Source organism: Anopheles coustani, chromosome 2 (assembly GCF_943734705.1).
Source record: "Anopheles coustani chromosome 2, idAnoCousDA_361_x.2, whole genome shotgun sequence".
NCBI lineage: Eukaryota > Metazoa > Arthropoda > Insecta > Diptera > Culicidae > Anopheles > Anopheles coustani.
Genome location: NC_071289.1, coordinates 76,858,917 through 76,930,815, shown reverse-complemented (window position 1 = coordinate 76,930,815; position 71,899 = coordinate 76,858,917). Strand labels below are relative to the sequence as shown.

The 71,899-nt window shown below is 45.5% G+C and overlaps 1 protein-coding gene across 1 annotated transcript; it reads left to right on the top strand.

Moving 5' to 3' along the window:
* Positions 1-14,839: 14,839 nt before the first annotated feature.
* Positions 14,840-52,869, top strand: LOC131265077 (uncharacterized). Its single transcript, XM_058267339.1, has 6 exons — positions 14,840-15,773; positions 48,523-48,641; positions 50,135-50,269; positions 50,372-51,133; positions 51,421-52,263; positions 52,330-52,869. Exons 1-6 carry the CDS (start codon positions 14,840-14,842, stop codon positions 52,681-52,683), a joined length of 3,147 nt encoding a protein of 1,048 aa, XP_058123322.1. The 3' UTR covers positions 52,684-52,869.
* The last annotated feature ends 19,030 nt before the right edge of the window (positions 52,870-71,899 follow it).

The following is a 71,899-nucleotide window of genomic DNA, read 5'->3' as shown; positions in this document are numbered from 1 at the left end:
AGCAATGCGAGCGATTGTGCCTCATTTGGGAGCCCATATTCCCAGCAACTAATGGCTTATGTCGTTGCGTTTGATTGTTGGGCATGTGTGATTCTACCCCTTGGGTTGGTGTTTCGTGTGCATGAATAAGTATGAGGATTTAGTACCAGTTGGGGGGAAAGAAATTTGCCTAAACGATGTCACCAACGAGTTTTCATTTCGTGAGATGTTTGTTGAAACTAGCAATCGAACCACTGAGCGTATCCTTGACGCCAAAAAGATTGTTGTCGCTTTTGTTAGCTTAGGTTTGCCGTTTAGGGAATACTTTTCCTTTGCCCGAATGTGCAAAATAGTGGAATTGAGCTGGGAATATTGTTTCCTCATGCGAGAATCTTTAAACTCGGGAGGAAAACGATATCAGCTTGTGGCAGAAAATCCCCCACCCGGTGAAGGATATGTTCTACGTGACGGGCAGCACGAGCTCCGACGTGGCAGTATGCGGCAAACATCTCTTCGAAGGCACACATTTAAAGCACACCGTGCCCTGCGCAAAAGGGGGCGCAATTCCCCGACACATCCTTCCCTGCACAAGGATTATTGCACATGCCGTTAACCTCCATTGTGCTAAGTGTGAAGCTGCTCAAACAGCACAGCGTTTGCCTTCCGCTGGTTCGGTTCGCTTCGGTGCCGGTTTTGTTTGCAAATTAATGGCCTGGTTATAAATTAAGCGCCGTAACGTGCCGTGTAAGCATCTTGCATACCGATGCACATACCGAAACTGGTGCACATCGCTCAGCATCGGTTCCCCACCCATTTCCTTTCCCCGAGAGGGGGAGAGGGAAAACTCTGCCAACTGAACATAACTTTCAACCGAGAACAAGACGAAAGGATGGGTTTGTGTCATTCGAATGGAATTACTTACTTCTTTTCATTACTCTTTAAAATTGATTGAAGGTTTTTGAACGCATTTCCTTTTGTCAGGACTCTCAACCTCTTTATTATTTCCCCATCACTCGTGTCACACAAATGTGTCACACATCGCATTAAAGTTTTCCTCGACCGAAGCAACCGACAGCATGTTTCCGTTCTCAGGCAAAATACGATGAAAAATGCATGCATCGAAACTTTCCCCATATCATCAGCCGGCGAAGGTGTTGAGAGTTTTCAGCTCACTTTGCAGCGCGCCGTCCGTGCGGCTTTTCCACCGAAAATGGGCCGGAACCATCTGGCGGTTCCCAAAAGGGACACCTTTCTGAGCCAATTTGTACGTCCGCCGACGGTGTTGGACGAACGGTTGTTGCTTTTCCACACTAAAACCATAACCGGCCACTCGGATACTCACGCACACACACACGCTGGGGGGAATAAAATAGGAAGGAATAAAAGAAAACACACTCACATACTTCAGCCTTCATCTTACGCCCACTCGGGTGCCATTAGGGAAGTTTTCCACCGGGTGAATGGTACGGTCGTTTTTTATGACCTTTTTGCGAGTCCCGTGAACCGTGTTGCTTCGTGGAAAACCCCAGGTTGTCATTTAATTTTTCCTTTTCCCTCCAAAGGAGGTGATTTTAGAGTGCTTCTGCTCCGCACTGCCCTATGTTCCGTCCCGGAAGCGGAACACGTTTTCATAACCATAAAACGGATGAGGCACAGCTGGAGCAGGTCCGTGCAATTTCCCAGTACGTTAAATAGACGATGATGATGCTGGAAAGGTGCTGCCGGTGCTGATGCTTCTGGAGCGTCCCGGACCGGCGGCGGTCGTAAAAAGGATCAAACCCATTCGAGCACATCGACCGATTACGGGTTTTAAGGGACACGGTGCTGCGGTTTTTCAGGTTCCGGTCCGGTGGAAATTCCGTCGGGCTCGTCTGGCGCAGCGACGAAGCAACGCAGGCAGGATAAATAGTGGAATGCGCCATCATTACTGCTTTGAATAACTTTAACGGGCAGCTCATAAAGTGTATGTAATTGTTCGCTTGTATGCATATCGTTACCGTGAAGGGGAGAACTGTTTGTATTGTGCGCGCTGGTAGTGGTCCTGGGAGTTTGTTCATGGCTTGTTTCAACAAAATAAACAATATATGTAAATGTCTGAATTCGGTGTATGTGTGCTTAGCAAACCTTAAAAAAAATTTTACTATTTACAAAACTATTACTTCTAAATGAATATCAAACTATTTTTCGCTTTTGAAAGTATAATGTTAACAATCTTAATTTTTTTTAATTTGAAGACTAACTCCATCCGATGGTATAATGTTTCACCAGTACAACGATGTTATTATCAGCATCCGTCGGGAAAAGGAAGCTTACCTCATTTCCTCCCATCTCCAGTGACCGAACGGGCACATCATTAGTGCTCATTAGAAGCATATTTCTTCTTTAGAAATCTTCCTCTATGGGACAGGAAAATGGTCCACCATGCGCCACGTGGTGGTCTGCAGTTAGTTTTTTCCATCACTCCGAAGGAAAAACCTCCGCTGGAAGTGAACGAAACCGGCTGGCTGTCCACTCGGGGTGCCTCCGGGAGAAAAATGGTAAAACCGTAGCGCCATGCTGAAAGAAAACTGTCAGCAACGCGTTCGTTATCGATGGTTCTTTTCTTTGTCTCGCTGCCCAATTAGAAGCCCCGGCCATTGTCCGAGCTTTCCGCGGGAAAATGCGTCGGTCCAGGGAGGGGAGTGTTGCGGGTCGGAGGCGCGGGTGTCCTTATCTTATCTTTCCGTGACATTTGAGACAGCCATCCCGATTTCTTGCCCCCCCTCGTGCGGCTGATTAGCCGGGGTGATTTTGCGTGTACCATTGCCATAAATTTTCCCTCGGCAAGCGACAGTTTCTTTTTGCGGTTGTGTGCTGGCCGGCCTTTTCGCGGCTTTCTGAGATAGGATCTGTGAATTGGCGATGGACTTTTTTCACGGTGGTTTTGTTCGCTTATCTCCAAGAACATAATTCATCAATGTTTTCACCTTTCAGCATGATGATTTTTATATTTTTCTCATTATAAGGCGGATCATGTTGGAAGACGATTGATGTGAGTCTTAACTTTCGTGTCTAAATTTACGCTTTATTTAATACTAGAATAGATAACGTTCAGTTAAAACAATTTGTTAAATTTCTACAAAAAAAAAAGCATGGACATTTTCGATGAATCTCGTCTCAGGCAATAATTCTCAACCGTGAAAGCAAGTAGAATGTTTGTAATATTCTAAACATTGAAGCAGAATATATTCATCGAACAAAAAAGTTAGTGAAGGTTAGACAATCAGCATCTAAGAACGGACAACAAGTCATTTTTATTATAGAGGAGTCATTTGCATGGTAGAATCCAAAAAAGTAAAAGTGTTTGGCCATGTAGCGCGTCCCCTGCACCGACCAAAAGCGAATGGTTTACCCCGTTCGTGCGTGTGTGTGTTTGAGGGTATGCGCCTCCGTCACACACCCCCTCGACTAAGCAAGCATAAAGACCGCATTTATGCTGTTGCTACATCCAAAATGCCAACCACGAGACCAGGGCTGGCCGGCTTCCAAATGCGCACGCGACCGGCCGTTTCACCCTTTTTCTGGCATTGTAACACCGTGCTCCGTTTCGCCCGCGCCCTTCCCCTTCGCCAGCACAACCGTTCCAGTGGAAGGGGGGCGACCTCTTTGCGGGCGACCCAAAATTGCCCACCAGATTTCGGGGCTTCGGCCGATCTTTCGCAACCGCGCGAGGGCTGCAAAAAGTAAAGGCCTTCGCATGCTGGGTGCTTAGTGCCGGTGGTGGTGGTGGTGGGAGCGGGTGGGAGGATTACCACCGAAAAGCGCGCAGACAGCTTGTAATACTGACCTAGATACGCGAGTGCAGAAAACGAAGCGAAACATTACGAGCAGAAAGGAAAGGACACTCGCTGTTCGCTGCAGAAGACGGCAGGTGAGCTGAGCCTGTGCAAGGTAGGCCATGATGTTGTGCTTCATGTTGTTGGGGAGAGAGGGAGAGAGAGAGAGAGATAGAGAGAATACGAGCCTGATGCTGTGAGAAGCGTCTATGAGGTACAACATCTTTGAAATGGTGCGCCCCCCATGAGTCGAAAGTGGAGAAAGAAGGACGGAAATAAAGAAAGAGAAAGAGCATTGAATAGGAAAAGCGTACCAGAGAGAAAGGAAAAGAAAGCCTTCGAAAAAGTTAGAGAGAAAGGAAAAGAGAATGATGCTAACGAAAGGTAGGTCTCGCAGGCCTCATGTTGCGTGACCGAAGCGTTACATAAAGAGAGCATAACCGTGTAACACATCCAATCTCTCTCACCTTGCTGAGCATACATTGGCCACCCCAAAAGCAACCCCTCACCACCCTCGCCCACAACAACCACCACAGCTCATTCATAACTAAACACGCTCACCATTGCTTCTCATCATGTTTCATGTTGTGCTCTCTCTCTCACACTCTCTCTCACCTCCAGCTCGCCACGTCGTGGGGATGGCTCGCGCGTCCACACCACGACCCGTGGGGCGTTCATTCTTGCCGTGTCTGTCGAACGGTGCAGGTGCGCGCGCGTGTTTCCACGTTACTACGTCCGTAACGCCACCGTTTTCGACCGGGGGGATGCTCATCCCTTTAGCTCACAACGACAGCGTGGTGTGTGGTGTTGTGGTGTGAAGAGAGCGCGCGCGAAGGAAAACCCGCCCGCCGGATACGTAACACGGTTTGCAGTTGGACAAACAGTTGGGCAAGCTCATAACCGTTCCCGCCTAGCCAAGAAGTTTGTGGAGAAAATAAAAACCCATGCAAATGTGAAGTTGTGCTCTCAAAGCAAGAAATAACTTTCGGGGAAAAAGAAACGGGGGCAAAAAGTGCATCGTTGTCCATCTCGCGAATGCGGTGAGCTGTCAAGTGAAGTGTTTTGTAATCAGTTAGGCCAAGCAGAAGAGGCAGCAGCAGCAGCAGCAAAAACAACAACCGTTCGTAACGAGGTCTCCCCGCAGACACACAAAAAAACGTGAATAAAAAACAACCGAGCAGTATATTTGTGATGTAAGTGTCCTCCCAATCCATCTCATTTTCGATCGGAAATCGGGTGCCAGGGTGTGTCGGTGTTGGTGTGTGTGTGTTTTCCGGGAGTGATTACCGAATCGATTCTCGCTCGATTCTCGGTGGAAGATTCGTTCCAGCGGCGGCAACATCATCCGTAACCCGGCTTCGACGGTTGTTGATGATATAACACAGCTGGTGGCGATGATGACGACGTAACCAGAACGAGAACTGTGTGCAGTGTGTGCCATTGCAAAGGGGTGGAGGGTTGGTGGTAGGGGGGGTTCAGAGAGCTGCTGGAAAAACCGTGCGGAAGTGCGGGAATTAAGTTTCTATCAAGTTCGAGTTCTTTCCTGCGAGCCAACTTTTAAAACGGCGCGCGTCGTAACGGATTTAATTTATCTTGCTTGTTTGCATCACGTTCAGGTTCTTCGCTTGTTGTTTTCTTTTTCTTCTAACTCCTCTTCGACCAGTTCCGTTTCGCAACACCACCCCTCGATGTGCGTCTTTGGCGAGGAAGCAATTGTTTCTCATTGCGGTATGGATTTTGGCGACCGATCGAATCGTGAAGCGTTACGCGAAAGGGTTTTCCAGTGCCGTTACGTACCGCGCCATGTGCGGTGTGTCACCCTCGGTAACATGGCGTCTCAAGGGGAAGGTGCGAGGGGGGTTGTAGAATCGACCTCTCAGAACTCCCATCGCCCCACTCCCCCTCTCGAGCAGCAGAAAATGTGGGGTTGGTTAATGTAATCGCGGGGGTAAACAGAGAGCGAAATGGGCAAAGAGAACACGCGCGCGCTCGTGCCAGAGAGTGACAGACAAAGAAAGAGAGAGAGAGAGCGAGAGACAGTGGCATTGTGTGTGCGTAAGATCTTTTCCTCTCACCCCCCAACCCTTCCATCATCCTGCGTTACATACGCTTATTGTGCTCCCTTGTTGGTGTGATTACCTAACGCGTGCTGCAAGTAGATTTTTTAGCGCCCGCTCCTTCGCCTCGCGAATACCGGCGAGTAGTGCGAGTGTATGTGTGCTGTGGGGGGATTTTTTTTGTCTTTACTATTATTTTCGTTTTGCCGTACGGGATTACCAAACACACCTCCCGGCAGTTCCCTTTGCTGAAAAGGATTACGTGCACATTGCGCGGCTCGCGCGATTTCGGCGAAAAGTTCGAGTGAGCAAACCGTGAGCGGGTGAGAATGAGATTGTTTCCCGCGAAACTTTTTCGCCTCCCCACCGGGGGGTGGGAGAGGGGGTGGCGCTCTGAGAGCGAAACGTGTGAGGCCCCCGGCATTTGGAGATGAATGGAAAATCGCGTTTGTTTGATGCTTCGCTGAGAGTTGAGGATTGGAAAAAAATGAAACTAGAAAAACACACACCGAAGCAGACGAGATAAGAACAAACCCGCTCCCGCCGCCCCCGGGAGGGGAAAAACACACAATTAAAAAACGTGGGGAACTACACCGACCGAAGTGTTCGCAATCGGGAAATCGAACGGAAGTGCCACCCCCGCGGGAAAATTTGAATGCGATACTCGCCGAACGCCGCCGGTGTTCTGGATGTTCGCAGCCCAACTTCCAGCCCTCTCCGCCGGCGCGGTTCGGGGCCCGCGCCTCCACGCAACGACATCGAACAGCTGTCGATGACATAATGAGTCCGTAACGTGCTGTACGAAATCGACCTTTGTGGTCGTTATGTAACGAAGGTTCCAATATTGTCGCCCTCGCGCCCGCTCAGCCGAACCCAGCCGGGAGACGTTGTGGAGTGTGGCGATAATAATTGCCTGTTTGATAACCTACCCTGTACCGAGCGCAATTGGGGCGAGTTGTACTTTTTACTCAAGCGAACGTTAAATTATTTTTAAATCCAATTTTTTAATTTGAAATAGTTTTTGTACTAAGATTTTGAAATGGAAACGAATTATTTTATTCACCCAATCTTCCGAAGCGCTCGGAATGCTGCGCTAGACGTTAATGGCGTCCTATAAATAGGTGGAACGATACTCTTGAATGCAAGCACCTTGCTCAGCACCCGGAAGCACTCCAGCTTCTGGCTGCATTGCCGCTGCGTTCTGGTGCAGCGAGGCTGATGCAACACACTGCACACATTGTTTACATAACGGCATCGGACGGGAGTGTTTCTTTCGTCTCCCTCTCTCGCAATCCGCTCAGCCCGTTCTTGTCCGACCTCACTGAGGGGCCGACGTGACTATCACGCAAGCACGTACTAGAACACACATCAATGACCTGGCGTTGGTGCGCCTTCCCTGCATCCGGTCGGATGTGAATCATCATTGTTGTTTTTGCAACGACTTTCCGGATTCGGATGTTTATGTCATACGGGAGTCGAACCGAATGTGAGAGCGGAAAAAATAAAAGCAAGTAATTCTCGACCATAAAGCATAAAACAAACTTACGTTACAGTGACAATATTTGTATGTAAACCATAAAAAATGTCACCCTCCAACGGGACATAGCGCAATGGCTCCCTGTTTTACACCCGCCTACCACCGTATCCGTTACACAACCTTCCGACACCGAAACCGATACGGGGCGTCCAGAATACGAGGAATCGTGGCGTGGCAAGGGGCAGATAAGGCGGTTCGGTGTGCCGCGCGCACGCTAACGAACGATTATGCAACAGTTTTCCGTCCAATTTCTGGCCACCAAACCTCCGACGAAAGTCCTCCGTGTACACCGCGATTCTGGCTCTCCGGGAGATTCTGATGCCCTGCCGTTTATTTTGGTGCTTGTGTGCGTGCCTGGAGTGGAACAGTCACACACACGCAACCACGGTACATCGAGGTAAAGCGGGAGGGAGATACATGGAACCGTTTGGGAGAGAGGAAGTAAGATAGATTACACACGAGAGTGTAAATGGGAGAATGTTTCGAAGGAAACATGCGACAAAAAAGGAAAACGGAAAAGAAAACAGTGATATTAAAAACACACAATCATTAGCGAACCGGTGTCCCGGTGCCACAAAACCACAACACTCGGGGAAAACCCCGGCCCGAATGGGACGCGTTCTTCATTTCCAGGAGTTCATTAGCATCCATTTATTTCTCTCTTTTTTTTGTTGCCTCCTCCCGTTGAGGAGTTGAGTACTTGGCATGGTGCTAATGGCATGGCCTTATTATTATTGTTGTTTTTCTTCCTCCCCACCCCGCAAAGGACAAAGACGCCTACGGCGAATCGGGCGATGGAGCCGCATGGTGGTGCAAACGATCCGACAACACGCACCACAATGGTGGATTTATGCGTACGCGATAACAAAAGCGAGGCATGCAATTTTGAAATGGAATAATGTTTCACGCTTTGCCGTATTCGTAAATAAATTGTAATGGTGGTTTGTTGGGAAATAAATATAAAGAATAGTAATTAAGGAACGAAGTATGAAATTCCTAAATGAAAATTATCGTGCGGCATAACGCATAAAAACAACTCGGGTTTGTTCTCTTTCGCTACATAATAAACTTGCATAAAACAAACCACCCACGGTGTGAAGCTAAAAACGAACCGTTTGTTATGCAATTAGTTGTTCACTTGTCAAAAACTTGTTGAGCGAAAATGTCGCCGTTCGGGATTACATTTAATCTCCCGTACTTTGTTTTTGTTCGTCGTGGTCGCGACGGCTTCCCGGATTGTCCTGGAAGTTGCCGTTGCGTAACACAGTTGTATTTTGTCGTGGAGGACGGGAAGCAGCATCACGATTACGTCCAATCTTTGCTCTATTTTTGACTTGAAGTGATGTCATGGGCGTAAGAGGACAAAATAGAAACACTTTTGTAATGTTTTGTAATGTGTTGTAATGTTTTTACGCAACCGGTTTTATTGCGTTCTGATTTGAGATTCATTATTTAATGCCCAGGTAAAATTCAATCACATCTTTTAACGATTAGAACGGGGATACATTTATTTTGTAATTTGCTAATATATTTAACATTTTTAAGTTTCTTCCTTCTAAGTTTGTTCCACTTTGTGGTCTCAGGGTCTACGAAAACATGCGAATCCTTCCTTCGACGCACACAAATTGCAAACAAATTACACTCATTTTCCACTCAATCACTTTTTCACCTCCGTGTTTCGCCAATAACCCACCGAAGTCCTGCGTTACCGTTTCGATTCGTCTTTGGCACGCCATCGGGACACGCTGCTTGTTTGGCATGTTGTACGTTCCAAACGCATCCATTTCGAGCGTTTTTTGTTTTCTTTTCGCCAACACAGGTTTCGCAAACGTTCACGTTTCGGTGCACGAAAGCCCCAGCACAAAGTTGTTTGACGAGATCACACTCGAAAGGCGTGCTGCTGGTGTTTGTTTACATCCCAAATGGCGTTGTAGTTGTTTGCAAGGTGCGGGTGAGATTTTTCTTATCGTGCCTCCCCTCGACAGCCTTTGTGTGCCGTGTGTTCACCGATTTACCTTAGATGGGGTTCTAAACGACCCCCTTGTCTTTAGCAGGTAGCGGTAAGAAAATATGGGGTCGACGCATTACGTCCGCAGATGCTCTCCCCAATTGTGCCCCATAATAATGGCATTGGCGCGCGCGAGCGGCGTTTGTTGTGTTACGATTTGCGCCTGAGCGTTTCGTAACACAACCTTCAAAAAATCGCTGCGTGTTTTATTGGAAGCCGCCACGCGACGGAAGCGCGCCGTTACGCGATCCCCGTGAATCCCGTGAGCTGGCGATTTCATCCCTCTCGCGGCGGATCATCTCACGTTGGTGAGATGGGAAAAAAGGGGAGCCCACGGATGAGCAGGCAAACCTTTTCTCGCTATGCTAGCCTGTTTTCAGTGACAAAACCTCTCGTTCTCTCTCTCTCTCTTTCTTCTCCACACTCACACACACAACATTCCTGTCGTAGAGTTCGTTCTCTTTGAGGGCTTGTGAAGGTTTTCGCTCGAGTGTTTGTCGGCAGTATTGCGCGGTTTCCCATCTTGAGCGGAGCGCTTCGCGGAAGTTAAAAGGGCACAGTCACAGCCGTGCTCGTAGTTTGTGCACATCTCTTGCAGGCTCGGTGGGCAGATTGGACGCATTTTACATATATTTTTCGGTGCGAAAACAGTTTGGAGTACAGTAAAACCCAACAATTCACACCATTCTGGTAAGAATTCCTGCTGAAAGGAGTGGTTCTTTGTTTGTTGTTATTGTGTTGTGTGTGGTTCGATATATCAACCGGCATCATATCGCACTTAAACGCATCCGTTGCGCCAGCAAACGGGCCTGGCCCCCAATGGGAAACACACCCTTGAACGTACACCGCCGGAACCGAAGCATAACTCAGCAGCACCGCAGAAGAAGCGTCGCGTTGCGTTATGTAACGGCGGTTCAAAACTGAACCCCGCGGCGGAGAACGAGAATACAAAAGCGGATTCCTTCGATTGATAGTGTGTTGGTTTGTTGTTTTTTTTCGAAGCAGACGGTTTACAGTGTTACTGGAACTGTTGGGAGGAATTTAAAAAGAAAAACACATAGTTGATGTTTAATGTTTTTCTTCCCCCCGAAACGGCGGTTCATTGTTCGAGATCCTGTTGTGTGCGGGTTTTCCATTGCTCCATGTGTTCTGCGTACGTGTCATCCTGTTCGCCGTCCGTTAGAGTGAGAATGGAGCTGGAGAAAGAGAGGGAACGACAGTGTGCCGGAAAAACGGGGTAGAGCGAGAGGGAGAATGTATGGCGAGTATGATGTGTGTGTGTGATAGAACCCCAATGGACGATCGCTCGCTAGAGGAAAAAAGAGTATTGGGGAGCTATCAAAGAAAAACGAGACAGCGCTCGTGGGCTCCAAGCGCGAGTGAGTGAGAGTGCGATACAGCAACAGTTTTACTTGCCGAAAGCTAGTTAGATAACAGTCCGATCTAACATTCGACTCAAATGTTGCCTACAATTTTTATAGGAATGTGTCTTGGTTCTTCAAAGCACCAATCTTTGACAATCGTGTAATCTCCCAGTCGCTTACGTAAACACAATTTCCAAAATGCAAAGAAAGAATCAAAACCCAAAATGTCTAAACTTTCAAACATATGGTTCGTGAGTGTCGTTGTTTGAATCAAATCGGCATGGTGTATCTGATTACGATTCCATCCAGGAATCAGAGTTCCAGTGAAAAGTTGCGCAACTATTTTTGATTAGAATGAAAAAGTTCCCCCTGAAACGCAGTGCAGTTTTATGCAAGCGCAACTGGATCAGAACGATTGGGGCATGGCGGTTAATAAGTGACTTTGCTGGCGAGAAGGGTTACATAACGTGCTACGTTTTTTTCCCCGATCTCTAACCCCGCTGTTGCAATCATGTTTTACGACAATCTATTAACCGATTTTTGATATTTACACAAGATGTTTAACTTAATTCAAACACTTCCCAAGTGGCGATTTAAAAAAAATAGCGCAATGATGAGTAAACACACAGTAGACCAATTTTTATCTGCAACTGTTTGGCACAAGTGAGAAATATTTATTTATAGCCGACCCGGCACACAAGCGAACCTCCAGCGGCAACACGTTTTTTCGGGCTCCTCGTTTTTTTCGGCGCACGCGACATCCAGCAGAATTGTGTCCAAACTGGAAAAATAAACAAGCCGTTGTGTCCCCGTTGTGCGGGTTGGGAAGAAAACTAAACCGCATAAAAAAAAATGGCGGAAACTTGTAAAACCATTAAACCGGACGAAAAAGGAGGCAAGAAAATTGGTTGATAATATACACACCAGGTGTACGTAGTGGGGAGTGAGGTGTGACTGTAGGAGAACGGGCGAAACGGGAGGAGGAAATTTGTTAACACCGACGATGCTTCCCTTGTGGGACGTCAAGAATTTTCGGCTTTGGCTGGCCGTGTTATATAACCGCCGGAATTTTTTCCCCATCGAAAACAGAAATGAAGTACAGGAAATGGAGGAACGAAAGCTGTTTGTTATGCGGTTTGTTGCCGCATCGTTTCCGCTCTGGAGTTTGGGGAAGGGGGGTTGGGGGAAAGTCAGAACTTTGCCCAACGGAGTGAAGCGTTTTGCTGTTTAATGGAAGCAATGGCCGCAACAACAGGTACTTTCTGGGCTTCATCCAGGGGTTGAATGAGAGCGCCGCTGACAACAGCAGGATTCTTAACTGACGTGGAAAATGAAGAGAGATAGCAAAGGGTGTCCTATTTATGATTGAAAGGAAAGCAGTCGACCGGGATTCGGTTAAAAACTGCTCCGAGGAAAAAGAGTCCAAATTCTAAATTAACCACCCAACCAGATAACGAATCGAAAGCCAACGGTGGACCATTAACATCGTTCACTTTCGGAGCTCTCAAATTTCCCGACCCGGTTTATTTGCCTTTCGGGTCTTCGAACGAGGCAGCGGTTGATGGAGGACAACGTTTGTCCTGGCGGTAAATGAATCAATTAAAAGCGGGCCCACAACGTTTGTTTCGCCTCAGTACCGAAAGCCTCATTTTCCGCACGCTAATGGACAGCATGGTTTGTTAGGGGGAAAATAAATTTCACCCGTCCGAAAGGCGGCCCGAGTGCCCATTTTGTCGAAACTTGTATTTATTTTACCTTGAGCGCTTCTGCTTGAACGTGACGGTTGTTCTACATTTTTACACCGGAAGTTTTGTTGTTGGTTTATTCGCTTCGGCTTCACAAAGCGTTCGGCACAAGTCTTGTTTCTTGCGAACTACTTGTCAGATTTCATTTAATCCCTTTTTTTACAGGTGTTTTATTGCGGAAAACTCCACCCTCTCCATCCAGTCACCTCACCCCTCCCCGACTCCTTTTTGATAAGGAGGTCAACGCATTTGATAGGTACCATTCTAGAACGGGCAACCAAAACAATGATAAGCGCGTTTCTTTGTTTGGACGCTGAGAAGAAAGAAGAAAAAAAACAGCGACCGACAATAATCGCAAGATAGGCTCATTCGCTCGTGAAGGTTCAAGAATAAAGTTATCGTTTCCCAGCAGAAGTCGGGCGGCCTCGATAAAGTGTTCCCTTATCTCCCCGGTAGCGTAACGGGGATGATTCATTTCTTGTACGTGTGCGGCTTCAATTCGTTGGTAAAATTTGCGTACATTGTCGCTGGGATGAGAAGGAGAAGAAAAAGGTTTCGACAATTGATGCAACTCCATTGATAATATTTTTTTAGAGTTCGAAAGGTCACTTTCTTGTGAAAAGTTTGTTTTTTTCATTGCAATAATCTTTATTTTCGTCTGTGATTCAAACCTCTTTGTTGATTTGCCAATGAGTCATGAAACATTCGCAAGAAATATCGGTCTATGTTTTTATTTTTAACGATGAACTGCAGCATCATTTGTGATTCATACAATTTATATAACCGGCGGTTCTTTTCATTGCACTAAGAATAAAAATTACACCAAATAAGTCTAACTATCGTTTACAATTTTTAATCTTCAACAATGTTGTGACTAGAAAAATATCGGCATCATAATTTTTTCATTAAGACAATTTTTTAAGATCCTGACCCCATATTAACTTCCCTTTTTTTATTTTCTTACAGCTATTCAAATGTGAAGGACTCCTGAGAAAAAACGTTTGACAACAACCATCAGCGAAACTCTAGGAAAAAAGTAGGCGAGCATTATTTCTAGAAATCGAAAAAAAGGCGAACACAAGCACGAGTTCTAGCTAGCTTGCAAAACAACTTTGCCAAAGAAGAAAAGTACTGAGCAAAGCCAAATCACCTCGAATTGGAAAAAGGAACTTTCTTTCTTCTCGTTGGCATCACATTCGGCAAACATTTCCCATCCGAAGTTCGGCGTTTGACCCGGTGAAAAGGTCCCGGATCCTGGAGCGGATCGGCAAAAGGGGGACGAGCAAGCGGCATTTCCTCCCCCGAGGGACCTGGTGCGGGGTGTCGGCCCGTGGTCCGCGTGGTGTGCGTGTGCCGGTGTGGTTCGCTCGCGTGTTCGCGACCATCTCGCCACCGTTTTTCTATTAATAAAGCTATGAAGCTAATGTTTCCCAGTGGCGTCGCAGGAAGAATTGCGGATGATGATGTTGCTGATGGCGAATAAAATGATGCCGGCAACGGTGCCGTTGGTAGTGATGGTGGTACCGGTAGTGGTGGTGTCGGTGTGAAAACGGGTGGTAAGGAAAGTGGGAGGTCTACTCCCCCGGCGCGATCGTGAAGAAAGTGTACACGGTTGCAAATTTGTCAACGGCTTCGAGCTGATTCGGGTTTTGCGGTGCAGCGGAAGTGAACCATTCGCCGGGTTTTTGAGTGACTGTTGAGTGTGCGTTTTTTTTCGGGTGTTGTGCGAAAAAGTTGCGTGCACATTGTGCGGGTTTCGTGTCACTATTGGCGTGGCGCGGTAACCGCGAAGGCCAGCAAACAGGAGAAGATAGTGAAAGTGGCAGTGAAACAACCCCAGTGTTCGGTGTCTCGTTCTTGGAGCAAGAATTGTCAACGGTCCTCTCGATACCGGTCCAATCGTTCGACGGGAGGTTGGTTGCATAATCGCCCGAATCGAACGGGTTCGGGTGCGTCGCCCATTTCAAGAGCAAATCGGTGTGTGGAGCTGGCGAATAAATCTGTCCACACCTCATCGGCCGCTTCATTAGGGTGGTGCGCGAAGCGACGCAAGCCAACCATTTGCGCCGCCAAGGCGGGAGAAAAGTATATAGATCAAGTGAAAGAGGCGGGTGAAAGAGCACGAGTGATATCGTGAAGATCAAGAACAGATCCGACGGTGTCGACCTGTCTGAAGCGGGGTGATCTTAATCCTCGTTCGGAAAAGTGGTGCGAAAAACGTACTGAGCTCGTGGTAGAATTGTGAAGTGAAGTCCTTTGAAGCTGCAGCGCCGTGGCACGATATTTATATGTGTGTTTGAAACGTGTGGGAAAGTTAGTTAACACTAGTGCAAAATGCCTGCGACATCGTCTATCTACCGCAGGAAGTCACAGTACTACACCTGCCCCGAGAGTACTCTCTATGACAGTTCGGAGGATATCCGAGACGATTGGGACGGTGGTGGTGGTGGTGGTGGTGAAGATGGAAGCGTAGGAGAAGGTGACCGGGAGGAGGAAGAGAAGCGAGCGAGTTCTGATATCGCCGAAGGAGCAACAGTTGCCCGCATGGAGTTGCCATCCGTCACGAGTTCCCTTCAGCCATCGCTAGCGACGGTGACTTCCGACTTCCTGCGCGACTACACCACCGTGTTGGCCGGGAAGGCGGACTATCTGAAGGACGTACTCGAGCGGTACGACCCCACCGACACCTCGGGCAGGTCCCGGAGTGTCCGGAGTCACACGGGCCAATCCGGGTACCTCTCGCTGGAGTTGGCCTCACTCGCGACCGGTTTGGTCGAGCATATCGTCGCTCGGCGGGCGGAAGTGCTACAGAGGCGCGGCGAACACCAGGCCACCGACGGGCTCTGCTGTCCCATCTGCACCGGAGTTCTGCGCTATCCAGTGACGGCCACCTGCGGCCACACGTTCTGCCGCCAGTGTTGCTTCGGCCACAGCAAGTGCACGGTCTGCGGGCAACGGTTTCCCTCGGTGACGGCCACGCTAAGCTCGGCGGCCCAGGAGCAGCCGGGCCCGTTCCCGAGCACTTCCTCGTCCTCGTCGGCCACGGTTACGTCCGTGGCATCCTTGGCTGCGAGCGGTTCCGAGCTCGTCCAGCGATCATCGTCCGGTGGTCCGGGGTTCGAGCAGGACATCCTCATCCGGCGGCTCGTCGAACGCTGGTGGGGCCCGGAGTTGAAAGCCGCCGACCTGCAGGAGGAAGCCCAGCGTCACCTGGAGGCCAACTCGTACGACGAAGCTCTTCGGTGCTGCAATCAAAGTCTAGAGCACGGTAAGCACCCCACGCTGAACTACTTTTAATTACCATTTTAATGGAATTGAACCTTCTCACTTGCCTTGGTACACGAAAATCCAATACTCCTCGCCATGGTCATTACTGGTTTTGGCATTTTCCCCAAAGCAAATGTCACGTAGAACCAACGTTAAACAGCCCGGTTCGGCTTTCCCGTTGGGAAATCGCTTCGAACAAATATTCTTTTTAACCCCCAGTCCGAACTTCCATTTTGGCGACAAAAGGATACGGGACAGCTCGTTTGGAAAGCTGATTCGAAATTAGTTCGAAACTAGTTCGGTCACGAGCGAACCGGGAAAATTCCCTTGTAAATGGCACCCAGGGGAATAATCGTCTTTCGGTTGGAGGGGGAATATCATCAATCATGGAACCGGCAAAGGTCGTTAAAGACGAGTGGCATAAATGTTTGTGAAAAGAATGTTCAAATTCTTAATCACAATTTTCAAAAACCAATTTCAACGGAAACTCCCAATGTAGCGATGGTGAATATAAACCAACTTACAAGATTGATGAAAACATACCTTCAACGCGCAACACTTGACTGCGGAGGGCCACACAAAAAAATTCGCTTTACCTCGGAAAAGAACATGAAAGGAGCTGTCTACCGATTCAGTCTGCAGAGAAGGTAACTTTTCCTTCGTTCTAAAATATATGCAGCACTTACAAGGGACCCCACACCAACACACGGACACGTACCGGAACGCACGAACATCCGCCGGGGGGCCAACGAAAAGGTTCATTCTCGTACCAGTGCATCAGTCAAGCGATGGGAAAAGTTGGACTTGTCTTGCCCGCCGGAGACGCGTTCTGTGAGAATTTCCCTTTTGGCAAACATTTCCCTTTGAACATCTCGCACGATCGTACGATCTCGCCCCCCTTTTCCGGTGGATGGATAATTTATAGCACCGGCACAAAGCCGGCCAGATTCATAACGCTCCCAAAGAGAATTGGATATTTCACTGTGCGGAGTTTGGTTTGGGAAACAAGAACTGAACGAACGAGGGAATTGCTTTCACCTTTGTCTGCCAGCATGTCCAACGGGAGAGTCAAAACCATTGGTTTCATTTGCACAAGTTTTATGTGCCACCCCGAGGGGGATTTATGTGTCGGATATGTATTTTTTCGCGCACTTGTTGTACGGGATTCACAACTGTTCCCTAACTTGGCAGGTTTTTGATAAGCGCGAGCACGTGAACCGTAAACATCGGCTGTGTGTGCAAATTCAAACTCCGGGTTCCTACCTTCCACAGTGTTGCCCTCGGGAAACGGAGTAAATCCCGGTCGAGAAATATCAATTTAACGAGCACACATTTCTTTCATGATGTCGTCGGTTTTATATCCTTTTTCGCTAGCTGGTTTCGTGTTCGCATCGGTAGCCGGCGGGAAATTCGAAAACTAACTTTTCTTCTCCTGAAAAGAACTCGTTCACACCTCGAAGTCGAGGGAAGGTGGCTGGGAACTTGATTGGGATTTGAAAATCAATTTCACGGAAGGAGTTTTCTTTTGCACTTTACGAAGAATACGAGGCAGTACAATAGGTTTTTGTATCTTGCGGGGAAAAAAAGATTTCGATATTCTCTTCATTTTTTTCGTAACTTCACAAATTTTAAACCAAAAACATAAACAACATAAGGTGTCGTAAGTATGCATACAGGATACATTGTCCTCTATTTTAGTGAGTGTTATTAGAAAGAAGCTAATACACGGATCGAGCGTCGACCGTCTAACGAGAGTGATAAAACCCCCATCAAAAAAAAGGACACCCTCTAATCGGATTGTTCCTTGATCGAATGCCCTTAGGGTACGCAAAAAGCTTGGATAACACACCTGAAAACGTGCTACGTAAGTTCCCTTCAGCGCCAAGCCAGAACGAAAGAAAGGACACATAATCTCCCTTTATTCAATCATGCAATCCATCATTCAAGCCATCGAACTTTCTCTTCCGAAGGAAACGGGACTTTGAAAGCAAAGAAACTAAAACTCTCTCGATGAGTGAAATTGATGGTGTATAATGAATTCTTTACGCCCTTTTCAACCAACCACAGATTAACGAGACAAACTTAAACTGTGAACCTCATTATCGTGTCCTATAGTTGGTGTTTTACGAACAGGGTCCATCGATCCGATCCGGCTGCAGTTGGGAATTTCATGAACAGGAAAATCGCTTCATTTTCCGGCCATCACAGTTGTTCCTGCCCGCTACACATAAAACACTTTCCCCAGCGCCATCGAAGCACGTTTGCGGTCGGCACTTGCAAAACCACGATACTAGCAGGTTTATGCTCCGCTTCTTTTTCACTTTCTCAAGAACCGAAAATCCGGGGCCCGAAAAACTTTAATCCCTACCCCGCTGCTGGTGTGCGAGCAGATTCGTTCTCGAAACCCGGGAAAGCCGGCGACCCTCGGCAAACCGAGCACACGCTGCGAAAGGTGCCACGGTTGATAAAGTACGACCTTTCTTTGCTCTAAGCCCGGCACGTTTCGTCCTCACGACTTTGCTGAATTCTTTTCCAAAGTAGATGACTTTCCGGTGGGTGAAAACCAAAAACAAAAAAAAAAAAGGAAAAAATGGAAAGGGTATCGAACAAGATCCCTCTGCAATCCGTGAAAAGTCGGCATTAGTACGACGGATGCAAAGAAGTAAACCTATCGAGCTTTCCTGCCGGTTTTCCGGTGTAAGCTTTAGAGGCACCCATTCCGGCTTGCTTCCGGCTAGACGCGCTCAGCTTGAGTCTGCATCGGCTTTCGATTGTATGGCTTGAAATTGAAGCAGGAAATAATAAGAAAACATTCCAGGAAAATCCCCCCGAGGACCACCGTCGGACCAAAAAAAAAAGGAACACGTTCGTGCTGGGAAAGTTACGACGAAAGTAAAGTACGGAGAATGTAATAATAAACTGTTTAACTTTACGAGCGATTAAGAGTAAAAAGAATGCAATCGGAGAGGAAAACCACTTTCCCGGGCACGGAACGGAGAACGTAACCGTCATGGGAAAATCGTAGCGTTTGTGAATCTATTACAAAATTGAGATACCCTCGGGGAAGGTAGAAGATGTACGGTGCTTTTTCCGTTCTATTTTTCGTGTATTCTTCAGCAGAAGGAAGAACCATTCGATCCAAAAACTGTCGGATGCTGCGGGAAAACACAATTTAATTTTCACTTCAATTGCTTCTTCGCTTCCGGAAAATCCGTGCATGTAAGGGCGTTGTACGAGGACACAAAAATCGGCCCACAGTCTGAGGGTGGGATATAAAACATCCATTTCAGGCTAGCGTATCACTTGAAGAGAGACGATTTTGTAACAAAAAAGGCTTTATCGAGTGGTTTCGTTTTTCGTAGGAGTGTCATGAAAAAAAAGGGACACAAATGAAAACGTTGTCGTTCGAATTTCACTAGTCCCCTGTCCAAAGGGGAAACCAAACCACTCATTTTTCAACCTTCAAGCCTTGGTTTACCATTTCCCAAGCGCTCTTCAACACCGTTCGCTAAATTGAGACGATGTACTACAACCGATTAGCAAGCCGCAAAAACAGCCCAGAAAAAGCTCTTTAAAAGGGCCTTCTCCACCGACGGCTTCTCCCGGTGACCTGTTTACATTGCCTCATCAAACGCAAAGAAGCCATTTCGGAAAATGTTCCCGAGCGCTCTACCAGTCCAAAGAGAACGGTTCGACAGGTGATATAATTATACCCAAGTTCTGGGCTTTCCGTTTTCCTGCTGGAGATGTCGCAAGTGACGCAGTGGACCACACGATGGCTTCCGAGGATTGCACCCGACTCACAGGTCCGTTTTTCTTTCTTCCTAATTTGTTTGTTATGGACAGTGTCTAATTGAAAGGAAGGAAAAGACGTTGATTTATGTAAACACCAAAGGGAGGGATAATAATCCGGATGGTGACAATTTTTATGAAAATTAAACCGTAACCGTCTATAAATAGGTTCATGCGGTGGTTAACTTTGGTATGTTTTTAAAATGAAATGTAAATATTTCCAACATAATAACTTTTTTCCATTTTACCCTACTTTACAATTTCTTTTCAGTTACAAGTTGCAAGTTTGTTATCGCAATAAGATAAAATATTTCTCGTCAGATATTTTTGTAAATTAATTGCAATTTATTGTTGGATCCTCTCATTAACAACATGACTGTTAAAATCAATTACAAATCGAGACAAGTAAACAAACAGATATCCAATAATAAAGCATAAGCAGCAAATAAATCCAAACACTATCGATCCTCGGGTTGTTTGCTTTGAAGAAACACCGTTTTTTTCCCTATCTGCACTTGTGTGCACCCTTTAGAGTTCGGCAGAGATTAGCTAATACCCACTGCCCTAAAGGTGAAAGGGGTCGCAGAACCGGGTGGAGATTGGCACGGAATCATGTAACATTCGAATGCACCGAATGCGACCCAAACGGCCTAATCAGAGGCCAATCGTATCCAATACTCCACCGTAGGGTGTGGGTGGTTACGTCGAGAGCGAGTTCTTACGACCAGGTACCTAACTACCCTCCGAGTGCTGCAACCATCCGCAGCAACGTGCACCGAAAGCTCGTGGCCAATGCGGCGAGTTCGGTTTCGCAAAAGGTCGATCGATTTCGACGATCTAAAGCGAAGGGGGATGAAAGTAAGACAAAAAAAAATATAAGTACAATCTTTGTTACAATTATATTTTCTCCGACATTGAGAATCGCCGAAAGAAAACATGATTCAACGAAAGACTAATAAAAAAAAAATTAGGAACCTCATGTAAGAATGAAGTCGAATAACACACGCTACATAATTGGCGTAAAACTCCCCTCCCTAGCGCTCCATCCCACCGAACCCCACCATGTTGCATTAGGACTTCAACATATTCGCACACCTTTTCGACGAATTACGTTAGCTCACGTGAACCGGGCTCAATAATACGTAACGAAAAGCTGCCCAGTTGTATATGTGTATGTGTGCTTTTGATGCCACCCACAATCCGGTGCAGTGTAGACGATTGGGAAAAAGAAAAGCGGTAGAAAACGAGCATAACGATTGGCGGCGGCTCAACCTCCAACGAGCGTCTGTCTAACCTTTCTCCCTTTCGAAAAAAACGGAGTCGGTGACAAATAAGAAAAAAACCGTTCCATGCGATGCTGACGGTTGCAATCGGGTGGAAAAGTGGTTACATTGCAGTGATACTTCAGTTTTTCAGTGTTGCTTATGGAAAACGCGTGAACGAATTTTTTCGCTCATTTTCATTCCGCGGTATGGCGTTGGATGGAAAAGCGGGTGAAGTGCTGTAACGCGTACGAGTAGTTGAATAAGATCGTAATGAGGTGTTGAAGTGGCACTAGTATTCTCGAAAAAAGGTTAAATGGTTTTATCAACTGTTGAAATTAAAATAAAAACATTGAAGCATTCCACTTCTTTATACAATGTTGCTTCAAACCGTTATTTGCTTAAGATATAAATGTGCTCTGAATGTGTGTACTGTGTCACTTTTATTTTATTCTTCATAACAGAATCCTTCACTAAAGTGTACTTGTAATGTTACTTCGTACGATTCTCTATTCTTTTCCTACGTTGAACAACATTATGTAGCCAGCAAAAATATCCCATAACTCGGGCGACATTTGAATGAACTTCGCTTTTCCATTTTATCATTTCGTTGTGTAATCCTGTACGGCGTGCAGAATGTTTGCCAAATCGCCCGGTGAGCGGTAGGGTTTAACACCCACGTGCTCGTGGCAAAAAAGGCGAACAAACGACGGGAAAACTGTTTTCTCTCCCGCCAGGAATGGTCGTTACATGACAAATCTCGATCGCCCCCCCTCACGCCTGCCCTGAGCTCTGAACTCCAAACAATTGACGCGTAAAGCACGGCGATAAGAAGTTTTGCATACGCAACGCATTTGCATCGGCATAACCTCACGGCGGGAGAGAACAAAGCCCCCCGAACTTCCCCGCCCGTCTCGGTTTCCCCACACCGGTGGTCAGTTAGTTTTTCTTCTTCGAAAACGGGGGCGTGGGGGTCCAAGGTGCGGCGCCAAGTTATGCTTGCCCGTTTGCGATGGATAAATATTACGCCAGCGCACCGTCGACATTGTTTGTGCAATTTGTGCAGTTTTGTGCGAACGTTCGGTTACGCCCTCCCCCCCCCCCCAAAGCAAAAACATAAAACACACATTGGAAAGAGTCGTGTTGTTTTTTTTTTTGCCGAGAAAAAGTTTTCCATCACGAACCCGTGCGAGAACGTTCACGTTGCGTCGAATCTTTGGCTGCTGTTGACGGCGAGGGAAAAGCATACCGGGAAATTTACTCACAGCAAAGTAAGCATTCGTTGGGTTTGAAAGTTTTCCACCAACTTCGGGGCTGGAAATGTCACGCCGTGGTCGTCACTCCGGGGGTGGGTGGGTGTTTGGGGGGGGGGGGGGGGGGGGGGTGGTAAAAATATTTGCAAGTTTATTTTTGGCACATTGTGCGGCCGCCATTACTCCGGTCTTTTCCCCGGGCACGTGTCGTTTCAGTTAAAAGGTCAACCTAAATAATATCGCCCTGACGTCATGGGGGGAAAAGAATTGTTCCTTTTTTCGTAGACCAAAATTGTTCGCACGTGCGCGCTGTTATCTTAAGTACGTGGCGTAACGGTTAACCAAAGTGGAATGCTGTCTGGATCGGTTTCGGTTGTTTCCAGAACTGACGATCGATGGGGAGAAACACCTACGCATTTTGCTTGTCGAAAGCAAATCAAACAGCTACATAAGAAAATACATTTTATTATTAATTTGTTTAATAAAAGAGAGGTTCAGGTTCAAAAATTGTAACAAATCCCTTTTTATAGTAAAAACTACAACAGACTCAATTTTTCATTTACATCAATTAAATCGACGCATCTCGAGGGCTCAGCGTTGAAACAACATAATTTTAACGCATCAAACAGGCTCGTGCTCGCAACAAAGCTTATTTGCGTTACGTTACGGTGCGTTCAGGTTTGCGGTTAACCCTTCTCCCGCCCCATTGTTTGTTTTGGCGGCCAGTTCGACGGCTAGGAAGAGCCCCGAATATAAACAATTCGGTAGCATCCATCGAGCACTCCACCGACGCTGGCGACCCCAATTTAGCCCGCCATTACGCCAAAGGGTAACTCGTCGGTCGTTCCGTGCCCGAAATACACAATGTACTGCTGTCCGAATCGGTGGGTCGCTGCGGGGTCGGAGGTGAGGTGCGATAACACAGATGTGCCACGAGCATAAGGCGACCTGAGGAAAATGCAACCCCCGCCGGGGGAGGGGAGTGGGGATAATCATGGCCCGGCAAACGAGACTGCCGTTCCGTAACGCGATTGCGATCGGCGCGGGCTCGAGCAGTGATCCACATAACACACGCTCGATCCGGTGAGCCATTCTCACCGATGAGATGAAACGGCGTGGTGAGAGATGGCGGTTGCATTCGGCCGCCTGGGGGAGGGGGGACGGAGCAGACTCCTATTTCGAGTCCGAAACGGGCTCAAGGTTAGCAGACATTACCCAACGACCCAACTCTGCCTTGGGTCAACAAGCGGGAGAGAGAGAGTGGGAAAGCGAGAAGTCGAGCTTATGCTCGCCGTTCGATCCGCGATGCGCGGCTCCGCGTCACGATCATTACCTCACGCGGTGCAACGGCGGGTCGAGCGAAAGAGCACGAGCGAACGAGCGAACGAGAAGGTCAATCCGGTGACTCCAGCCGCCTTCTCCAAGCCGCGTTATACAATCGTGGAGAAGAAGGGAAAAAAAAAGTTCAACACAAACTTAAATAAACCAAACGAGACCACAAAGGCAACCGAAGGCGAGCAAAGCCACCGTGCGAGGAGGTCACCTCCCTCCCCGAGAAATCCAAACGACATCCCCCTCGGATCACCGCAAACCGCGAATGCGTTGCACCCACGAAAAACCAGCACGCTTGATCTTGCACAAACCATTCACATATAACGCCAAAGTCCGCGAGAGAGCGGGCGCGCGCGCGCGCCGTTTCATTACGCAGCGTCCCCTCGTTATGACGACAAAATGCGCGAGCTCGTAACACTCACCCCCCTCTCGCGGGGCGGCGGCGACGTGGACACACCCGGCGCTACATTTATCTGGCGTTGGGTTATTCTTTCGGTCGGCATAAGGCGGTTTTTGAAGGTTCGAAACGATGTATTGACGCATTTTTGCACAATTGTTTCGATAGTGTTACAACACGGCTCATGCTTGCTGTAATACGCGTTACGGGCCGTTACATGATTTCGTTTCTTAATCCAAGGATGTGCTTTAGCATAGGTTCATCTTTCGCTTGTGCTAGAGCAGGGGTCGGCAAAGACCGGGCGGCAAACTGATTTTTTGAAGATTCAAATTGTTGAGGTGTTCCTGTTATACGTTGGAAAAAAAAAATCAAAATTTAACGAAAATAAGTAAAAAAATGTTTTAAAAAGTTTAACGATAAAGTTTCAAATATTTTATCATTTACCACTTTTAATGGAAGTTAACAATTTTAAATGTTGACACTTCATTAATAAGGGCACTACTTTGAAAACATTAAAGTATCCGACCCGCACGCTCGGTTTCTTTTCAATGATCTGGAACTTTTTAGGAAATGTATACCGATCCCTGAGGGAATTTTGTTTTTCGAATTCTTGTACTGATAAAATTTGGCTCATCATATGTTTTATCGTCATTCAACCTTATTTACTTATAAATTATAAATGGCCCAAGCAAGTCTTCATTAATAATTTAAAGAACATCAATGATTGCAACAATCATTGGACAATATTAAAAATGACAAAGCGTTCAATGACATTTTCATCGGCCTTTTAGTAATATTATGACACACTTAACAACGTTTGACAGCAGCCCAATTGCGAAAAAACAGGCCACCGTTCCCCAAGGCGCAACGTCGGGCACGTCTTGGCAAACAAAAAGGAAAACCTGTGGGTGTGTGTATGTGCGTATGCTGTTGCAGCAACTCCCCTTGAGCGGTGATGCAAACCCGGCCTGCATTGGACACTTGACGTAATATTCCAGACCGATGATGCTGTGTGCGCCCTGGTGCCTCCCCGCTCCACCCACCACCAGCACCACCCCAGCAGTGCCACTGACCGCTCGCGCGATTGTTTGATGCCGAAACGTGCATGCGTGCGTATCTGTGTCACACACACGTAATGGTGCGAAACGAAAACCTATATAAACGTGTGTCCTCCTCCATTCGCCACCCGGCTGGAGCTGGCAGAGGTAGCGGAAAGCGAAAGAACCTACATACATTACGGCCAAACACACCAGACGACGACGACGGACGACTTTCGTCCCCTTGAAGGCGATGATGCCAAATCGGGGTGCCGGCCGAAATAGGGTCACCGCTCTCGCGAGCGCTCGGGGTCGGGAGGAGTTGCAACCGCAACGGCAAAGAGTCGACGCAACGGTCACCTGAGGTGGGGGGGGAGGTGTGATTGCAGCAGCATGACTGGCTGGCGCAAGCCTGCACGACGCCGGTCCTGGGCTCGAGTTCTTGCGACAGATTTTGGAAAGGGTTAAGCAACTCACCTTTGCCGTTGCATAAGAGCTATCCTTCGCCGTAGCTCAAATTGTTTCAATTTGACAAAACTGTAGAACAAACCGATCTACGTTTGATAAGGAAACTGCAAATTGAAATTAAATGGTAATCAAATAATGGCAAAATAAAATATTACGCTCGTACTCCCAATGCCATCGTTAGCAAGTAAATCAAGCGAAAGTAAAAAGTCGTTGCACTCGGCTGATTACCGCCACAGATAGAGTTGTCCCTTGCTCAGCAACGACTCCGAGAAGGGTGGGAGGGAAAGAAAGGAAAACGTCGCCCACCAGGAACCGGTTGCATGCCGCCCTATTGCACACGACCCAGAGACGGCGGGCTGGCGTTCGGTGTTCTGCAGATCGGGCTGTCCCTTCGCAACACGGTACGCTTTTACACGTTCGTCAGCGTTCTCGGCGTGAGTCACGGTGACTGGGAGGAGGGAAGGGGGAGGGGGAGGGGGGCAAGTGCGCCAGTCACGAGCCACCCTTGCCCAAAGCCCGAACCGGCTCGAATGTGAGCCAAAACCGAACCGGGCGGGTGCCGAAAAGTAGGTGAGCTCGAACAGGTTCGTTTGGCAATCGGTACACCACCAAGCCACGAACCCGCCGGGGGTTGGGCTCGCGTTTTTCCGTTTGCCTTCTCCGTCGCGGGTCCGTCGGGAATATTGCAAAATCTTTTCGCCATCTTCTCGGGCCGCGGGGCCCTCGAAGAAGGGGACCGATATTCCACCGCGCCATGTCGCATGAAGGATTTGTTCATCGTTGCGTCGATTGGACTGAGCGATTGGGCAATAATCGAAAGGGTTCGACTTATGTTTCTACCTGTAAGGACGCATTCCAATCAAAGAAACATTAAAACATGTGTTAAGAATTTAACTTGTTTTCAATTCGGATAAAACATATACTTTCTGCGGGAAGAAACGCAATTAAAGGACATCCTAAGAAGTATTGAAATACATTGACTAAATAATTAGCTCAAATGTTAATTGTAATTTAATTAATTTAATTTCATTAGTTAACTATAACTCCACTACAATCGTATTATACAATATTTGCGTGACTAGTCATCCCAGTTACTCTAGGTAATTAAGTCCCTAGAAGTGAATATAATTCGCATAGTGATCAAAAGAAAAATATTTGATTTCCTTTTTTTCAATCGAAAAGACATGTTGTCTGTGTTTGAAATTTTATAGCTACGGTAATTTTAGTCACAGAATTTAGTAAAATAAAAATCATCTAAAGCTATATTTATATCATGCTTTAATAATGTTATATCAAGCATTTTCTTTACTTCACACAATGAATTATAATGTGTATTAGTTTTAGGTTCCAGTATGCCTGTTTGATGGAATTGTAGACGTTTCGGTCATGGACTATAGTATATCGTCTTAAAGCCCAATTTTATAAGAACCTTGAAGTAACTTAAAAGTCTTCGTTCTTTTCTTATTACAAAACTTCTCTATGCAAATGTCAAACTCCTAGGAACGCAAGACACCGGTCGCCATTTCGCAAAAACCCAGCCGAAGAACGGTGTCTTCAGCAGGGGTCAAAGTGAAGCAAGTTGCAGTGCCTTATTGTGCACCGCGAGCAGGAAAGCCGAGACACATCATCGCTCGTTGGGCAATGATTGCTCCATCGCGGGAGCAGTTCTCTGGCTCACCTCACCCATCCCAGGCTCGGCTCACCCTTCCTCCCGGCTACTCACTTATCGTATCCTATGCGCCATCGGGCGTATCGTGCATAATTGCAAAACGTAACGTTCGGCCACCCGCTGGCTTGGCGGAGTACGAACGCGTGTTCTCAAGCAGGGTGAACCTTTCGGTCCTGCCCAGCTTGCCTCCCACAGGGCACTCACGGTGGGCCCGCTTGGTTGGGGGTGATTACTTAATTCAATAAATCTCGCTCCATCTGTGCATCTGCCATTTGCAGAGTGATGTTGCGCCGGCGACAAACACGAAGACTGGCTTCTCTCTGATTTTTTATTGTTGATCATTGATTACTCTTCAAGCTGGACTGCTCCCCCCTCTTTAAAAGGGCTCCAACAGGGGGACTGAAATTGTCCAAATGTGGGTCGTCCCGGGCACCGATGGGCCCCGGTTTTCCGTTAAGGTCAAGAGAAGATGCTGCCATCACGCGAACCCTTGGTTTTTTTTTGGGTTTTTAGGTAGCGCAACGGATTGAGTAATTGCTCCACACCGCACGGCCACGCTTGTATGCGTGTGCGCGTGACATTACTTCGGCATTACTTAACCTTTTTTTTGTGTACCTTTTCCCGCACCCCCATTCTCACCCCGTTTTGCCACGATTCTGCTGATCCGTCGGGTGCAAAAATAAAATAAAATGACCACGACCATTTAATGGACTCCAGTCCACGACGGACTGACCGAGCATGTGGTGGCAACGTAACGCGTGCGCAATGTAGAACGTAGCAGTTTGTTTGAATTGCCGTAACCGTTACGTAACGAAGTGGGTCCGATAGGGTTGAAGTGTGTTTTAAGGCCAGCAGCGTGCTCGATTCTTTTGTGTGGGGGAAAAAACGTTTCATGATTTCATACGCTGCACATTGTGGTAATTATTTTTAGATAACTTTTTGTTGAAAAATGTGCACCATTCTGTGGGGATATTAAAATGGACAAATTGAAACGTAAACAAGCTTAGCTCATAATAAAATAAACTTTTGAAGGGACATAAAACTCTTTCTTCACTTTGATATAGGATTTAAAAACGCCTATTTCAAACGTATTGACATCTTTCCAATGAAAGGAATTCTTAGCGAAGATTTTGCAGCTCTTAGAAAGAGCTTTGCATTGCTCGACATCGATGTCCCACCGGGCTGCGGACCGTGTTGTCATTGATTTTGCTCACAAATTCTACAGCTCGCCCGACTTGACCGTATCGTCGTCCAGGACATCCAAACGACGATGACAGCAGGCAGAGTGCAATGAAGGGGAACATGAAAATTCCCCGATCTCCCATTCGATTCGTTGACAGCTCGATCTGGCCCGTCGCATGCATGTGCAGGATTTTTCCTATTCTCTTCATTTTCCTTCGGGCTCCATCGAAAAGAACAGATAAACAGAAGCAATTTTTTCGCACTTAGCACCACAGGTTCCCTATTGAGTTGTACTTCCATCGGTATCTGTGCAGCCCGGAGAGCCAATCAAATGGTGTTTTCCCCGAGCATCGACAGTTGCCTTTGCATGGCGATGTGTGCCGCTTTCTGTTCATCGTTCCGCTTTTCTTCCCTTTCAACGGCATTCAGGGGACAGGGGGGAAATATTTTTCATCGCATTTCCCGGAACATTTGCATCCCGCTGGAAACAACCGTGCCGTGCATGTTCGTTGACATTTTTTCGACAGACGAAAGTTCATGCTCATTTTTGTGCACGGGAAGCTGTGCACGAAAGTGTTGCAACGGCTTTGATTGCATTATCCACGGGGGAGAAGTGTTCGTGGAAACGGGCCCGCGCAGGGAAGAGATGAATTTTTGATGAAGCTTTCCCGGGATTGTTTGTTATTTTTCTCCCGTACTGTTCCTCCGTTCTGTTTGTCACTCGAAAAAGTCACTGGAACATGGGAGCAAATTTTCAAATCAGCAGCTGACAGGATTTTAATAATGCTCGTTTTTAGTGCTCCTGCAGACACATTTATGTTTGGCAGCAATTTCATTTCGATGCAGAGAAAATTGATGTACGTCGTTTCAATAGTGAGAGCTACGGGGAAATGGATAAAAAATTGACTTCTGTCAAATAATTTATCCCTTTTAAATAATAACAAACATAACCATAAAGAGATGAAATATTCGCAAAAATCCAACTTAGAGGATGGGGATGTTGAAAAACAAAATTAGATAAAATTTAGCCTTAAGAACTCTGGACTATCATTTTGTGGTTTTTTGGTACAGTAAATAGAAGATAGAAAAAGTTTCTTTCGGTCATTTTAGATTTAATTTAAATGTTCAAGTATTAAAATAAATTTATTTTAAATGTACAAACAAGTACCCATTCTACACTTTCCGATTATTTTTAATTTTTTTTATTAACATCATACATATCAAATTTGAAACAATTTTCAAAGATGTCCTTTTTACACTTTTCACTTGTTTTAAAAATAACCAGAACAGTCAAGTACATTTTTTATATACACCTAAGGCCGAGCAAGGATGATGTCGTGCCACATAAAAAAAAAAAAAGGCCGAGCAAGGAGCTTTACTCGAACGGAGTAATATATTACTTTCGTTTTTGCTCGTCCTGCAAACATCTTAAACTAGAGCAATGCTGCATATTGCGGGAGTTTTTCGTGCCCACATTTACTTCATCGTTCACCATTGCAACCACTGCATCGCTCTGTTGCACATCATCCATCAGCTGGTAAACATTTATAACAACATTATCGTCATCATCATTGTCGGGTTTTGCGGGCTATTTCTCTCTCCCGCCGGTTTGTTCCCTCACTTCATATCTGTTGCGGTTGTTAGCCTCGGTCTGTGCCTTTAGTTGTTTTTTTTCCCCACAGCAAAAACAATGTGTAACACAGATGTAACAATGCTACTGCTTCACGTTTTTCGCCACCGCACTGTGGGCTGTGGAGCGCCCGACGTAAAGACATTTATTCCCGTGCAGCTCGGTGCATCGATTGCGGAAGAGAGCGAGCATGTTGTAAACAGAATTATTTGTTATTAACACCTCCGACGCTCGGACAAGGTTCACTGGTAGGGAGGATGAAGCGAATGGCCAAGCATTCGATGCTTGTTTACATCTTTGTTCATTACTCACAGCTGAATACATCGATGGAATCGTGCTTTATTCTGGAATTATTGATGCCATCTATCGATTGTGGTTGCGATTTTTAAAGTTACAACAAAATGCCAGTACTTATGGAGGACATTTCCCTGCGATTATAGCATCAATTTCGAGGAAGTATGGAATGTGGAATGAATAATTAAACTAATGCATGTCTCCATGAGCAATCACGTTTTTCCTCCAACGTGCTTATTATTCCCACGATAACCTTTTATACCTACTGCCTGCTGGAAAGCGGTGTAAAAAGTGACCGATATACATCAATTTCATTTGACAGTGTGTGGTTATGTTTTATTAATTCATTATGTGTCAATTAGCATTCATGATGCATGGAGAGGTGTGCGCTTGATTATTATACTCCTGGTGAATTGCTAGGCAATCAGCTGTAATTTCCCATGTCTTTCCGTTAATTGAAGGAAATTGTCCAGCTGTTTCTTTGACTTTCATAGCTTAACGTACCTTCTGAATAATATATAATATTCTGAATGCTTCTAGAATTTCGGGATGAAGAAATCGTTCGTAGATGATATATGGGAGTACAATGAAGAAAATTTATTTATTAAAAATTCCTCAAATACAAAATCCATCTATAAAAATTGCACACCCAAATGGAAACACACTCAAGGTCACCCCACCCATTCTAAGACACGCACACACGCACATCGTTTATACCAAGTCATCCACCAAAATGTGATCGAGTGCGATAAAAGCATACTTTCAAGGTCGGACCCGTATTTGAACGCATGGTTGCGAGACAACCCACCTCCCTTCCCACTACTGTCTCTCGTTCCCCTTCCTCTTCAAGGGTCTACAAGACAATTTCATCCATTTGCTGTGTGTGTGTTTGGTTGACTTTTGCAAGAAAATTGTGGGCCATGTTTTTTTTGTTTCTTCTTTCGTTTGTCACCTCGCTCGATTCGGGTCATCTCGGTTTCTTCGTAGTTGCTTCTGCTCTGGGGGTGCTTATGTAACCATCCCATGCGAGACACCAAAAGGCTGGGGCCCCTTTACGAATAATAAGAATCCGACACTTGAGGCGGCGCATCGACCGTCCTCTTGAAGCTAGATGGTGATGGGAGGGTATTATTTTGAAAAGGTTAAAGTTGGTTGAAAGAAAGAAAGGAATAAACGTAGTGAGATAAAGCGAGATGCCAACGAGATTGTCCCCCCAGACGGCTTTACTGATTTAGCACAAGATACTACGGATGAAGAATTTTCCTTTCCTACCGTGATAAACGGATGACAATTCGTTGTATGTTGCACACTTTGAAATAAACAAAAAAAAAGTGTCCGTTTAGTAAGTTTTCAGTCGATTACATAACTAGATCAAATTTTTCCGCATCAAAAGGAAAACTACCGGACACCGATAGAACACGGCGCTCCTTCTTGGATGCAGCATGGTGCATGATCCATGATTCATGTCCTCAAGCGAACCGCCTGACTGTGAAACTGAAATGGATACAGACGCCGCTAGCGCTCCCGTTCCGATTCTTATCCCCAACCCTGCAGAAGGGGCACGTTTTCTCACATTCGTCATCACTTAGCGCAGCTTCTTCGGCTGCGAAACTGTCACACACGTCGACGTGCGATGACAGCTGTCAGTCAGAGATCAGAGCGGACGCACGTGAGACGGCGGATCCGGCCGCCAGGCAACGGACACCGCTTGGACACACTTTTCCTTTTTCTCGCCCGAGCGTGTCAGTAGAAACACCTGTCCGGGCTTAGGTTACCGACTGGCATGTAGGAAGCGGTGTGTGAAAAGTAGGTCCGTTTGACTTGGCGTCATTATTTCTTACCTTGTTTTCCTTACCACCCGACAGCTCGCGTATTGACTCGTGGCGTCAGAAGGAATAGTCTCGTTCGACTGTAAACTCGGGGGTTTTTGTTTCCCCTTCCCGGCTTTTTCCCGGCTGCTTCATTTTTGCGTTCAATCCGGATTGGCACCGGAGTGGAAGCGTGCCAGTTAACCGTGACCGACCTAATAATCAGCTAGTTCCTGTCAGCTGCAGATGGTCCGGTCGGAGTGTCGGGCGCGTCGAACCGGACGATCGGAAGTGGATGATTTCACACTAGACGCATTTAAATTTACCCCGGGAGCAATGAACTTGACTTCACCGCACGAAAGTCCCGCATTCCTCCACCTGGGAGCTCTTACCTCCAACATCCGTCACCCTTCCTAACGTTCACGTTGTACTAGGTGGTCTTTGTGTGAGCCTTGTGTTCATGCACGGTATTTTGCCACGAAGGGGTAAAACGGACACAAACACACCCCCTTAGCGATAACTGTGAGCGTCTTGGGAATTTTCTTCCGTTTTTCTTTCCCCTTCGCAACCCCCCCAACGGTCGGCCAACGGCGTGACAGATGAAGAGAAACGTGAACCACCACCTCACGGTGCCGGCTTGGCCACCAAGTAAACACGCGTGGCACGTTGCACGGAGCGAATGCTGAAGAAGGCCGCCAAATGTGAGAGACGATCCGTGGAGATGAGGGTTTTTCATTCGCGGTTACTAATTCGGTGACTTCTCACCCACAGCATCCGTGAGAAGTGAACCATCGCTCTGGTGAAGTGAGTGAATACTAAGACGAGAAAAGAGAAAGAGAGAGAAAGGGAGAGATACTCACGCGGGAGCGACTTTGGGGAGTAAATGCTGTCAGTGAGCTGTCGGTGGGGTTTCGTAAGATGGAGCTGCTATTTTATTTAACATTCTTAGAAGTTTCCTTCCCTTAGTCAAACCTATTTCGATATGCACAGTGACTATTTCAGCCACCTTCAAACTTGTCAAAATCTATTACGAGAATTTTTCCATTGGGTTCATAAGCGTTTATGTAACCGAATTGTGTAAGATTTATTGCGCTTCGATTTATATAACAGAACGAAGAACATTTGCATGATGGGACGATCTGTAGTACATTAAATTTCACCTTGCTTGGAAACTATCTCTGTTGATCAATGTTTTAGTTGCATAATTATTAGAAATAAAAAATACTCTAAATAAATTACAACGATTGCTCAAACGATATGCAAATTCAACGGCCATAGGAGTTACTCGGAGTTGTCAAGTTAGTGAGGATTCAATCATGCATCGCGTAAACAGCGCAGGCGACGAATGTAAATACAATTAGCGCTACATTTCACTAACAGACCATCGTTTCCATCAGGGTCCAGGGAGGACGGGATACAAAACCACAAACAATTTAATTGAATTTCAACGCAAATAGTTGGTTACTGGTCGCGTCCCTCAAGCGTAACGAGTAAACAACCATCATGTGTGTTAGCAAGTGGCACCGATGTTTAAATCAAACAATCGTCAGAAACGATTCAATAAACCAACATAGGGAAATTTGATTTCATACGAAAGACACGAAGATAAGCTTAAATGTCGAAGTATATACTGAAGTTTGCTTGAAAAATTATAGCAAGGGATAAAACCATGTTGCTTTATCACCATTAAATTAAATATGTTTACTCGTTTATGAAGGTTGCATGCCAACAACTATCACCCGGAGTTTGGGAGTCGTCTGTCCCATCCAGACATTCATCCCTTACGCGTAGATAGAATGGCTCTAATGACCTAGCAATATCCCCTACGATGACGGTCTTACGCTTGAGGACACGTGTCATAAACATTATGCTCCGGCATGAAGTCACAAAAAAGTAGTACGAGATAAACGAAACGTAGAATATGATACGATATCCCACGCCGGCATTCTTGGTTGTTGAGACCACTGGTCGCTCGAGATGGTCAAATAAAATCCCAAAAACAAAAACCAAGCAAAAAAACAAGGTCAATCTGAAGTATGATTTCACTCCGGCCGCCCCGATCGGTCCCAATGTTGCTAGGTCGCTGGTTGTTCACTTTCTCGTACGTACCATTAAGCGATAAAAATCCTCATGCCAATAAACCGGCACGATATCAGGAAAATGAAAATGTAAATTTCATTCCAACTACCACCACCTTCTTCGGTCGGCCGGCGGAAGAAAGCTAGACGGTCGGACGATTTAGACGGACGAAGCGTTTAGAAGTCGAGAGCTTATTCGACTTTCGCCGGAAAGACACGACAGGCGAATGCGAAGGATGTGTCGAACGAGGGCTCGTCGCTCGTACACAAAAATGCCGTTGATTGCAAGTGGCTCCCCGAATGGCCACAAACATTTCCACCAAAATGTTTTCCAGCCCACCGGTGGGTCTTGGTTGCCTTCGTTTTTTGCAGGTTAAAATCTTCTTGGCTTGGCTTTGAACTGGTCAAGAGCGAAATGTTTTTAATGCGTCTTTTGCGGCCCAAGACTTTGGGTTTGCAAATAGAACTGATTGTTATTTTAATTGGGACGTTTTCCTGCAACATTTCTTAAATTGGTTCGTTTCAAATTATTATTAACATTTTACGCAGGATTTTAAATAAAATATTTAAATTTGCTGATGCTAATCATGTTCTTTTTCATTCGTTTCTTTACAGGTGAGTTCGGGGTTCAAAATATTCAAAACGGTCGAGTGTGGCGTACACAATCGCAGTAATTATAATCGAATAACTTATTACGTAACGAAATATAAACTTTCACATAAAGTTCCCTTCGCTCAAGAAGGTTATTGCGTTGTCAGCTAGAACCGATGATGTGATGCACACGGTCGACGTTGCGTTCATGTTTCGCATAATTAAACAATTCCCTTCGTCTTAAAACGTCAGCCGTCCGGGCTTACAAGAAAGCACCGGGGTAGACCACTTCCGGCAACGAGTTTCGCTTCGGAACGGTTGACGAGAGCAGCTTCGAAAGCAAAACTACGTTAGCAACTCTTCCAAAAGTGTTTCCCCACGCCTTTCGAGGTAGAAATTGACAGCTACGCGTTCGTTCGGCAAACAGACACACGCCCCGAACATGGCATCCGGTCGGTTAGCACTTTCGCTACCCTTACGCCGCGAGCGCCATCAAATTAGATCAATTAATTCGGCGCACTTCCGGTGCGTTGGCTTTCGTCTAAATGAAGACGTTGAGTAAGGGTTGAAAACATGCGAAAAGGACGATTTTCGAAACCAAGCATTCACAAGAAATGATGAAATGTGGAGAAGATAATTTACAAAACGAAAAGTTTGATGGTTGTGCCGGAAGGTGTTCATTAAATTTTCATTTAAAGAAATTTGCCTTGATTCATCTGAAAGTTTCATCATCCCAACTGTTATCTTCCTTATTAAAATTTAAAAACTATTGCAAATATAAAAAGCACAAAAGAAAACGTGTAAGCAATCATTTCTAATTCGTTGATAAACCCACTTGAAAAAATATAAATATTCACAATAATATAAACAATCATTTTCCTTATATGCCCTTATCTCTTTTTCACTCCCTTTTCACTGAGTCAATTAACCTTCTCAATGGCACACTTTCATTACGGGTTGTTCCATTTTTAATATCAAACAGACACTTTTCACCGCAAAAGCTAGCGAGACACCCTGTTTTTAAACGACGACGCAGCACCAGTGTCTCTTCAACCGAAGCGTTGGTAACCTGCACTGGAAGTGTACGTTTTAAAATGGAGGGTTCACGCATTTATTGGATCGTTGGGCCGTTCCGGAAAAAAGATCCCTGTTTTTTTTTCGCTTTTATCGGATCGTTGAGTGCCTCGATGTGGAGCAATTGAAAGAAGGGGGAAATACATATTTCACACAGATGCTGCTGGGGCTGAACATGACCCGCTCTTGTCCGATGATAAATGGATACTTCAACCGCTGATGGTGGTTAATCGGGCTTCCGCACCATTCTGCTCAATGGGTGACCTTTTTGGCGATGTATGTTACGCAACATTTCCGTAAATCTATATTTAAACACAACACAATTGTAAGGTATGTCGTTTCATGAATCATGATTATGAGTATGTTAAACAAAAAGAAGATCATTCGATTTATGCAACACATTCTATATTTAATTTGTGATTAGAGTACCATGAAATTTGTCCTTATTTTAACTTGGCATTAAATACATGTTTGGTAAAAGATAAGCCATGGAAAACTCAAGCTTCCGGATCAAAAGAACGGGCACTGACGCTGACGACCCATAATCGAAATGGGTAAGGGGTTGATGCAACAGCTATTTGCATGACACTGCACCAAACCGTTTCCGGGGCTGTCGATGACGATGGCAGGGCTAAAAGACTGACCACCCACCGGTCCAATCGGGTTTCGTGTTCCTGAGGGTTCCAACAAGAGGCAGTAACTGAACCGTTCTAGAGGCAGCTCCATTAGCATCAGGTGACACGATGCCGTTGACACAGGCAATATTATTTTAACCTGCTCCTGCACCCACGATGTGAACGTCCGTGAAAGCCATTTACAAACACCGGAAGGCCCACCCTTCCGACCGCCCTCCCCTCCGGCCACTCCACGGTCAAAACCGACACGAGGCTTTTTCCAGGGTATCGATTTTCGTGCAGTGTAATTAAAACATCGTTCCATTTCGGTCCGTTCCAGTGCCGGTGCGGAAATTGTTTTACCTCTATTTATCATGCCCGAGCCTCCGAACGGCCGCCGGCCCCTCGGTCCGCCACCCTTCCTTGCTCATCAGAAAAGTGGTATGGACAGACGAGATCCTTTTGTCCGAATCTCTCGCCTTCCGTTGAGTGGCCCTCATGATTCGTTCAACTGCAACGCCTTCCATCGAAGCGGGCAGTAAAGCACAGGAAGGCATGCAATTGGCGAACTGCCCAGCCGGCCAATCCGCTCGGACCCCCGAAGTCAGCACTCCAAGGACACACACGCAAGCGAACACGTGCGGGGCATAAATGTGGTTCACGTTCTAGCTTTTTCTTTTTTTTAAACACCGCAAGCTAAAACGAAGAACAAGAGATGATGGAGGTTATGGCACCGGTCACGGTGGCCAGGGGTGTGAATGGAATACCATCAGCATTTCGGGGAAGAGCAACCATGCTGATGATGATGTTGTTGTTGCTCCCTGCAGCAGACGAAACCTCGATCGGGCATCGGAACGGAACCGGAACCGTCAAGTCGAATGAATTATGGCGTTATGCCTCTTGTGCTTTGGTTTACGTTCGGCCGCCTCGAACAATGTATGCAGGGTTTATTTATGATTTTTTCGAACCGACTACATCATCTTTGCACGCACACAGCATAATTGTTTTCATGCTAGAACGTACAGCAAGATGTGGGTCATTTTTTCTTCTTTTGTTGACATCGAATAAAACAATGAAAGCGACAAAATGTATAGTCTTTTAAAAAGTTTTTAAAATTCCAACAGTGATAAGAAGTAAAATAATAAGAAAATCAACCTATCTAACAAATACAAAAATAATAATAAGAAACAACCTAAATGCGGAAATGCTCAAACCAAAGTAATTAAACTCATGCAAAGGCATCTGAATTCAATTAGCGATCAAATCAACTGCGAAACCCAAATGGCGTGCGTTGTTCGTTGTGCATCGTTTGCACTCTAATAGTCGCAGGCAATAAATCATCTCGATAATAACGATGTAATGCCGTGTAAATAAATACCCCTGCATATGCAGCATCGGGCAAGATTTATGGGCCCTACCGTGTGCGTATGTGTGCAAATGGACTCCAACGGTGATGCCGTCGGTACACCTGGTGCGCCTGAAGGATTTGGCTCCGATTGGCGGAAACGATCGCAACAGGCGGAACGAAACGAATCGATTGTTTGCATCTGGTGTAAATGGGTGAATAATTATTCGCCCAGATCGGCCCGGTGCGCCATTGTGGTGCGAAATTCAATTACTGCGTTGATGGTTCTATTAACGGTGGTTGACAGTCAAGGGTGTGTGCGTGGTTTTCATGATCATAAAATTTTAATTGATTTTATTTAAACCTTTACATTCGTATTTAACAATTTGTCTTTTAAATCAAATCAACTTCAACTTCACTTCGAATGACTTGATGGATATAATTAGTAATAAGATTTTCCTTTTAAACTCTAAAATCATGTGCTACCGGGGGTTTTGTATCGATAATAAATCCTATCATCAGATATAATGACAATATTTAATCCGTTTTTGTGGAATCCAAAAATCGACAACCAATTTGAAATAATCACAAAAACTCCAGTGACAAAGAAAGCCACTCTTTTGACATGATAGGAAAAGCACTGATACACTCTTTCGTGTGTATCGTTTCAGCAGAGGGTTTATTTTTTCCCATTCCGTATGAAAACGAATTGCAGTGCGTTGCGTGTGTATAATTCCTGCATGATCCTGTCATGTCGTTGATGTGTCTCATTTCATCAGGAAAAAAGTGTCTGTTGCCTTGTTTTTACCCGTCGTTCGTTAAGCCCGGTTTTGCTACCAATTTCCCGCAACGAACAAAAAAATCACCCGGGGTTTTGCAACGCGCAAAATTGCATCGTGAAATAAAATAAATACTCAAACAGTGCCAGACGCGTCCTCCGGTTAGTGGTAGCATTTGTTTTCGATTTTTTATTTCTTCGTCTGCTATTCGGTTAGATGAAATGAGAACAAAAAGTTTCGAAAACCTTCCCCCCAGGGGAGTTTTCTGTACAGGAACGATGAATCACAGCGGAACGAGACCCGCTGGGCGTGAAATGAATTCAATTTCACGTTGAAAGCTCAACGCAAACTATGAACGGTGTGATCGTGCGGATCACTGTATCAGATGCGTTCGCAGCGCACCGAAAACGAGTCGAAACGGAACAAAACTGAAAATATCGCCAACGCAGCAGGAAGGAAGTGGGCAGCAAGGCAGTATGAAGCGCGAACCGGGCCTGTTTCAATTTATGAATATTTAATGACAACATCAGGCCATTAAATGCATTTTCCCGGGCGCCCGGCGGGGTGGGCGGTTCGTTCTTTCGGTCCGCTGGCCTAACTCAATCGACAAAATGCGGCACCGTCGGCACATTTTGGCCACGCGAGCTCCGATTGCGATCGCTGGCAAGCAGACCGTTGGTTATGGTTGAGCGAAATTTTATACAGCAAGCAGTTTGTTGTATTTCGCGTGATACTAAAAGCATTGTACATCATACAACCCATAAAAGTTAGTAGCTATAAAATAATCATATTTTAAAATGAAAGGGTAAAACAAAAAAAATCCAATATTAATAGCCATAGAAAAATACCACTCAAGAAAAAAACCCTTTCTAACCAACGACGGTTTAGAAATATGACACGAACGGTAAAAAATCCCTTTGCAGTCGTTGCCGGAAACGAACGGTAATAAAAACGAACGAGGCCGCACCTAATTGTGAATGCAAAACGGGGAAAGGGATGAAAAATAGTGCCCAACCGAAAGGGAGCGCTCGGTACTGGCTTACGGGTGAAATTAGGACTTCGAGCGGCTTAACGGAACAAGCCTGCGGGGGGAGGAAATGTACGTAATTGTATGCAAATTAAAGTAGACATCCTAGTCAGCCGATTGCAATTAAGCTATGGCATTCAGCGTTAGAGCGCACTCGTCAGCCTTTCTGCTTTGGTGTGTGTGTGTTAGGAAGGAGTTTATTTAATTTTTTGTATGTGTTTTTCTCGCCGTCGCCAGCTTATCCGATCGGATGGAGGCGCCTGGTACTTTGAGCGAGCGCAAGAAAAACTGGGCGCCTCCATCGTATGGGGAGGGAAATGTATTGGAAAAGGGAAGGGACAAAAATTAGTCACGTCAAAACGGAATTAAGGTTTGAACTAGGAAAGAAATCAACACGTTTTAGTAGGCTATGAGACATTCAGGAATAAAAGGGAGCTTGAATCAGCAGCTCAGCATGAGAAATTAAACAAATCCACTATTGTTTCATGATGATCCAAGTATTTTTTTCAAAACAAAACCTGCGTTAAAACAAAGTAAAATTTCAAAATGATGTTACTCCTGATTTTATTTTATATTTATTTATTTTGAATCTACTTCCACATATAAAAAATAAGTTATTATAGCTCTCATCCCCATTGTTATTTATTATTCCCTTCCCAACACTCTCATGGAAAGCTGTATCAATTTAATATTCATCCCTTAATTTATCTCTCCAATCAACGTTGGTTCTTCTCTATGGAACGATGCATTGAGATAAAGTTATTGCGATAGGTTTGTAATTTAATATCTCACATGGGACGAAAATCCCATCCTGCAAAAGCCATCGTCCTCGAGTGGGTGTGTTTCAATATACCATAACGATGGGAAGCATCGTCTGCTTTACTACAATTACACCACTGTAACACTAACTGAATACATTAGTGCCATCGTTACCGCTGTGTTTCATTTCGAATGTCAATTACGCACTAAACTAATCTTCATCTGCTGTCCATCTTCTTCATCATAATTATCATTTGCTGTCCGAGCGACTGTATTACTCCGTTTCTTTTTTCATCTTCTCCTCGCTATCCTCGCTCGCCAGGACCACGAAATATGCGACCGTAATTTGCAATAAATTTTCATTAATCCACTTTTCCGCGCCGGAAGTCATCATCTGGCGAGCTGGTGCATAGATTCGTCCCCAATGTTACCACTCGGAACGACCGACGGTGTGCTGGCTTTACTCAAAAAGTGGCTCTGGTTCACAAAACAGCATCAAGCCCTCACGTACAACCACCCACACAGATACGCACACATCCGAAAAGGGTATTCCTCACCATGGGACTCGATATGGGTACGGGAGCATTGGTGCTGATGAGGACAAAGATGATGACATTATGATGGAAGGTCCACTAACGGGGCTGCTGGAGTTCGGCAAACCAAAGCATCCTGCAAAACGGAGCAAGGAAGCTCGCACGTTTCGTGTGCCACACTCTAGTGTGGTCTTGGGCGTTTGAGCGGAACGTGCTGCAAAGGCCGGGTGCTTCTAATGAATAATTATGCTAATGCGAAATTTAACGTTAAGCCTCATCAACGTTGATGGAATTTTAAAACTACGTAAATGCAATGAAGCCATGTAGGACTTAATCAGTGGCGTTAAGGGACATGGGTTCGAGATTGCAGATAGTTCTGGTGCCCGAAACGTTGGAAAAGGAGTGTAATTGCACAAGAATGATATAGGAAGGTCACAATCAGTTCTTCCGTAGAATTATGCCATCTGGAACTAAATTGAACATTTTTGAGCAGATGTTTGTTTCATCAGTTGTCAGTTTCTCTGCATTATGCCGCAAATTTTACAATTGAAAGACCTTTTCCTTGAAGTAATAAATCAAAGCAACAATTTTGTTCACTGCTAAAACATGCTGGTTGATATAACTGTTGCACGTGTTTCAAATGACTCTTTTGTACTACTTTCCCTACTAGACGGCGGCAACTCCCCCCACACTCTCTCCCCAACGATGTGGCACTGCAATCGTAAAGCGTGTCGAAAAAGTTCAAAGAAAATTCCCAAAATAGGCCCGAGTGTTCGAGCGCCCGACGACGTACGCTGGTGCAGCAACAGCGTCCGTCGAAGGGCAAAAACTCGGATTCAATTCAAAATGCAAAGCAAGCCGGGAAATTGACAGGAAAAGCAGTTTGTCTGGTTCCATGACTACCTAAAAAGCACCCCCTCCTCATCCGCGTTCTGTGGAAAACGAACCGAGCCAGTTTTAATGTGCAAAAAACCCATCCTCCCAACCCAATGTCACGTATCCGTTCCTTCAGTTCATGTTTTTATTTCTCAACTTCCATTTGGCGTGTCTTGTTTCCTCACCCCAATTGGTTCTTTGTTCACCGTTGTCGCTTCTTGGAGTGGTTGGTCCTCCGACTGACAGATGGGAGCAGTATTTTTGTTTTGAGGTCAACTGGGAGCGGGTATGAGTTGAGGCAGAAAAGATAAACCATTACCCTGACTCGGGGAGGGATGGAGTGAACGACTTCGCTAAGAACGTTGTTTGATGTATGAATGAGGATACTCTTTTTTCCACCGTGTCATGGTGTTTGTTTACAGACGCTACAGGCTTGGAACACTTTTTGCGCCCCACGTCTCACACTTTTTTGACAAGAAAGCTGATTGCTTGCCGCCATCGCCGAGAGAAATGTAAACTCGACCGTCGCTGAACCGTTCAGTCAGTGCAAAAACGTCTCAGCAATCAGAGTCTTCTGAGTGGTGGTGATTCGTTTATAATTTCGATTGTCAAGGCTGGTTCAATGTCGGGTAACAAAGAAAGGTAATCGACCACCGTTTGCAAGTCACGGCACAACGTGGGGTTGTTGGTGGCAGATAAGATTGTTTGGGTCTGTTTATTTTTGAGGAGCCGAAAAAAAACACGGTCTGACTGTGACCCCGTTTTTCGGGGGGAGGGAACAAAGAAGGACCACTTGCACTGGATTTCTTTGTGGCAACAACTCACCACTCGCCAACCAACGGTACGTGTTTTGACCTTGTTTCGGTGAACATATCCTTACGAGGTGCATTTAAATACCTCATTGTTTCATTGACTAAGTGAATTTAAGAACGGATGGAGCCATATTTCTGCCCGACCCACGAGTACCGTTCTCTTTGGACCCGGCTGAAGGACGTATTGTACTGCAGCAGGCGCACTCCATTAATGGCCGTCATTATTCAACGAGATTATGTAAATTCCCTCCACCCGAAGTAACGGTACATGTAAAGGGGGGGTAGATTATGCCGAGTTACTTTTACAACATTGTTGCACCACACGGCGAGGCCGAGCGTTGGCGGCTGTTTAATGCAAACACATCCAAAAAGGAATGTTGTAAGTTGAAGAAGAGTTATTGCAAACGAATCACAACAGGAGTTGGTGAAGTAAATTCCTACTTTTACCGCATGTTCTTAGGATTGGTTTAATTGGATTAAATTAGTTCTTCATAACAAAGAATCTTTCTTGGTTAAAAATAAAATCTAAACCATGCTTAACTCTTGTAAAAAAATAGACGGAATCTCGCTGACGTTCGCTATATAAATCTTACCGCTAACCTTATCGAATTCGCACGTAGACTTTGAGTCTCTCTTTCCCTCTTTCTTCGCTTGAGTGATTTATTTTCCTTTCTTAAAGATATTTACTACCCTTACAAGCACGTCCGGATTCATTTTGTCGTGGTCTTTCGCCATGTGTTTACGAGCAGCACCAAGGAAAGACCGTCAAGATGGTTCTGCTTCCGGAAGGTTTTTCGTTTAGCTATCCATTAATCCCCTGTACCAATTGGATGCCCGACAAGAAAGAAACACGCCGTATCAAGCGCACCTGAAGATGGGACGGCTTTTCCTGTCTTGTGTTCTCTCCTTCCCGGAGAAAGGTGTTCATTGAGGCGTTCTAAAAATAACGCGTTTCGCTTGCTTTTTTTACCGCAAAACCGAACACTGGGAAGACGCACCCTCTGTCCCTCCAGAAGTGTTCGAAGGAAATTGAATTTCCGTCTCTCGGGCTGCCACATGAACTGGCTTTTTATTTATCTGCCAACATCAATTTGTGACCACATTCCGGCCGAGAAGTAACACACTGTCCCTGTTCGTCGTCCCGTTGGCGGGAGCGGAACACCGTGTATGCCGCACGGTAATATCCGGTGCAGGAAGAAGAATTAGGAAGTAACGACACGCCGGTGGGAGGAAAATGGGATGGAATGAAGAGACAAAGGAATATTTGACCACCTCGTTGAAAGCCCTGCTGTCGTTGGACTGGTTGGCCGGTGAGATGGTCTACGAGTACGAGTTGAAGATTCCGCACGAAAATAAGCGAAACGAGGGCCGGATGGGCCGGAAATGGGAATGGATGCAGGGTGCTAACAACCGCCTTCGTGCTCATCTTCTACGCCATTCGGAGGGCATCGTGCCTTGGGAGTGATGAAACTTCGTGCACACCGAACAAACACATTCATAATCTCACCATCCCGTGGGGAATGGAGGGATTTTGTGACGGTATTTGAGTGATTCACTTCTTACTTCCTTCCGCCCAGCGATTTGGACCTTTCCTTCAGCTCCCGCATTCCACGACCTCCCGCTCGCCGAGACGTTTTCTGTTGGTAGCTTTCCAAGGAACCGTTTGGTGTTTGGTGATAAATAATCCAACGATCCCCCCGGTTTTCGGAGCTGCAGGAAATTCCGTTCCATATTCAGCGCACGGTGTCGCATCGGGCAGATATGCTCACCGTCGGCCTTGGCTCGACTTCCCTGTTGCTTTCGAGATGATTTATTAAACACCGAGGGTCATAGACTTTCGGGAGCTCGTTTGATCTTTTCGGGAAAATGGTCGTAAACTAGAGGAAATCATTAAAGGGACACGAAATGTATGTATGTACGCGAGTCCCTTCTTTTTGCCTGGCCGAATTTTTTGTAAAACAAACACACCGATCCAGGGCATTATGCACGAATGTACGCAACATGTTTGCATAATGCGAGACTGTTCACAATTATGCTGCTAACATTTGATATACTTTTGTAGGGATACGTGGAACAATGGATGGAAGTTTATGTAACCGGTACACAATGCCTCTGAAATCGGTCATTTGGTTTGATAATTCAAGCCCTTTTCAGTATGCAGGAACAATAGTTTGATAAGACATATTGAGAATATTAATTATCATAATGCAGATGTAGAGAATACCATTTATAAGACTGTCCTCAAATGTATTGCAAAGTGAATAATATCCTCAATTCCCTGCAACGTAACCTACATGTTTAATAATGAATCCTACAGAACTAAAGAAAACATAATATGTGTCGCTTTAAGATAGGCTTTAATAGACTTAACTGGGCTGTGTCTTATAAAACAATTCCTATTTATCATTCATCTACTTACGATACAGCTTACAACGGAAAAGAAAACACGTTACCAGACAGGCTCAGCCGAGAACGAAAACATACCATCATAACACTCGAAACCCCGCGAGATCCCCTCTCCGATGCGTAATGCTTACGTTATCAGCTTAGCGAAGCAGAAAGGTAAACAGCGTCACCTCCCCCACCAATACCGGGCCAGAACCCTGTCGATGTACCCTCGATACCGGTGGTTACATGGTAGGTCTAAGTCTCCGCACTTCGTAGGCCTGACGTCAGAATTGCTTTGCATCGACGATGAGGAACCGACGGGCAATCTCCACCGTTCTATTTCGAACAGAACAGGGAACCGGGAGAGGTTAGGTGGCGGGTGGCGGGTGACGTACGAAAGTATTCGATTTCCTTCCCCTCACTCAGCTTTACGACGGCAGAGATTACGGACGACGGTAACGAATGTAAATTAATAGCTAATTAAACACCCGCGGTCGTTCTGGTCTCTCGCCGAGCTTTTGCTGGTGATTGGGATATTATCCACCTCACCTTCACCACGTGCCCAGATAACGGTTCTTGACGCCCACCCGACGTTCGACCTTTACGGTGACGGTCGCGGAGAACGGAACTCGAAGCAGAAAGGCACACCGGAACAGCTTTGTCCAGCCGGACCTAGAAGTTAGCTTCAAGAAATAGCTAGAGGTAAACATGGGAGCTCAATGTCCTAACCTAGGCCAACATCTCGGCAACCTACGTGCCTGTACGCCCTTGGTCCAAACACTCCCTGGTAGATGATGCTTTCAAAACCGTCTCAAAAACTGCCACGCATCTGAGTGAAACCGCCTCAGACGCGGATTGAAAATGAAAACAAATGTCTAGTCCATTATCAGTGTGCTTGCGTGATGGGACTCACGTCTCCACCGATGATTGATGGACGAGTGGTAGATGATTCACTGGTAAAACCGGAATTTCTACCACTCCGAGGGGGAGGTGGAGGTGTTCAGAAGGGACGCTGGTCCATCGAACTCAGGGGTGATCTCTTATCACTGGTCTGTATATGTTCATTCCCGCGGAATGAACACTCTCCGGTTTATTTTTTGTAGCAGCCAACTTAACCGACGACATGGAAGAGAAAACGACATCTGAAAGGTGTCAGAAATCACAGCCTACGATCAGCGAGATCAGTTAGCGCGATCAACCACCGCATTACGTTGCCGTGATTGCGAGGTCAATGGACGGTAATCGCGTAAGTACGTCGATGGTCCCGGGACGCCCTATCGTCATTGAAGCTCGCGGATTTTGTTTCCTTTTTTTGCTTTTTTGCACATGATAAGTGTGATATCAGGGAGTCTTTGAGTGGCTCCAATCACTCACACATGGGGGTCGTAAACAAAACCACCAAAACAAATCATTGCACAACGTTGATAAGTGTGTGGAAGGTTTTCATTCCAGGCCACAAAAATATCACCTATATATAAGATGATTCAATTTTACTTCTAAACTCTTTATCAATTTAAAACCAGGGAAACATACCTTTTCTCTCCTTTTTTTTTAATAAACCGAACTGGTTTTGCCTTATCCCCAACCATCGTGGGTTGATGGGCAATAACGCCCGAAAGTGCTACCTGTTGAGTCGCCGGAAAGAGAACCCACGTTTATCACCGACCCTGTTCGGTGTGGGTGACTCGCCGCTTTCGACTTCCTTTCATCGCCAACAACCTGTAGCAAATTTCCTTCCCCGCCAAGGTTATTGGTGTGCGTGTTTCCGGTAGAAATGTTCCTCGCCCAACCCTCCTCCCACCATACTAACAGTCGCTATTATCCCACCATTTTGTCCCGTCATTGTTCGCTCGATCTATTGTTCGCTGATTCCACTCCGGAGAAGGAAAACGTTTGGACACGTTTGGCTATCAAATTGAGGACGAAAATTCATCTGGTATTGCAGGTCGTCTCAAGTCGATCGCCTCAAGGTCGGTAACCTTGTGGCTGTGTGTCAGGGTCGGTAGCTCCCATCCACTTGGAAGCGTACCGTCCAGCGTGCGCGATGGTTGAACCAGGTTGAAGTGGTTCGAACTCGAAGATTATCGAGTCTGAAAGTTTTCCACTCAGCCCGGCTTAGCCAACAGTTTAATTTCCCAGCCCATCTTCAACACCAACTTCTCGATATGATTTTTCCCACGATGTTGGAGTATTGTAGGCTATTCTATAAATACTGTATTAATTTTCATCTTTATGTTAAAATTGAACAAGTTTTATTATCTACTACATATTTTAGCTTTTTTTTATGTATGGATTTCTATGTACACCTAAAACTCGACCAGTATTGAACCGTCGCTTCTGAAACTTTTCACACATTAAGTTTAAGTACTGCAGATGTTGTTGAAGGTTTGTTTGATCACTATTTTTTGATAAAATCATCTAAATTTTACAATTTAAACTCAGTTTTACTAACACAAACAAAACAAGCATGTAAACAAATGTCAAGGTGTATCTACCATAGTTACACTAAGGTTTATACATCGCGGGGAAATTGATGAAATATCAAAAATTTTAAATATGTCGTTATTTTAACTATTAACTTCAAACATATCATTCAAGTATTAGTTAAAACCATAATTCTTTTCTCAATTCCTTCTTCACCACGCAACGCCGGGGCGTCAAGCTAGTTCTTAATATTTGTATGAAAGACCTTGGAAAAGTAAAAAACTTTGAGAGTACGATTGAATTTTATAATTATTTTCAATTTACAATCTTCCTTGCTAAATCGATGTAAATTAATATTCAATGTGATCTGGGTTGAAAAATAACTTTTTCCCTTTGCCAGTGCAATTTCCATACGACCCTTACGAGGCTTGCTGTCGCATTGATTATGGTACACTTCCTTGCACTGTAATAGGTTAAACTAAAAACGCCACGCTAAAACCAGGTCACGCACACGCCTTCTTGCATCTGATGCAGACGTTAACCGCCCGGTGGCGCCCCGTTTGCCACCAGCGACCCCCCGGGCCAGACGGAGTGCAGACGTGTAAAGCGGACGTAAAGTCCAATTAAAACTCCATCAATATTGATGGCCATCGGATAAGTTCCATCGGAGGTCGTGTTGGCGCCCGGTATGCAACAGGTGAGCATCGGTCGGCGGAGGTCGTCCGATGCGCTACCTTTGGCGCGTTCGCCTGCTCGATGTGGAACGAATCAATACCGTGGGTTGGCGTGATTCCTTGAAACGTGCAGACAAGCTGCTGGGAACTCCTTATATCAATTGCCCGCGAAGGACATGGAACTGATGCTTGATAGTGGTAGTAGAACAGTAAGGGTTAATATCTTGATAATAGTGGAATTAATAATAGGCGAATTAAATAAATGAGGACTTTTTTAATCTACAAGAAACCGCTTCAATGTGTAAATAATCATGTTTAGAAAACTTTTATTGAAATAATCCAATAGAAGTACTACATCTGATAAAGAAAGTAAAAAGGGTGACCGGCATATCCTTCCAATCTACGCTTCATTAAACAACAAAACGTGCAGTCGTGGAAGCCGACAACACATTATTTGCACACACTTTTATGAGGGGGAGCTAATTACCCGGCGGCTAGCGTCAGCATGGGTCCAATATTTACGTGGCATCCATTTTCCCCCTGTTGACCTTAGGGCGGGTATCCAACGCCGGCTAGGCGTCTGGGAGCAATAAAGCAACAAACTAAACTCACAACAAAATGTTCTCTCTCTTCCTACCCTACCCTTCTGCAGCTCCCAACAGTGCCAAGGGCTTGCAGCTGCGCTCGGAGGTGCTGTACCGATTGAAACATTACCAGAGCGCCCTGGCCGACGCTGACAGCGCGCTCAAATGCCATCCAACATCGCATAAGGTAAGTAACACCGAATGAATGCCGAAACAAACAAAAAAAAACAAGAACAAATGCCTACGACTACGGATTGCACCTAATCGCAGATATATTTATATATGATCATGAGGCCGGGTAACTGTTCCGAAGCACAGAACGTGACCAGGGGCTCGCGTTTTCCACCGCAGGGTAGTTCCACACCGCGTCCCTTCCCTTCCGGAACTGCGACGGGGGCGTTTGGCGTAACCGGGTGATGTAACAGACATCGAAACCGAATTTTTGTTCCGTACTTGCAAAGAAACTGCGAACCATTTTCTCCCGGCGCACGTTTTCGGGAAGCCCGGCAGCAAAATTCTCCCTTTGGAGACGGGTATGTGCCTACGGGGTCGCATACTTTTTTCGCGCCTCCTTGTACTCTCCCTCTCTCTCTCTCGTCTTGCTCTCTCTTTTCCGGAATCTTTGGCGGCATGTGCCAGCCCGGCACATGGCGGCCGCTGTTTGTTCCTGCGGGAGCGTCGCCTTCCGAAGGCGGTATAACACTGTGACATAACGTCAAAAACACGGTGTGCGACGGTAATTTAATATTGATGTAGCGTAGCCGCCTCCCCTTCGTCCTCGTAAAAGAAAAACTTCAACAAACACTTACTTACACTACCAGGTGGAGTTGTAGAGTTGTTCTTTGAACAAAAATGTCCTTCCTTCAAACGGAAAACCAAGTTTTAGCAAAGTTTAACCACTGTGATTATGAAACGATTTGCACAAAACACACACACCGTCAGTAAGACCATGTCGTCAAGTTTTGTGACGAGATTGGAACACGTTCACCGCCGTAGAATTCTTGTCAACCGTAGGCGGCTTAACGTATGATTACGAGGGTCAGGTACCGTGAAGTGACTTTTCCCGTCGCCTGATCCAAAGTGAAAACGTGAGCAAGCATCTCAAAAAAGGGGGAAAAATAAATTAAACTAAAGTGCCCGCCAAGGCTGTGACGATCGTCTCAGCGCCTCGCGCTTACTGGAACAAGTTGGAAAGGAGGAACGGTGAAGAGCAGTCTGCAAAACATTGAAAAAACACTCTTGCAGTCCTACGCAGGAAATGGAAAAATATACGGTACCAGAGAGGAAAGTACAGCTCAACACTTTTCTGTTTTTGTATGTTTTGCTTCTGTTTTTGGTTTCGAGGCGTGTACTTTATGAACATGTGCCAGGAACAGCACGGGTTTGAGAAAAATGTGTGAGTCAGCCACAGTAGCGCTCGCACATGTTAACGAGAAGTGGAAAAAATAGCTTCTTTATTTGAGGGTTGACCCAAGGTACAACATTGCCGGATGATGGAGTTTGTCTGTAACTTATTGCTTATGTATGACAATCTCCAACGAAGGTCGTCTGATGTGACGGAAGTTCGCTGGAAATCTTGAAGAAAGATGTCGGGTTTTCTGCAATTGTACACAATTTAAGTTTGCGTGAAATATTCAAAAATTTTCATATTTAAATTTTATTTAATCTTCTTTATTCCAGGCCTTCCATTGCCGAGCTTTATCACTATCGGCGTTGGGAAAGCATGAAGAAGCAATCGTGTCGCGATGCATTTCCATATTCCTCGATCGGCAGTCGATGGAGGTTGCGAATGCAATAAAAGCCGAACTGATTCAAGTAAGTAACGAGTATAAATATGTTTGAAATGTTTTCTAAAATTCGTTGGATTTTCTCCTCCATCATGAGATGTCTTATAACAACGTTTCTTTTCCTCTACAGGACCTTCACCAGCTCCTTGTAGAATCGAGAGAAAGTCTACCGACCGACTGTTCGCCATTCTACGGCACCCTTCGTCACCACCACGACCATCCGGATGAAGAACCGGACGATCCGCTCGATTCGATTTTCGACAACTCGTACGATCTGATCGCGGGCTGCCGTAAACGGCGCCATCGGCACGATCTCCTGTCGGCTCCGAGGCGCAAGGCCAAGAAGCAATTCCTCAGCCTGCGCCAGGGTGACTTTGACGAGGACCAATCGGCGGAGGACTTCCTCAGCGGCAGCGGGCTGCTGTTCGACTACCTGGACGATCCGTTCAGCGAGGAATCGGTGGTGGAGCCAACGCGAATGCGCCACCGGGAGCACCGAAGCCACCACCGGAGGCGCTGGAAGTCCGGCGGATCGTTGCTACTGGACGCACCGCCCTCCGATCTCACCGAGGCAAACGTGCAGCTGCACCAGCGCCAGCAGCAGGAACGGTTCGAGCTGGAACGGCACCTGCAGGACCATCGGTATCATCAGTCGCGGGACTCGATGCAGCTGCGAGACGTCGACGCAATCATTCCAAAGGCGAGCCTCAGGCTGAAGTCCCTGCTGGAGCGCATCGATGGGGAGCTGAAGTCGGTTCGGTGGCTGGACACGACTCCGGTGCGGTTATCGGTCAATCCGGCCCTGATCGAACCGTCCGACTTTGACTGCGTGCTGTGCTGCCGAACCTTGTGGCGGCCGGTCGTGACGCCCTGCGGTCACACTTACTGCTGGGTGAGTCTCACAATCACTAAAGACATTGGAAAGTCGAACAGTTAAACGTTAAAAATGAGTAAAATTCTGCAAAACCCAAATATCATGCGTGTAGATAACATTGCATACTTTTAGGCGCTAGCATTCAACCGGTTTTGTAAAATGTAACGAAACTAACTTGAGTCTTCGAGAAACAGTTTAAAATTTTTTGAAACTTTACTCACTATCAGAGAGCATTTAGAATTGTTTATCTATAATACATTGTTTCCCTAGATTTGTTTCTAATCCTTCCATTTCCGTGTTTCCAGGTCTGTCTCGATCGCTGCATGGATTATTCTTCCTCCTGCCCGCTGTGCATGGCCCCGCTGGTGGAGCAGTTCCGGCAGCATCTAAACGCCGGCCCTAGTCTCGGCTCCAACGCCACCCCCGGGACGACCGCGTCCCCCATCAACCTGATCTCATTGGCGAAGCGCAAGATGACGCGCTTCGTCGATCTCGCCATGCAGCGTTTCGTCCCGGAAGCGTACGAGCGGCGACAGCAGCAGGAGCAGGATCGCGAGCCAACGGTCCCCGTCTTCATCTGCACGACCGCATTTCCCTCCGTGCCGTGTCCGCTGTTCGTGTACGAGCAGCGCTACCGGTTGATGGTGCGCCGGGCGATCGAGAGTGGCGAGCGGCAGTTTGGGATCGCCCTCTCTACGCCGAACAGCCGACAGCGGTACGTCGAGTACGGCACGATGCTGGACATCCGAGACTGCGTACAGCTTGGCGATGGCTGCTCGATCCTATCGACCGTCGGCGGGCGGCGGTTTCGTGTCCTGACGCGCCACGAGAAGGATGGCTACGACACGGCGAACGTGGAGTTCTTCGAGGACGAGAAGATTGGAGCGAGCTCAACCGGGGTGGATGGTACGGGAGCTGGTGATGCGGAGGCAGCGGAAGAGCGATTGCAACTCGTTCGCGAGCTGCACGAAAAGGTGCTGCTAAAAGCGATCGAGTGGCATCAGAGCCTTCCCGAAAGCATCCGGTGCGAGATCTTCAAGAGCTTCGGCAAAATGCCGGACCTTGAGGACAACTGGGAAGAGGTCGCGGACGGCCCGGCCTGGGCCTGGTGGATCATTGCGATCCTTCCACTGAACGATAAGCTCAAAGTAAGTGTAAACAATCATGCGTTTCCTTTTGGTTCGACACTAACAATCTTCCTCTCTTCCCCTCAGGTTGATATTCTCTCCACGACCAGCCTCGAGAAGCGGCTCCGGGCAATCGACAAGACCCTCAACCTTGAGTCGGCACAACAGAAGCGCCAGCGGTCGGTGTGTGTGATGGCCGCCGCCTCGTCCGCGTGCTGTGAAGGACTATCATCGTCGCAACAGTGCCAAGCGATCGACTGTTGCCTACGTGAAAGAACTACCTCAAGCGTTCATAATCACCACCATCATCACCATAATCACCACCACCATCATCATCATCATCACCACGATAGTGATAGGCAGGGTGACTCGAACCAGCACCACCATCTGCATCACCATCATCACCATCTAAGTTCATCGGCGGACGAGTTTCTGCTGTAGAGTCTAACGCGAACGCCAGGATAGCCCGAACCCCTTCCCAATCAGGCGAAGGACGAGCTTCCTTGAGGTGGAATGGAAAGAAAAAAAAAACAAAACAAACAAATGAAAACAAATAACTCTGGAAATAAATTCCTACTCAATCGAAAACGGAACCGATGGATCAAGAGTAAATGCAAGAATCAAGCAGTACTTATAGGATTTAAACACACTCAATTTAATACCATTCTCACACGAAACACTACAAAACCGAAAGCCATCAACTAGCGGTGTACGTTGGTGTGTAGAGAGAAAACTATTATCGAGAAGCTAGCTATGTGGTCCCGAATCGTGATGTACGTTGCATTTGAAAGTGGACGAGAAAACGTTAAAAAGCCATGTGCGTGAAAGGAGAGCGGGGGAGTTTCAGCAACGAACGGAAAACCGGGAGATGGAAAACACCACGCCGTGTTTTGCCAGCCACATCCCATATCGTTACAAAATTCAAGCTTTAATGATTGTAATTCCAAACGCCAAATCAACTTTTCAATAATGATACCATCAAAATGTAATCCTTTTAAAATCTTAACTCTTCCCATTTTATTGCTGTCGGCACTCGGGAGCACGGGGTTATATTCGAAAATGTTCCTTCTTCTTAGTAACCACCGTACTTACTCGCCCTTTTCCACTACTTCTTTACTTCGATGTACTCCCATTTTGGCATACTAACCGACATGAATATATATTGGCACATGATAATGCTCAATATTCACCAAGTACGAGTAGTTAAGAACGCATGGATAGATATCTTTACAAAACCAAACCTCTCTATATCCACTCTTTCTCTTCTTCTACTACTTCTTCTTCTTCGACTACACCTGCATACTTTTATGGATGCATTTTCACTTGGAAAAGCAGTCCACCGCCAGCAAATGCACCACCTACCAGTTGGTAGGTCATTTAAGCTTATACAATTTCCACGCCGTCACAAGTTTCCTCCGCTTGTCAACGCTACCTTACGGGTCCGTTTATAACCGTTGACCCTCGAATCTAAAGGTTTTTCCCTAATATTTACCCTAATCAACTTTTTCCCTTTTCTGCATCCAATGTTCTGCTAACCAATTAAACCCTTTTGCACCTTATTTAGTAAGATTGAGCATTTTAAAATCAAACAGAAGAGTTAAGGATACACGTGAATGGTTCAGAAAGCTGGCAATTTGGAAGATTCCATTAGGAGAAACACAAGAATGCCTCGCTTGCAACGAAAATACACCAAACGAGACGCCAGACTGGCCAGTTCATTGGTAGAAAGTTGATGGTGGGTAGAGAAAGTCGTGGCTTACGTTTTGAGAAACCATGTAGAAACCGTCAAACGAACCGAATCAGAGGAGGAAACGATGAAAGTTAGAGAACGCGGAGCTGTGAGAATGTGAGGACAATCTTTTCTGCAGGTGACCAAACCAAACCAAACCAACCAACAGTGCAACGGAACCGGTTTTTCAGAGGGGACATCATTTTCCTCCTCCATATCCTTAACGTAAAACCCAAATCACAAACCCAATCAAAGACTTTAGAAGTATATGGTAATAGCACAGAACGAAAGAAAAGTAAAATAGGTCACAGCTTCCTTTTCACGCCAAAAACTAATAACGAAAATAGTTCCGTGTTTGAATACTAACAGCGATTCTAATGGTTCGAGCGTAGAGTATAAAACAAATTGATCAAGAACGATGGTAAACTTATTTTCAATTAGCAAACCATGGCGGCAGAGATATGAAAAACTAGTTTCACAAGAAATCTGGACCGTTTTTTGACGCGTTCTAATTGAAACACCATCCCTTTTTGTAGCACCAGAACCCGGACGGAAGGTTTACAGAGGAAAAGTTCTCACATTAAATGATGGACCTGATGAACAATCAGTAAAGCAATCGTCTAACGTTGCACTTCACTTTGATACGAAACTTTCTCACATTTGGAATGATCACAAGGAAAGATATAGCTAAGCAGGATGGAGTTCAGGACTGTTTTGGTTTCAGTTCAGCACCGTTTTCTTCTGCTTCGATGAGCGATACAAATAATTCTTGCTTAATATGAGAGGGACTACCATTTTTCTAGCATATTTTCGTATTATTCAGAATCAATTGTTTTCGTTTGACAAGTCTTGTGATATGTTGAAAGTAGAATGATAGGCGAATGATAAGTATGGGTTGAGCCACCCTCAATAAGGCACCATATTCTTCGTATCTGTTTCTTCTTCTAAACGAGCTACATTTAAACTTTAGCTTTAGCACGTTACTTCATTCATTTTGTAAAAATATCTTTCTTTGCTCTTCCTCACGTTCATTTCTAACGTTTTTCTTCAAATTGTACAAGTCTTTTCGTTAACCTAGCTTGATCTCTGTTGCTTGCATCGAACACAAGTTTAAAATGTGCATTTTTAGTGAGCTACAGGCGAGCGTCACTGTATGATATGTGTTAACAATGTTCATCAAAAGATAGATGCAGTTTGGAACCGTGTGAACGCGAAAACGATTAGATAAGGACAACAACATAGTACATTAGGTTCAATGTTTGGGACGTAAGTAGGACATAGGTAGAGATGTTTTTTTTTTTTAAATAAAACTAAAACAAACAGATCTGTTCCTGGGGTTGATTCCATTTCCCATTGCGGCCTGTCGGAAGACGCTCGGCCTGCAGACCATTCGCTGCACGATGTTAGACGTAGTTAAGTTAAGGAAATGTACTAATTTTAAGCTAAATTATGTCAACTACTAGGCACCGAATGTATCTCAATCATTCCCAAGTCCTCCATTAGAGTCACTGGAGTGCTCGGAGGGAAGTAGTCATCGTAGGAACCAGGACCAGGAACAAGTCGCCAATTAGGCGAGATTGCGAACGGAAAAATGTGAGCAAAATCAACATCGACTCTGTGTCGTAGAACGGATAGGCATGCGAACCGTAACGTTCATGTAAGCAGTAAGCAAGTGTAGGGGCTCGGGAATGAACGAGGCACTTCCAAGTGTCCCCGAATTGGAACCAGCATCAAGGTACCGGGAATGCGGAGGAAAATTATTTTTATTTTCTGTTGCAACCGACGAACCGGTCCGAGAGCGAGCAAATCGATAGATCTTCAACTAAATAAATGAAAGAATCAATTTTTCACTGTAATAAGAAATATTTGTGAGTGTTTTATTTAAAATCATTCGAAATCAAAACTGGTTTACATATAACAAAATAACGTTTTTATACATTTTTCATAGATATTTTCGCACCTGTATTTACTAAAATTAACCGATTCTTGTATTTATCCGTTGCATCAAATTAATTTTTAAATTCCGTCAGAGAGATCTACCTAGCTTTCCGGTAGGTGGCGCTAGCAACCAAATTTTGAAAAACTGTTACAAACAATAATAAAAACACAGATTTTGGAAAGAAATCTTCATAAAGTCTTGTAGACATATTTCCATCCAATCTCCCGTAGAAATGCTTGTTCTGATAGGCTTGGCCTTTCCACATTTCAATTCCGTTTTACATGGCAAGTGAATAATAATATGGCAATAGCTATAAAAATGCATACCGAAAATTTACTTTCACTTTTAAAAATCTATAAAATCTAAAGGAAAAATGAAACCATTTTTCACTTCTGTGCTACGAGCCTAGCTGCATTTTTTTAAATTTGTTTCAATTAGACAATACATTTAAATGTTCTAGTCTCATCGTAGTGAAAACGAAACCGTCTCAATTATTGTAGAAATCAAAAATTCATCTATTAAATTATTTAGAGTTAATATTTCAAAAGACATTAAAGTCTGAGCTATTTTTATTAGTTAAAAGCTATTCTACACTCTTTCAAGTTTCTCTACTGATTTATTTCCAACGAACTCCTGGATATGGGAAAGGAATACCAGAACAACCTTTTCCTGGAGCACCAACCATATTTCGAACGACTTTCTCAGAAAGGATCTGGCTCACTCGAGCGGAGCCTTCGAAGGGGCCGACCACAAACCACCCAACGGTCAGCCTACTTTTGCTCTCCCGAATCAATGCCACTTGCTCCACTGCTCCACTGCCGGTGTGACATAATCCGCTGCAACGTGTGTCCCGAATCCATTTTGTACCACTAACCTTTCACCATGCACAACTCGGCCGCGGACTGTCCCGACCTGCCAGTCAGGCCGACAACAGGTTCTGCCCGTTCCGAACCTGTCCTGTGGCCCGAAAAGTCGCGTGAAAAACTGTGCCAATAAACCTGTGCCCACCGAAACCGTGGCCACTTACGGCATCGCAAAAAAGAAAAGCAGAAAAATATGTCTCCATCAAGTCACGCTGATAAAGCGCTTGAATCGTGAAAACGAAAACTAGAACATCGCGGTGCAGGCGATGGTGAAAGTCTCAAGGACAAATTCAAAGGAGTTGGAACGCTACACATTGAAGGAAACTAAAACCTTCCATCCAGCGTGGATAAAAACTTTGCACACGCAAAACCAAAACGAAGTGAAAAGTCCATTCGATTCCTTCCTTTAGTGGACCAACCACATGGTAGTATTTTAATCTTGCTGCCATCACGCCAGCTAACAGGTTGATTATTTTTTCGGATTAATGATTTTTTTTTCTGTGCGGTTACTTAACCAGTGTTTGATGGAAGGGTTGTATTTTGAGAGGTAACAACAAAACTACTAAAGGAAAACTTAAGTCGTTTTGAACCTTGGCCTTTACGTTCGGATTTAGAGAAGAATAAGGGATGTTTTCTTTACTCTAAACTGTAAACTCTTTTGCGAACACACTTCGCCTATTATATGGAATGTTATTCACTACACTTAAGCTATGATCTATTCCTTGTCTCGTAAAGTAATATAGATATCATTATTGGTTTGCTTGTTATGTTGACAACTTCGAACATAACGTTTCTTCTTATGATCACACCTTTGCCATCTATCATAACATAAACTCTATCAAAAACGAACTTACCGTTCAAGTATATAGCTCTTCAAGGTTGACCGCAGAATGGTTGAACCCTGCACACCTGAACCATGCTTTGTCGCATAATGCGGACTCATGAAGTCTGGGAAAGCTCTCCTTTAACTGTCAAACCAATTGAAACGGAGTGAAAACAAATAATAACCATATCGCAACGCATGGTTATTAACCATTCTTATTAGCATCGACTAATTAGCATGTCTGTTGTGATCTAGAGCGGAGATAGAAGGCATACAACGTATAGAGCCTGTACACGCCCAGTCGTCACACCATCATGAACTTAATTATGTAAAAAATTAATATACCGTACCGTTTGAAGTGGGTTATGTTAACATTGTTTTTCTATAAGACATCTTCGTGGCACCAGAAAAATGGCGGAAGTTTTTTGTACTGTGTGCGTAAGTCTAGTTGCTGTTCCGTGAAATTGTATTAAACATTTTCAAATAGCTTCAAAGAACATTGCAGGAAATTCAGTTCGTCCACATCTGCTAATGAGGTAATATTAATTTCACTCTCGCTTTCCATCGATCATTCAACAGGAAACATCCATTCCGCCGTGAGTCACACACTAGAATGTGATTAAATCTTCACCACAAACATAAGACCACCAGCTAGTTCTAAATCAGCGCGTAATGCGCGTGTTGTATAATCGGTTCGACCTGGCGTTCGAGCTGGTACGGACTCGCAAATCGGATCGACCAGATTCGATGGTGATTAATCGCATGGCCAAACCGCCATCTGCGGACGCCCGTGACTTCAGAAGGGTTCGGTACCGAAAAGAGAAGGGATCGAACCGGCGTGGACCAAATGCGGCTCGGGCGCGTTCCGTGCCGCCGTGGCAAGGGTTGGCTACTAGGAGGTTTAGTAGCACACATTACAACACGCGCGCGACGACAACGACGACAAAAAAAAAACAAGCGGCGGAAAACGGTTCAGAGGAAAACATATATATCTCGAAAGCTCGCGGACGGCTTTAGGTCCCCCGAATCGAGCCTGTTGCGTTTTCGGTTTCGTTTCAGGCAATATAAAACTAAACCACACAATAATTTGGCCATTCGCGAATTTATGGTCGAGTAGGATTTCTACCAGTATGAGTGTGTGTGTGTGTGTCTGTGGGACACTAACACTGCCGAACTCATTGGCACACTTACTTACTAAAGAGAGCAACCCAAAAAGCGACCCCTTGCGCCATTGCGATCTACTCCGTTTATACTAGGCGGTGCGGATTATGAGCGGTCTTTGGGCGTGTGGTCTCGGAGTTCGATTTTTACTTTCAATTCTGGTCACAGCTCGTTGAGCTGGCAGCGGCGTGTCAAGTCCGTTTCCTGATTTGATCGTTATTTTTACCAACGACCGAGAATGGCACGAGCCAAAGTGGTTTCTGTTTCTGTTTTGTTTTTTCAGTTCAACTGCAATAAACCAATATATCCATCACATCAACACCAAACGGGTCGGGAGGAAAATCAAATGAAGCGAATGGCGAAACAAAGATGTGCTCTTACTAAAGTACAATTGTTTGAAAAACTCCTCCATCTGCTAGAAGGTACAGTTAGTAAACTGATCACGCGAGACCTTCGAGGATCGCACGGAGAACGGAGGCAATTATGTTTAACCGCTATGGCGCTCATGAAACAATCCCTCCCGAGGAGCGATCTCTGGACCGGGGCTAATAGGCATCGTTTACCGTCAATTATCCAATCAGTGGCGAAGATCCACCCGACCAGGCGAACGGTGGTCGTTTGCGATGATTTAATCACACACACACACCTCGCATCCTTCAACGTCGACGATTGTGTGATGTTTGCTTAAATAAATCAACAAACAACACCTTCTCTCCCGGCTGCTTACAATATCAACAAATTATGGCACCGAATCCGGAAACGGGGCGCTCACCACGCGAAGGTAAACATAATGTCAAGCACTAATGTTGGTAATGATCGGTATCACAAGCGCCTGGGAACGGGGTCCCTTGAGGGAATGGGGGTATTGAACGCAAATTAGAAGGCCCACTTTTGGCCACTTATGTAAGCCGTCGGTCGGTTGGGCGTTTTACTTCTCCACTGGCCCAAGTTACAGCAAGTGTCACAAAGGGAGTGTACGTTTGAAAACACTGTCACAGGGACGTAGAAGAGCCTGCGCTCGGAAGGCGAGGTATTAATTGCCCATCGCTCAGCAACTGTCCAGGCAATTAAGCACCGTTGGTATTTAAGCCGGGTCGAACTGGTGGCTCCAGCCACACGATGAGCCCGTCTGATTGATGATCCAGTTACTCGTCCCGATTATGTCACGCCAAGCCACACACACACACACACAATCGAGGACCCGGAGTGGATGATGCTGCAGTCACGATGCATCGGTACAACTCTTGTGTGGAATTGTACTGAGAGCAAACGGAGAAGATAAATTAAATTCCTTCTCAGGGTTGGAAGCTAGTTTTATAGCAAACAACTGGGACACTCTGTTCTCGATCAAGGATTTTAATTCATTTGCCAGAGAATGTGGGCTAGAAACTGACCTCAGTGACCTAAATGTTCTTTCTTTGTGAAATACATTAAAAAAGCAAACTAAAAACAGATTCATCATTGCCATTCTAACTCATCATCATGTCTTATTAATCAAATCTGCTAATCTTACCTTCACAAGTTTAAACCAGACGACTCCAATTCACGACCAGCTGGAGTCATAACATATCTGGTATAAGTTTCAGCTACGTAAAAAAAAACAACCCCCCGGGCGGTGGGTTAAGAGAAAATGGCAAAAGAAAAGCGACAACATGTGGCCGGCGTGCTTCATTTTTAGTGGTGCGTAGCATGCAGCAGTTTAGGAGGCAAATGGGATCCGCATCGACGAAACTGAACACCGAGTCTAAACGACGAAAAAGAAAACATTCACCTATATTTGAACGAACTTACATAACAGAAAGGACTCAAGTGATCCATCGGGTAGGTACTAGGTTCGGTACAATCAGGCAGGTGAAAATGTGTAAGCTCCAATAAAGAGTGTTTTAGTTTTGTTTTCTCTTTTGATAAATTGTAGTCTCTACAATATTTGGGAATTTGAAAAATATATTAAATAAAAATGTTATGTAGTTTTTCAAACACCGAAACGTTCCCCCAAGAAAAACAAATATTGAGATGCCCTCAAGGTTGAGCTGACATGTTGCAACTGCTGTTTAAAGTTGACCGTTCATGTTAGTAGCCACACTCGAGAAGTGGAGCAGACAGGTCCTAGAAAGTGCGGTAAGACACCAAAAATCTAACACTCGCCCCAGACGGAGACTGTCGGGCAGCGATTGGGGTCAGGTGAAGGGTGTGCATTATGATGCTGTTCGTGCACTCGTAAACACCTAACAAAATGCAGCCCGTTCGATGCAGTCGGTTGCTCGAACTGGAACCAGGGCTAGTGATGGCGAAAAACCTAGAGCCGGTCCGGCCGGGTGTGGATTTCAGCATGGTCGATTGACCACTCGCAGACAGGTTCGTAGTGTTTTTGACAAAAAAAAAAAAACATAGGTTCAATAACAACGGTGTTATTATTTTTTTTTTGTAAATATTATAGAGTATTTTCTTTTAAAATGTGTTCCATCGTTCAAGGTATAAATTGAATAGCGTATTTTAATTTAACTTATTTTTTCACGCAATCGAGGTCAACCATTTCAGGAACGATCCAGAAAAAATAAATAACTACCTTCAACGGCGGACACATTCATCAAGTCACATTCTTGACGCCTGACTTCCGCTACTTTGCGTTCCGTAGATTCATCGGTCCGTCCCGCAAATGCATCTTTCCTCCAACGAGTGCAACCAGACCGCAACAAATGCAACCGGTTTGGCCAACGGCCAATGGCGAACCATCCGACCAAGGCTCTGAAGAGGAAAAGTGCGATAGAATCGCTCTACATTTTCCTTTTCTTCTAGTGCCGGTCGGGAGAACCGGGAGGACCGGGAGGACCGGGAGGACCGAAGGAAACAGCATCCGACGACTGGTGCAACGATGCAACGATGCACCAGCGATCGTGCTGGTTGTGCGATAGAAAAACCGGATGAGTTCGGGTGGCTAGCGAACGGGAAATGGATGGGGTCCGGCTTATAGTGGGTCAGCGTTTGGTGTCGAATGTGCGTTGTGTGACCCAGTTTTCCGGCGACCAGCCGCTATCAAACTGTCAAGCAACGATGCGCTTGTAACACTTTTCAAAATGTCCTAAGGGTGTGTTTAGAAACAACGAAGAGAAAGGCTTAGAGAATGAGTGAAAGGAGGCGTTAATCGAGTATAATATATTTTTTATAAGTGTATAAAAGCAAAACAGGAAAGGGGAAAAACCCAATTCATTTTATTTTTAACAATATCATGTGGGAGAAAAAACAACTCAGGAAAAATTTAAACAACCCTATGGAAACCAACGTTCTGCAAACTTTCCTTCTACTAGCGTGCTTTGTTCCAAACCCCTCACACTTCTGCGCACTCACGTGTTGCTCCCCCCGCAGGAAAGGTGTCTCCAGAAGTCAGCGAACGGCCCTGGCACTCAACGATTTCGCTGGACAGCTGCATTCGCTCCAGTTTGAAGAGACTGCCTTCCATTTCCAATCAGCATTCTGGCGCTGATTGGCAGCCGTTGGCGATCGGTTTTGTGCGGTTCGGATTTCTCAAGCTCGTGCACATATTCGCCCCGCGCCCGATATCGTGGCCAGGCCGTGAAGTTGTTGGTTAAGAGCATCGCATCTTGACTGGTGGTGTACTTAAGACCCGAACGATGGGAGCGAGCGAGCGAGAGGGACAAGAAAAGCATGTTGCAATCATCACGAGTAGCACTAAGGCGAAGTATTCTTGCCTGACGATGATGGTGACAATGACGGTGATGATCATGATGATGGGGATGATAATGTTTCCCTCGTTTGTAGTAGTAAGCGTATCGATCGTAGTAGACACGATATTGGTAAAGTGAACGTATTGGTGGAAAGGCTAGAAGGACCATCGAGGCTACTAATAGTGGTAGTAAAAGCATAACACGAAGCACACGAGTACAGGTCCAACATCGAATCGGCCAACATATCAACAAGCAGCTTGTTGGGAAACGGTGTTGCTGGAGCCGTGTTGCCAACACTACATCCACGGTGGTAAATGAGTAGATCGATCGATGGACAAATCGCACGAAGAGGAAAGACAAGGAAGCTTAGAGCGAAGGGAATGGGAGAGAAGGCTGGGCGGTATTCCACCACCATAAAATCAAACCAAAGACGTCCACCGAGACGGAGTGACGGGCGGGCTCGAAGAAGTAACTGCAGTGTCCATCGAGCGAAAGGAACGCACGGTACGAAACACCCCGATCGGGAAAGGGATAGAAAAAGAAATGACCGTCAAGCGTGCGCAAGCGAGATGGGGAGAGTGAGGGGTGCGTGCCTGTTTTATGGATCAGGGTTCCACCACCCCTAATACATCGTTGGTTTTTTTTTCGTTCGTTCGTTTCGATTTCAAACCACCAGACGACTAGCGCGCCCGCCCCGACATCTTGGTACGAAGATCGCCGTCTTGGCTTCGGCCGTTTTCGCGAAAGCCGAACGGAAACCGCCTGGTTGGTGCGCGTTCCCAGCGGGGCCTTCGATGTTTGTGAAAGACGAATTTCGAGTCAGTCCCTAGTGCGCATAGTTTGTGTCAATACCGACAGTTGGCTTTCCTCCTCCGCTCGCGAGAGATTGGGAGGCTTTTCCCCCGTAAAAGTGCAGCGTTTATTTATTGGTAGTGTGACCTTTTATAGTTCCTTATATAGTTCCTTAAATAGTTGATTGGAATCCTTAAACTCTCTCGGACTTCCAGCAGTCCTTTTCTTAAACACCCAACACTGGGTTTCATTAAACTTTTCCATGTACGATCAAATAACTTCAACATTTACAAACTTGTGTCCAGTGCTGTTCGCTATTGTATTTGGTTCGAGTGACAAGTGAATGAAAAAATAAAAGAAGAAACCTTGAAAAACTCGTGCATTGAGCTGGTACACACTGAACACGTGTTGAAAAAAAACTCCAACGAACGAGTCCTTGATCGTGTTTCCTATTTCCGTGCGTGACCATCGACGCGAGGTGCGATCGAGTGTTGGGCGAATCGGAGCCATCTCATAACCACGAAAAGAACTACCAATCTAGATCATTTGCCTGAGACGAGCTTGCCTGTAGTTGTAATGCACATAGGAATACTTGAAGGATTGTCAAGAAATCTCCCAATGTCCTGCAGAGATGCTTTGCGACGGAGCACGGAACCCGAAAAGATCATTTAGCTTCCCCAACGAATGAAGCCTACAATGGAGTATGCGACGAAAAACACCCACTTGGGAAAACAATTATTCGCACTTTGACCTTTGGCGTTAGCCATTTTCATCGATACCGCGCAACGCTAGCGAGTGCGAATGTTTCCCACGGCAAAACTTTCACCCGGGTCTCTGAAAATCTTCGTTTCTCCTTCCTTCCGGTATCAGTGCCCAACCGCCCAAACACCCACCAACCGCTTGCATCCCTTTTGTCATCACCCCTCCCCCAAACCACGGGCCGAGACCCTCTCGCACGCACGCAATGGGCACCAACCGTCTCGAGTTACTTGCATACTAAGCAGCTGCATTGAATTACCTTTTCACTTTTCCGTCTTCCGAGCGTGGTCAAAATTTCTTCTCAACAATGTCAGGGCAAACGGGGGCGTCCGCAGCGGGCAATTAACATAGGCCCCGCGTGAAACCCCGAACCCGTTGGCGTTAGTTAGGATTTGGAGCCGACCGTGCGAGGTTCGTGCACGGACAAACGACTTCAACGCCGGCAGAAGCAACGAACCTTACGCTTTTGGGACTGAGTTTGAACAAACTGGTTTGATGCTGATTGCGATTTTTTGAAAAACTTTTCTACAACCATATCTATCCTATGTTGTGCGTGTGTTTGTGTGTGTGTGTGTTTGTGTGGTTCCCTTCTCTTTAGAGACATTTGCATAAACGAACGATTAACCTTGAAAATTAACGGTATCGACGGAGTTCCAGGGAAGCAATACTAACGAACCATTCTTATTTTTCCAGTGTTTTTTCCCAATATCAGAACTATAGTGTTTCACGTTGCAAATCAAGTGAAAAGTGTTTCCTAGAGTGTCTAGAGTGAAAAGTTGTTAGCCACTGAGGATTACAATATTTTATCAAAATGGTAAGTACGTGCAAAGATTATATTTAAATCTAAAGATTTAGATCATTAAGATTTGCATTATGCGCAAAACTTCTTACTGATGTTCATCAAAACCATAAGTTAGCGATAAGATTTATGCTCCTCTTCTCCTTGTGCCATTAACAACGCTAAACCTTGATTGTGTCACGATTTTCCATCTCGATGAAACAATTCAATAGAAACAGTTGTCCATTAAACGTAACACTCCATATCGCGTCCAGCTTATGAGTCCACGATTAACCAAAAAGGACTACTGGCAACAGATCGCAAAAAAGGCCTTCAACCTTGATGACAACATAAACCAAAACCGTTGCAGAAACCGAAAGCCGCCTCGAGCGAGTCCCGGCACTACGGACGGCGTATAGTATTTGCACGTTTTCTAACCACGCCGTAGTAAGGATGTTGGAAGAAACAAAAAGCCACGATAATCAAGCACCGGTTTTGCTAGATCGTTTATTTTTGCCCTTTTTTTTTCTCGCCAAATGACGCGCTTGGAGACCACCCGGTTCAGAGCGACACCGCATTAATTAATGCACGACCGCGAGCGATGGATTAAGAGCAGAGGTCGAGAAGAAAACACGATGCGAAACATATGAGATTACTGCGAGATAAAAAAAAGACTCGTTATCAAGCCATGCCTTTTTCATGCTTCGTGTGTTTCTTGAACTCTTGTCTATTTCTACGAATTTGGCATGAATATGTGAATGCTTTCTTTGAGGAAGTACTTTGAAAATGGCCTGTCTTGAAATTAAAAAGAAAAAATGCATTTCAACCAAGCATCAATTTTTTTTTATCAATGATAAAGATTCCAGAAATATGCTAAATTGATACGCATTTAAAAGTCAATGAATTTCACCATCGGATGGAACATCGAACGGTTGTTTCGGTAGAATTTTACCCCCGCACCGAATACAGAAATCTGAAATCGATCAATGGATTCCCTCTGTTTGTTTTTCTCAAGGTGTCACGCGGAGGCCAACAAATAAGTATGCAAATTTATGCTACCGCGCGTCGACCGACCGGTTGACGATTTTTTGACGACAAACCAGAACATTGTGTTTTTCCATCCCCGCCCCCCGGGGGCAAACATTTGACGAGTCGTGTGTGACTTCTTACGGAGTCAGCGAGGGTACGCGGGTTGGCCGTTTTCTCGGTAGCGCCCGCGCGGCTGAAGCTGTCCCACGGCCCAGTACCCGGCTTCCAATTGGATGCCCTGCCGGCACGCTGACAAATAGCTGCGCGTTTTGCGCGTAATTATGGATTCCGTTTGTTCCGTGGCCGCGGCTTCGGGACAACCGGGCACTTTGCAGCTATTCAAATCGTCAAATCGAAGCGTTGGTTCTGGCGGGCCGAAGTCGCAAATTGTTTGCTCGCGGTTGAGCTCGGCGTCGCCTTGGTCAAACCGTGCCAACCGTCACCGTTATGCTGGCCACGACACACACACCGCTGGCACCGTTTCGTGAACGTGAAAACTTGCCCGTTCTCTCCGGCGCACGGCGTTTTCCGTGGCCCTCGGCACAGCTCACGCCGAGCCACTAGGGAGGGATACAGTGAGGTTGGTTTTTGTTCCTCTCGCTTTGTTTTCTTAATTGTGTGTTCTGCTGTGCGCTGTTGTGTCTGGTGCCCTTTTCTTTTCTCTTCGCTCTACCCAATTAGCTAACCGCAATGCCGCGGCGTGAAGGTTGTTGCGGGCGGCCAGCGTTCTGTACCGGTTTTTCGTGGCCCGTCGGTGAACGTTGCAGAAAGTTCGTTCAGTACGTTCAAGAAGAGAATAAAAAAACAACAGACACATTTTAACACTAGTCGGGTTTCGTGCACCGAAATGCCGAGAGAAAAAAGTGCAACCAGCATGATATGGATTGGTTAAAACACATTTTAACAACTCCCAAATACGTGTGTGTATGAGGCAGTCAGGTACAATTTTTAGGTCAATTGCAAACCGGGCCAGTTACACGAAGTCTGGCTCCGAAGTGGTTAACAGTTATGCAGCGGCTTCCATGCCATTCCGGCAGATAATTGCACTCAATATTTTACAACTGCACAAATAACTGCAATTGAACCCGCCGTTCTGCACTGTCGATGCGTCAATCGTAAATACTTGAAGAAGAGAGAAGTTGAACTGCAAATGTCAGAGTAACGGTAGGAGCTATGGTCTATGATTCAAGCTACAATGATGGACAACGATTAAATCAATTTTCCTATTTGTCGGTATACTGTCTGTTTGATTTTTTCGAACCGTAGGAGGATCAAAATGTTATTGTCGAAGAAAGAATAAAGTAAACACAGTCTGAAGCTTGATTTGAAGTACAATATTGAATAAAATTATTTAAAAAAACATTAATTTTAAAAACTCTAAGATCTAATACTATTAACGCACAGTTTCAACTATTGCACGTAAAAATTATCAAAAATGCATCTTCAGACCAATGGCCTATTTACACTCATGGGAGCTCTAAGCGGTAAAATGAACGGGCTCCAATGCAATACGGTAAAGAGTGGTAAATGTTTGTCTTGTTTATAAGTTTTTCAACAAAATACTTGTTTGCTATTACATTTATCCTACAATGAATAAGTTTTCTGGCGGACTCCTCCAAGATTGATTTTATCGTTTTTGTCTTACAAATCTTATTTAATAAATAGAGTAGAAAAATTCTAAACTTATTAAGATCTACATGAAACATTCGTGCGCGATATCAGTTAGATGCAACTGTTTATGTTTTTTAACGCATTGTTTTAGTCCTATGCTTGATAATTAATTCCAAAATAATGTTGTTTGGATGCAAAATACATACTTGTTTCCAATTGATTAACTATAAAACATTTTTCTATTGTTACTCTTTAACTCTGATTATATACCGGAACATCTTTTCATTATTTCGTTATGGTTCTTAGCATTAATTTTTATAGCATACAGTTTAAGAAGATGGATGAATTCTATAGAATAATTGTTTAAGTATAAGTCCTTGCAAGCTCGGGACTTTTCCCGCCACTGCTTTTGGCCTATCATATAATACTTCAATCCGCAATTGTCTTATTAAATCCGATCTTAGCTTCTCAAAAAACTCCATTTAAGAGCACTGAGCACTGTTTAAAGTCAGCAGTTAATCTTAAAAGCAACAAAGCCGATAACAAAAACTGTAAATCCCACCAAATGAATCAATAGCATCATAAAGGTTTGTGGACCTAGCAGCAAATCCATTCCTCTAATTGAGACCGTCGCACAGAAGTGCCCGTGCCGGATGCGATGGAGGGCGCACGGATTCGGTAGGAACGAGATCGGCCGCCGGTAAAAAGCGGCCAACCTTTTTGGTCGGCGGACTCTCCATTGAATGCTAATGTGTTTGAACTTTTCGCGGTCGAAGATTAGGAGCATTTAACGGCATTAGTTTCAGCGCACAAGCGTTGCTGGCATTGGACGCCTCTCGAGGGGTGGATGATGGTGGATATTTTTTTTTTTGCTCATATTACTTACCGCGGTTTTTATGATTTTCCTTTCATTTTTCAAATTTATCTCACCAATAGACAGCCTGCCGGGCGGACGTGTTGCTTTGCCGACGGGCTGAACCGTGTGGAAATGGGTTGCCAACCTCTAGGTAGCATTCATTTTCATTCATCCATTCCGTTCACTTGCCATTTTGGAATTCGTTTCGCACCCAGTCAATGTATCGCAAACCATCTATTTATCACTTCCGTTGTCTTCGGCATTTTCCTACTGCGCTTCGGCGTTAGTTTTCGCGGCGGAACCTCAAGCGGAAACGGGTGACCTTGTGGGAAAAAAAGCGTGAGAGAAAGAGGTAAACAAAAAGGCAAGCTCCGAGTGCAAAATTGCGGACTTATTTTCACTATCAAGGTGCAATGTAATTCCCCCGGTTTCCATTTTCTTCAGGGAAACGAAGGAACCTTTCGTGGTCGCTCCTCTTGAAGGCACCAAATCGAAGTGATAAAACGCGATAAAATCTGTTGAAATCGAAATCACATGGTTTGATGTTTATCTTTATCTCGAAGCGAGCGCTTTCCCAACCGAAACCCGCTCCATAACCTTGCCTGAGTGCCTATGGCCTTTGCTCGAGTCGGAAACCGATGAAAGCATCAAACGGCAACTGGCTTCGGAAGTCCAGGCCAGTTCCCCGTCTGATCCGATGTTCCACGCCTCTGGTGAGACGTCTTTCCCCGCGCGGAAAGAGAAAGTTAAATCAGCCTCCTGTCCGGGCTGTTGGTTTGCTTTCCTACCTCTTCGTCTCAGCCGTTCCTTCGTTCGACCCGCTTGACTCATGGACAGTGGATTATTTTTTTATTTACGAGCTTTATTTTCTCTGCCATTGCCTCCATTGCATCGGTTGTTGCTACTACCATGTACGAACCTGGAGCTGTCTGCTGCTGCCCACTTGCTTATTGCCGTTTATTTTCATAACGCTTATTTACCTCGCGTCGATCGCTGTTTTCGCGTGCCGCATTTGGCGCGTTTCGTTTTCCGTTCGTCTTTTCTTTCGCACCCTTTAAGTGTTTTTCTCTTTTCTTTCCATCTCCGCGAAGCCCTCGGCATGCTTTGGCACAGAGGCCTTCTTTTCCTTCGCCGTCCAATTGTTTTGGTTGCGCTAATGGTTTGCAAATTTAAGTTGCCTATTTATGCATTGTGCAGAACGAACCGAGAAACCGCCCCGCTGGAATCTGTGCACGATCCAAACGATCGCAACCTAACGCGAGGGCGAGCATTTCCCGCCAATCTTTAGCTGTTGATGTTGATCATTTCATGCATCCGACACTGCGCACCGTGGAAGTGAAAATTGGAAAACACACCCGAACACACGAACCAGAATTGATTGTGCTTTTCCTTTCTAATACAGTTTCTAAAATTCCCACCACGTTTGGCTCGTTTTGGCTCATTTTGTACGCCACAAGGGGATTTCTCTTCCCACACCAGCTTTCGTCTGCTTTCGTTTGGCCAATGAAAAGCTAAAGAAGCTGCCACTGCGCATCTGTTCCGCTTTTCCGATTCCGGGTGCATCGAAATCAAGACGTGTGAATGCATTTATGCACTCCACCCGGCTGAAAAGACCGCCTCTACCACCATGCAATCGTTGTTTTGTTGAGCGGAGGATGATGCATTGGAAAAAAGAAAACATCACTCACTCATCCCGCCGAGATACAAATCATTCGCGAACGATTCTCGGTGAACGGAAGCGTTTAATTAATGTTTTCTCCTCGTCATTTGATGCCTATACCAGTTTCTAATAGGTAACCTTGGTGAATCGAGATTCGTCTTGGTCGAAGAAGTCCTCCATGCAGTCAGTTGACAGCTCAATAAGGCAGAGGCATGACATTTGATGTTTCGAAGTTGACTTTTTTTCGAGGATAGCACAACAAGCAAAGAATGCTAATGTTTACGTTTGTGTTTGATATACTAAAACGGATGATCGCATTTTCCACCAATTAACTTATAGAATTTAATTTTTGTGCCAAACATTTCTTAGGGAAGGCAGCTTGTTTATAATGTATCGAGTTCAGGATTAAATAGTTCAACTCGTAAATCAATCAGAGCAAATTGTTGCACTTCAAATCATTTGTTAAACGAGGAAGGCAAAAAAATTCAACGAAAACAAAAAAGAAATAGAACCCCAAGACAAACCCGCGCTCAAATGCAAGCTTCGAAGGCGTTCATTTGCTCAAGCGAGTTTGGCAAGTCGTTGATGTACATGGAATGGGCCGGAGTTCGTGTGGGTAAGTGTATTACTAGTTCTTTCTGCTGCTAAACCGGTTTGCTAGTTCGTAGCTTTTATGTTGCAATTTCAATCACAAGAGCAGGAGGGGTTTTTTTTTGAGCAAACAAGAAGAAAACCTCAGAAAAAGAGGTTGGTATAGGAAAAGCCCTGTAAGTGGATTAAAAGCAATAGTTGAATCGATTTTAATGCTAAACGTACTTCAAAGCTAGTTGTGGTTTCGAACAACAAACAGTATGGTCAACATTCAACCTACATTTTTAATAAAGTAAACCACGCGAAAGACGTGATCGACGTGCGTCATAACGATAAATCCGTGGTACGCTTTATGTCCCTTCGTTTGTCTGCCCGAAGACACGATAATAACGTCTACGTGGAAAGATACGTACCCAACTTCGAACGAGGTGAAAAGTGAAGCCTTTATGAAAAGTGAAACGGCAAGATCCTAAATCAACACCTGGACGCCTAAACCACGGCTGCCTAGCCATTGTCCACCGCGCCCGGGGCGGACGTTTCGAAAGCGAAACTGAAAACCCTTCAAAAGTAGGTTTTCGGGGCTCGTACGCGGACCGCCGTGACTAGATAAATAGGATCGGCCTCAGGCGCGGACGCCAAGGAACGCTGCAGACGGATGGAGCCAAGATAGTCGCTTAGATATGGTGGAAATGGCTCCGACTTTTTTGGTGAAGTTCACGCCACGTTCGGGTGTTAATTTAACAATAGACGCACGGGCACGTTCGTGTCCTCCGGCACCGAAGTCTCCCCCACCTCCCCGCCTAAGCCTGGAGTAATAATTCATTTGTTTATTGTACTCACCACCACGGCGGCAGCAACCTTTTGCTATCACCCCCTCGCAGCGTCCGACCCAGCGTCCAGCTCCAACATGGTCACAATAAATGGCTGACCCTGGGCGGACCAAAGGTTTCACCCGAAGGTGGGGTGAGATCTCCCATTCAGCCCACCCCAACATATCGCACCGATCGCCTCTCGCCAAGTCCACCATGTCCGAGTCGCACTAGCCTCCGTTGCTGCGAGTGACGTACTTTGGAGTGAGACTTGGCGCTTACAAAGCAACAGATTTAATTGCTCTCACATGGAACACCGTTTTAGATGGCTGTAGACGGTTGGAGAAGGTGCGGGTTGGAGGAAGCGTTGTGGAAAGTTTGCCCGTTAATTAGACAATTTGAATACAACGCAAACATTCTCAAACATCGCAGCATCGGTGCGAGCCTCGGCACCCCCGCCATCATCACCAACATTGTTCAAGGATTTTTGGAGTTGAGTTTAACGTTTCCATACATGCTTCCCTACCGAAAAGGCACCGAAAAACGACGCCGTCGAAAATGGTGTCGAAGAGTC

Coding starts and splice junctions, on each gene's coding strand:
- LOC131265077 (XM_058267339.1), top strand. CDS start 14,840: ATGCCTGCGACATCGTCTATCTACCGCAGGAAGTCACAGTACTACACC. Junction 15,774..48,522: donor CAATCAAAGTCTAGAGCACG/GTAAGCACCCCA, acceptor ACCCTTCTGCAG/CTCCCAACAGTGCCAAGGGC. Junction 50,270..50,371: donor TAAAAGCCGAACTGATTCAA/GTAAGTAACGAG, acceptor TTTCCTCTACAG/GACCTTCACCAGCTCCTTGT.